The sequence below is a fragment of the Eschrichtius robustus genome, chromosome 7 (assembly GCF_028021215.1).
Source record: "Eschrichtius robustus isolate mEscRob2 chromosome 7, mEscRob2.pri, whole genome shotgun sequence".
In the NCBI taxonomy this organism is placed as follows: Eukaryota; Metazoa; Chordata; class Mammalia; order Artiodactyla; family Eschrichtiidae; genus Eschrichtius; species Eschrichtius robustus.
Window position 1 is genome coordinate 128,171,743 of NC_090830.1, and position 72,089 is coordinate 128,243,831.

Here is a 72,089-nt window from a genome sequence, read left to right on the forward strand (position 1 = left end):
TTTCCCCGGAAATTACTCCTATTTCTGTTCATTCCTACTCCAATCGCTCTAATTTGAGCCACCATCATTGCTCAGCTGGTCCACTGCAGCAGTCTGCCAACTGTTCTTCCTGCTCCCGAGGCTTGCTCTTTCCTTATCTATTTTATTACACTGAAGACAGAGTGAACTTTCTACAGAGCAAATGTTATTTCTCCACCTTCCTTTAAACCCTTCTTTCAGTCCCTTTTGCTTTTAACTTGTAAGGACCCTGTATCATCTGGCCTTGGTCTACTTTTCATTCTTATCTCCCAGCTTTCTCCCAGTTGCTCACTAGGCTCCAGCCATGCTGTAACCCATATTTCTTTTAACATTCAAATATGGCATCTTAAGGTATCCCTACATACTGTAACTTTATCTGTAATTGTCTCTCACCACTTCTTCCGGTCCCTCTCCTCCAAGCTTTTCCGGTTAACTTCTACTCATCGGCTTTCAGGTGTCAACTTTAGTTATTTCTTCTTCAGGAAAGCCTTTCATGTCACTCCAGATGAGGTAGGTCCTTTGTTGATGGTCTGATTGTTCTAAATACTTGCTACCCCTCCCCTAAAAGGGTTACACATCCCTCTCCTGATGGTGTCAATATTCCACACAACACACTTTGAGAAATTCTACATTATTACTTTCATCACACTTTAGTTTATTGTCATTATGTGTTTAGTTGTCTGTCTTCCTGACCAGACTATAAGCTCCAAGAAGGAAAGGTCCTGTGTCTATCTTGTATACCATGGTACCCCCAGTGTTTAGTGTACTGCTTCGACCACCCGTAGTAATGACAAAGACCCCCTTGACCAAACTCTAGAATGGCTACCAACAGCTTAAGGCCATGTCCCCAGGATGAACCCTGTCCCCCTTAAAATGCCTGCCTGAGAAAGCTCAACACTGCCAGGAGAATTTACTGTTTCTTCCAACCCAAACCAGGTGATAGGCATATAGGCCCTGACCCTCCCTTAAAGCAGTTACTTTAGAAAGCTTGCGATTATAAATCCTTTCTCCACCCCTTTGGGATATAAATCTTTTGTCACCCAGAACTGCCTTCTCAAGGACCTGAGAGCTGTCTCCTCCCAGCCTAATGGGTACCTTGCTCTAACTTGTACCACTGCATGTCATAAAGATATGAGAAGTTAATTTCTGCTCCATATAAGTGCCAATTAACAAACCCGGTCACATGGACCAACACCCCTTGGCACTCTTCAATGCCTTTGCCTTAGCACACGCCAGTCTTTAAAATCTCCAGCCTTTTGTTTTGGGGAAGTTCAGTTCACGACGAACCCACTTCCTTAACGCAATAAAAATCTATCCTTATTGGTTTAAACTAGTATCTGGCTTTGTTTTTGTTTTGTTTTGACAGTAAGCATACTAGTTATTTTATTAATAAATAAACAGATACTATATAGGTGTGAACAGCTGGGGGAGAGGGTAGTTTCATTATTTGAAAGCTTCTTTTGGGTTTCTTCTATCCCTCTCCCACCCTCCAAGAAGTTGATTATCTGTTATTTTTTCTTTCATAATCTCTATGTGAAAGATGACAATTATATCCAAATTATCCATAGTGCATTTTAGGATTAAACTAGTCAGATTATTTTAGACAGGTGTAGAAAACTATTAAAAAAGTCACACGCCTATTTTAAATTTTTTTTTTTTTTTTATGGCTGTGTTGGGTCTTCGCTTCGGCGCGAGGGCTTTCTCTAGTGTGGCAAGCGTGGGCCACTCTTCATCGCGGTGCGCGGGCCTCTCACTATCGCGGCCTCTCTTGTTGCGGAGAACAAGCTCCAGACGCGCAGGCTCAGTAATTGTGGCTCACGGGCCTAGTTGCTCCGCGGCACGTGGGATCCTCCCAGACCAGGGATCGAACCCGCGTCCCCTACACTGGCAGGCAGATTCTCAACCACTGCGCCATCAGGGAAGCCCCCACAGGCCTATTTTAAATGTCAATTCCCTGGTTTCTCTTTTAAACTTTTTTTCTTCCCTGTCGCTTAAAAACTTCAAAAGTGCTACCATTTCTATTTCTGGGTGAATGACAAGAGTTCAATTCAGTCCAAAACGACGTGGGCGCGTTAGATGCGGGTGTTTGGTTACAACTGGTGAGTTTGGCTAGACTTAAGCGGCAAATGGCCCACACACCTTTTCCTCCCTCTGTCTGCAGCTAGCACTCTGATACCTGCGCCTGCGGGCTTTCGCTGTTCCTCCAAAATTTTATCTAGTTAGACGCTTCTGTGGGTACTTTTAGGAAGCCTAGAGAGCCCCCCGAAACCCGAGATTTTCAGTGCCGATTCGTCCTTTGATTCACAAGCAGCAGCCCTCCCTCTCCTACGCTCCAGCCCCAGTCGCGGCCCCCACCTCTGCCTCCCGTCCGACCCCGGCAGTGGCCGAGGGTGTCACGTGCTAGGACCCGGGCGTGAAGCCTGCGCCGCCATGTTGGTTCCTGGCAGCCTCGTAGGAGAAAGCAGAGGGAGGCTGACCAGCCGTCCGGAGTTCCGGCCCTTGTGCGCAAGTGCGGAAGTGTGTTGGCCCCGACCGTGACCGGTTTCCGGCTGGTGGTTCCGCACCGGCCCCCAGTAGACGTGTAACGGAAGGTGGGCCGCAGCCATGGCTGAGAGGAAACCTAACGGTGGCGGAGGCGCCGCTTCCACCTCCTCGTCGGGCACTAACTTACTTTTCTCCTCCTCGGCCACGGAGTTCAGCTTCAACGTGCCCTTTATCCCAGTCACCCAGGCTGCCGCTGCCTCGGCCTCCCTGCTCTTGCCTGGAGGTAGTAAGGAGATGAGGATCCGGTGGGGCAAGTGTGTGCGGGGAGGTGGGCGGGCGGCGGGGGGTGGCGAGGGTCGGACGGGAGGTTTTCCTTGTGCCTGGACCCGACCCTCTGGTACCTTGCCAGGGCCATCAGTGGCCAGGTTTGAGTGGCCTGAGGACTTTGGGATGTTGGGGGCGGGGGCCAAGCTCTTCGTGGAAGAAACTGTTCCCAGTGCTGGACACTCCTCAGCTGGCATTCCACAGATTTTTGTTGAACACCTCCTGGTGTGCCAGGTGCTTGCAGGGAATGCAAAAAAATTAGACAGTGCCTCCTCCTCTCCTAGGATACTGTAGGATATCTCTTAGGATAGACACGTAATATTTGCAAATTACCTCTCTGTTCTTCATTTTCCATATGGGCTGTGATGAGAAGTGAACTGATTTTTGTAAAGCACTGAATATAGTGCCTGGCACATAGTGTTATATAAATGTTTGTGAAATAAACATGTCTGCCTCTCTATTTGGACTGTGAGCTTCTTGAAGTTTGCAGCTATAACTTATTTACCTTTTTATTTCTAGGATCTTGTTTAGTGCCTAGCACATAGATCCTCAGTAAATGTTGAATATTTTCCTGTTGAATAATTTATTCTTGTTTGGAGGACTGAGGAAAGTTTCATGGAGAAGTGAAGAAGGGCAAATCGGAGACAATACATGATGGTTCCCCTTCCTTTGTGTTATGTTTCTTCTTGGTACTTATCACCACCTGACATGTACAAATATTTGTTTATCTTTTTTTAAATTTTTAATTTATTTTACTTTTTATTTTTGGCTGCGTTGGGTCTTCGTTGCTGCGCGCGGGCTTTCTCTAGTTATGGTGAGCGGGGGCTACTCTTCGTTGTGGTGTGCGGGCTTCTCGTTGTGGCTTCTCTTGTTGCGGAGCGCGGGCTCTAGGCGCACGGGCTTCAGTAGTTGTGGCACACGGGCTTAGTTGCTCCGTGGCATGTGAGATCTTCCTGGACCAGGGATCGAACCCTTGTCCCCTGCGTTGGCAAGTGGATTCTTAACCACTGTGCCACCAGGGAAGTCCCATATTTGTTTATCTTATCCCACTAGCATGTAAGCTCCATGAGAGCAGGAACTTATGCCTAGAACAGTGCCTGGTATGCTGTAGACCGATTTTTCAATGGAAACTTGTTGAATGAATGAAAGGGTGGCAGTCAGGAATATGTATGTCTTGTTGTGATAGTGTGGCTGAAAGGTTCACCATTGCCATTTTTGGTGGAGGACTAGCATGGCTAGAGCAGAATGCTTTGGGAGGTTGCAGGAATAAATAAGGCTGTGCATGGGGTTTTCATGTCATCCTCTGCTTCACAGATGTTTAGTTCATGCCCATCTTCCTTGCTATATAATTTGTTTGTGTCTGTTACTGTCAGTAAATGCTAAACATCTTCATTGCCAAGCACAGGATAACTTACCTGTCTTGAAAACTATTGTTTCTTGGAGATGGTTTATTTTTTTAAAAAGAAAATTAATACTTTTTAGAGCTAAAATTCTGTAACAAATATTTTTCTACCTTTAAAAAAGATTTGATCATTAGAAACCCATTCAGATAATTTCCAGAGACAAAAGGAGAACACGTTGGAAGCAACGGTTGGAAGCAACGGTTAATCATGTCAGTGAAAGAGACACATAGGAAGCAATTTCATTCATTCCACAAACCTGGATTGAGCAGCTTCTGTTTGCCAGGCCCTGTTCCCGATGTCAGGGAGACACAGAGGAGCAGATAGCATTGCCCTCCACGACTGCACAGTATATACAGACGCAATGTACCCAGCTGTGTAAGTAATTGTGATATAGGTTTATGATGGCTGGAAAGAGGGATTGATAGGCTGCTGTGAGAGCTGTGGCTGTCAGGCTGGCTGACCAGGGAGAGGGCATCCCTCAGGCCTTCAGGACCTCACAGAGGAGGCAGTTCTTTTTTTTTTTTTTTTTTTTTTTTAAATTATTTATTTATTTATTTATTTTTGGCTGCGTTGGGTCTTCGTTTCTGTACGTGGGCTTTCTCTAGTTGTGGCAAGTGGGGGCCACTCTTCATCGCGGTGCGCGGGCCTCTCACTATTGCGGCCTCTCTTGTTGTGGAGCACAAGCTCCAGACGCGCAGGCTCAGTAGTTGTGGCTCACGGGCCCAGTTGCTCCGTGGCATGTGGGATCTTCCCAGACCAGGGCTCGAACCCGTGTCCCCTGCATTGGCAGGCAGATTCTCAACCACTGAGCCACCAGGGAAGCCCGAGGAGGCAGTTCTTGAGCTGAATATTGAAGGATACATAGAAATTAGGGAGTCTGGGGAGACAGACATGTGAGAGTCTGGAGGTGTGAGAGAAACCTGCTGATTTGGTGGGATTTGGTGGTAGGTGCTCACATTCTCTCTCCCTCCCCCGCTCTTTCCCTCTCGCCCCATCCCTCCCCCCTGCACCCCTCCATGTGACTAGAGTGAATGCAGGGGAGTGCTTCAAGTGGTCAGCAGGGCCCAGATCACGAAGGGCCTCAGACACCACACTGAGGAGTTTGTAGTTTACCCTGTGGGGTGTGGGGGGTGCCCTTGAAGGGTTCTAAACAAGGTAGTGGGATTAGAGGTGTGTTTCAGAAAGACTGGAGTTTTCTGAGATTGCACCAGAGTGAAGCTGACTGTGGCAAGAGCGGCCGATCTGGAAGCCACTGTGAGTCAGGCAGGAGCCGGTGGCACTCTAGCCCTGGTCAGCCATGCTGGATGTGAAGAGCAGGGAACAGATAAGAGAGGTTGTTACACCGTCAAATTGTTGGGACTTAGTGACTCAGGGGGGGGTCCAGGCTGTGCAGTGCAGAGTCCCCTTCTCTTTGTTCAGTTTCAGCCCCAAGACATAGCACCACCTGGCATTATAATGGATACTGTGTACATATTTCTTTAATGAGGATCTGAATGATTAAATGAAGGGTGTGAGAGAGAGGGAGCAGTGTGAGAGAGCAGGTTTCTGGTTTGAGTGTCTGGATGGATGTTGGCAGACATCTGTTGAGGTTAGTGAGATGTGTAAACGGAGCACATGAAGGGGGACAGTTAAGATGACAGATTCAGTTCAGGCTTACTAAGTCTGAGGTACATGTGGCTGAACCTGCCAAAAAGTATTGAGGAGGCAGTTGGAAAATAGGTTCTGGGACACATAAGATCAGTCTCAGTTTGAGACAGAGTTGGGAGTATCACACGTATACAGGTGCTCATTAAAGTTATGGGTCTTGATACCAGATGTGTCCACATGTAATTAGAAAGTGCCCCTTGAGGTGAGGCTGGCAGCTTGTTGAGATCAGTATTTTGTTTGTAATTGATGCTAATCAGAAAAAAGTTTCTTGGATCAGGTTGATCCCAAGTTGTCTTAAAGGATGAAATATACCACAGAGGTTTTTTCCTCTGTTTTTAGATGTTAAGACATCAACTAAGAAATCTGAGTCCAAGTGAGGTTCATGTGACTGAAAAGAGAGGGTAGGAATCAGAAATGTATCAGAAAAGTAGAAAGATATAAGCAGACAGGGGGCCTTGTGCAGGAAGATACTTTTAGTTACAAAGAAACAACTCAGAGGAGTATTTTGAATAGTGGAGTATCTCAGTTAAATTGATGTCTGTGAAATATAATGAGAGCAGCCTAAGAGCTGAAGGCCTCATTCAGCAGAGGTCAAGAAGGAGCTCAGAGCTTGAAAGGCCACCCTTTGGCAGGTCTCAAGGGCAGGGACCAGTGTGCCTGTGTGCTGGGAGAGGGTCCACCCTTCTGATCTGCTCTATGCCTCCAGCAGTGGGAGATAAGAGGGAATTGGAGATGAGAGGGAATGAGATGGGAGAAGGAAAAGATTAGGAAGAGGAAGACAGTGTTAGAAGCTAAGGCCTCCTAAAAGTTTCCTGAGGAAAGGTAGACTGGGCTTTTTTATTTCTGTTTATGTATGTATGTATGTATGGCTGAGTCAGGTCTTTGTTGCTGCGTGGGCTTTCTCTAGTTGTGGTGTGCAGGCTACTTGTTGCAGTGCACGGGCTTCTCATTGCGGTGGCTTCTCTTGTTGCGGAGCACGGACTCTAGGCACGTAGGCTTCAGTAGTTGTGGCACACAGGCTTCAGTAGTTGTGACTCGTGGGCTCTAGAGCGTAGGCTTCAGTAATTGTGGCACGCAGGCTTCAGTAGTTGTGGTTCATGGACTCTAGAGCGCAGGCTCAGTAGTTGTGGTGCATGGGCTTAGTTGCTCCGCAGCATGTGGGATCTTCCCAGACCAGGGCTTGAACCCATGCCCCCTGCATTGGCAGACGGATTCTTAACCACTGCACCACCAGGGAAGCCCAGACTGAACTTTTGAGGCCATGTAGAAGGAAAATGTTTTTATCAATATTTTACGACTTGGTAGCAGAAGAGAGGATAAATAGTTTGGTGCTAATAATACCCACAGTGAAGATCACGTTGGGCAAAGGGAAGTGAGGAGAAATTCCCTTAGTTAGAAAATGACTTTTCCAGTGATTTGGCATTCTCTAATGACTATCTGGTTGTGATACTGTGTGGTTTTAGGGATGGCAATTAATGGTTGACCTACTTTGCCTCAGGAATACAAATACCACATGTTCACTTATATAATGAGTGCTTTGTAGGTAAGAGCCCTGACACACCCCTTGTTGTCAACAGAGTTAATATCTGTACTTTAGTTTCTTGTCCTTACTGTAGAAATAAAGTTTTGTGTATTTGGGTAGCAGAACAGTATTTGAATTGTTTCTTACCAGGAAAAAACAGCATTCAAAATAACATGTAAAACTAGGAGTATAGATTTTGTTTCCATTTTTAAAACCTTCTCCTATATACATATATGCCTACATAATTTATACATATCTACAAAATAAATAGTATATAACTTTATATTTATTTTAAAAGTGTGGAAAGGTATGTATCAAAATATTAACCGTGTTAACAGTGATTGTCTCTGGGAGGTGAACTTATGAATGAGTTAGTATTTTTCCCTCTTGTTTCTTATTCATGTTTTCTAGTTTTTTATTTCAAAGGAAAAAGAAAAAAAAGTTTTTCATTATTGGCTTTAATGCAGAAATGTAAGTTTGAACAACAAAATAAGAGGTATAATTGCTAGATCTGCGGTATAGAATCTTATCTACAGAGTGATGGCGTACCTTTAAACCATGTACCCTTCTGTTCCCTTTCAGAGGATTCCACAGATGTGGGTGAGGAGGACAGCTTCCTTGGTCAGACTTCTGCTCACACGTCTACCCCACAGACATTTAGTTACTTCTCTCAGGTATCAAGCAGTAGTGATCCTTTTGGGAATATTGGACAGTCACCGTTAACAACTGCAGCAACATCGGCTGGACAATCAGCATTCTCCAAGCCCCCAGCTGCTCTCCCTTTTACAACCGGATCCCAAGATATGTCGAATGCATTTTCACCATCCATTTCGAAGGCTCAATATGGTGCTCCAGCTGCTTCACAAATGGGAATAAATACTTATCTGCCTTCTCAGCCTAGTAGTCTCCCTCCTTCAGATTTTGGGAGCCCACCCCAAGGAACGCCCCAACAAGGATACAATCCATATCGCCACACAGCTGTAAGCAGCAGGGCTAATCCTTATATTGCACCACCACAGCTGCAGCAGTGCCAGACACCGGCCCATCCTACCCATCCCCCGCCCTCTGGACCCCCTGTTCAGATGTACCAGATGCCTCCAGGATCTTTGCCATCGGTATGGAAACATGTTTTTATATCCTAATAATTCACTGTAATTTTTAATCTCTCTCATCTTAACCTATGTTTTTGAAAACCCTGTGCTTTTAATAATCAATATGATGACAGATTATTTTCAGAGGGTATGTTTTTGTAAGCTACATGCTTTGAAGTAAACAGTCTTTTAGAGATAGCTCATTGAATGGTTCATATTTTAGTTTATATTATCTATTTATGGAAGTAGTAATTGATTTTAATGAGTTAACCATATGCCAATATTTCCAGATTTAATGTAAGATACCAGTAACAAATGTCATCTAGGGACATGTTAGAGTCGGAGCAATAATTAACAGACTGCCAGCTTCTCATTTTTTAATTATACTACTCAATCAAAACACTCAATTAGTGGGACTAAAATTGATTACTCCAATAATTTCTTTTATTTACATTTATGGAGTTTGGATCTAGACAGTCAAACTCTGTCTCAGGGGAGCAATGGAATAACTTTTGCATTGGGTAAATTTTATGAAATTCCTTTATACCTTTTTTCCCCACTAATTATTCAACTGACTTCCAAAGGGAAGTGAACTGAATCAAAAAAAAGGGAAATGACTAAAAGGAAGAATTAAGAACCCAGCCCAGTGTGGCAGAGATAATAGTATTGCAATCAGAGTGTAACCTGACTTCTCTCTTGGGGATAGAGAATGGGTTCCATTTTACCATCTAATTTAAATCTTACCAGTACACAAACTCTTGGTAATGTTGGATTTCAGCATATTGGAAAGTAACCAGATTTGTAGCATGTAATATAAGTTAGTATACTTTGTTTGCTGATGAAATTTTGTAAAGATTCCTAATTAAGAATTTTTAAAATGACAATTTTAAATATAAAAAAAGATTGCAAAAATAAAAATAGGACAGAGAACACCCCAATACCCTAACCCAGACTTACCTGTCATGAACATTTGTTCTATCATTTGTGAACGTGCACACTGACACGTGTTGGAATATCCTTTCTCCCCTCCCTCCCTCCCTTCCTTTCTCACTCTGTATATGTGCAATTTTGGGGGGAAACATTTGAAGATCAGTTAAATACATTATGATTCTTTACTCCTAGATACTTCAGTGTGTATTTCCTGAGAATAAGGATATTCTTTTACATAACCACAGTACAGTTATCAACCTCAGTAAATTTGCATTGATAGAATATTCTAAAATGATTTTTAATAAAAATTTTAAAAAATAATTGTATTCTGATTTTAAAAGTATTTTCAGTGCAGAAAATTTGAAAAATGCCAAATAAATAGCCAAATGAATAAAAATTGCCACTAGAAAACCCTGTTTTTATTTTGTTTTATGTCTTTCTTATCCTTTTTTCTAGATAAAAGCATAGTGGTTTTTTTTTTTCTTTTTAAATTTATTTATTTATTTATTTTTGGCTGCGTTGGGTCTTTGTTGCTGTGCGTGAGCTTTCTCTAGTTGTGCCTGAGCGGGGGCTACTCTTTGTTGTGGTGCATGCGCTTCTCATTGTGGTGGCTTCTCTTGTTTCAGAGCATGGGCTCTAGGTGCGCAGGCTTCAGTAGTTGTGGCGCACGAGCTTAGTTGCTCCACGGCATGTGGGATCTTCCTGGACCAGGGCTCGAACCTGTATCCCCTGCACTGGCAGGCAGATGCCTCACCACTGCGCCCCCAGGGAAGTCCCAACACAAGCATTATGTATGTCTTTTGTGAACAAGCAAGCAAGCATTATGTATGTTTTTTGTGAACATATTTTAGGTGTTATTAAGATTTTTTCTAAAATGTTTTTAATGGTTCTAGAGAATTCCAGCATATGAGTAAAAGATGATTTATTTAACCAGGTTTCTATTAGACATTTAGATTGTATCCACTGATTGTCTATTATAAATAACTTTTTGATATACATTCTTATGGGTAAATTTTTACAATTATATCTTTAGGATGAATTCTTAGAAATGGAATGTCTAGGTCAAGGAATATGCACATTTTATTTTTATTTATATTTATTTATTTATTTTTGGCCATGGGGCTTGTGGGATCTTAGTTCCCTGATCAAGGATTGAACCTGGGCCACAGCAGCAAAAGTGCCAAGTCCTAACCACTGGACCAACAGGGAATTCCCAAGGAATATGCATATTTTAAAGATTAAATAAATCACAAGAGACATACTGCTAGGTTGATTTCTGTAAAGGTATTAGTTTACTTTGCCATCAGTGTGAGAAAGTCTTGTTCACTTTGCAACTGATTTTGGGGTTTGTTAGATTTTTAAAAATTTTACTTGCTTTGGAGCCTGGTTATTAAATAGTTGTCTAGAGAAATATTTAGGATAATCATTACTATGTTAGTTTGGGTCTGAAACATATACAGAATTGTTCCTTTGGACAGACGTGATGGTCCTAACTTTTGTCCCCCCCAGATTCCTCCTTCAGTGCAGCCAGGGTTGTCCCCTCCAACCCAGCAGCAGGCAGCTGCTAGACCTGCAGGTCCCTCTGTGCAAGCGTCATCTCCTTCTCTACTTCAAAACCAATATGAACCTGTCCAACCCCACTGGTTTTACTGCAAGGAGATAGAATACAGACAACTATGGATGCCTTTCAGTGTGTTTGACTCTTTGAATCTTGAAGAAATCTATAACTCAGGTAAGCACAGATCCTGCATCATTTGTATCTGATTTTAGGAAGAGAGGAATGAAGAGTATTTATCCATGGCCTACTTTTTATGAGTGTCAAATTCTTTAATCCTTGTAGAGCCTGCCAGCCTCTGTACCTTAAGATGATAATATTAATATAAGTTCTGAGTTATTTGAGCAAGGTATTTGAAGAAATGTTTTAGTAATTTTCTTTTTTTGTTTAAAGGTAGTTTAAATCCAAGAAACAGAGTCGTTCATATAACCCAGGTGTCAGTTTTCTTATTTCCCTTATTTGTTTGTAGCTATAGGGCATTTATAAAGCATTTTCTATGGAACTCTTGTTCCCGAAGATGCTATGAAAAAAGTGTTCCATGGTCAGATGAGTTTTGGAAGTGCTGTAACTACATCCATCTCTTGAGATCGTGCACAAGAGTGTGTTAAGACTCTTGAGAAGTCTTCACTATAGAAATAGGTTTCTTTGTTTATCCTGATGATATTTCATCTTGGGACTTAAAAATCACCTATTCTTTAGAAGTATGCTTCATGGAGCATTGCTGCTTTGATTAAAAAAAAAAAACCAAAGTAAACTACCAATTATTTGAATTATTTCATGATCATGCTTTTATATTTTACCCTCGTTATTTCTTCTCCACGTAAAAGAATCATCATTTTGAGCAGCACAGATTAATCTTAAACTTCTGTTTTTTAAAAAAAATGAGCTTAGTTCTTTGTCTTTAAGGATAGACGAGTCACCATATTCATTAGTTATTACTTTTAAATGTACCTTGTAACTGTCAAGTTAAAATGTGGTCTTTGTGCTCCAGTCCAGCCAGACCCTGAGAGTGTGGTTCTAGGCACTGATGGAGGGCGCTACGACGTTTACCTCTATGACCGGATGAGGAAAGCCGTGTACTGGGAAGAGGAGCCAGCTGAAGTGAGACGCTGTGCTTGGTTTTACAAAGGGGACACAGACAGCAGATTTATTCCCTACACAGAGGAGTTCAGTGAAAAACTGGAGGTACGTGGGCTTTATTCCTTTATGCTTTTCTTTAAAACACGTAGACTCTGTATACATTGGCGCCCCATGTAACACCACTCACAATGGAGCAGACTTTATTTAGAAGACAGCCTATCTTGATCCTGTGTGCAAAGAAGATTGCCTTTTAATTGGTGTCATCTTTTATGAGGTGCTAATTGTGGCCTCGGTGTCTAAAGATAGAATGTTTTTCAGGGGAACATCACAGATCTAATATAATAAGGTACTTATATCAAATCTTCAAAAGAGCTCAGGCTGCTATGATTTGCTGCTGACAGCAGATGCCAAGCAGATGGATGCTTTTCAAATTAATATTCAGTAAAAGGCTTGAAATTCACCTCTGGTTTATGAAAACAAATATAAGAATAGGAACAAATACTGTGAGACTTTTTAACCATCTTAGAATTGGTGGTTAATGTTGTTTTACATAACTGTGTTAACTTCTTGTTATAATTCTACTTAATAATTGAGTAATTAACTATTTGAAATAAGTTAAATGAATTCATCTGCAATACATGGGAAATGGAGTATGGAACATACTCCATCCAGGGAAAAAAGCGCCTGATTTATAGTGTTTGCTGATTTCCATGGTGTAAATACTCCCACCGTGGCCAATAGTAAGCTAGCAACATGATGTAACTGGACACAGAGCTGGGAAGCGGTATGTGTGATCAGCTCTTGTGAGCTGGTAGGAGTGAGCTCTAACGCACCATTGGAAACAAAGGTTCATGGAACAACACCTACCTCACTAGGTGTCATTCACTTACATACTTTCTATGTCATTGAAAATATTAATTTTACAAGTTATTACTGGTCATGACCCACAGTTTGAAAAACACTGATTTAGAGCCGAGTCAGAACCCAGGTAAGAAGGGCAAAGACTGAAAAGAAGGCATAAAATTAATTTTGTTCCTGGAAATACCAAATATCAGGAGGCGTCAGTCTCCTAAAACATAATTTTAATCATTTGAATAAGGAATAAAATATGTAAAGGAATGCTGAATCTTTGGCTTAATTTTAGACCTAAATAAATATGTAAAGGAATGCTGAATCTTTGGCTTAATTTTAGACCTAAATAAATAGACAAATGTGTACTATAATTTTTGGTACCCTTGGCAAGACCCTACTGAAGGCATAACATCCCAAGGTTGAATGTTTAGTCCTATTATTTTGAAGCTAAAGTATATATTTTCAAGTCTAAGCAGTATTTGAAAGTGTATACTATATTTGATTATAAATGGGTGACACAGGCTTCGAGGATGGAATTCATGTGTTGACCATCTCAATAGCACATAGCTGTTCTTAACTTTAGGAGACCTTAGTTCCTGTTCAGCCTCTACCCAGGAAACTCAAGCCAGATCAGGGAAGAGGCAGAGGAGGTTAGGAAATGAAAAAGCCAGTGAGAAAATGAGAATCAAGTGATACATATTGCTAGTGATGTAGATGATCCTGTCCTATCAGAGCACTAAAACAAAACAATAGAAGAGTTGGAAACAAAAAACACCTTAATTTGATAATTACACCAATGTCTGCATAGAAAACCAGGAGAACCTCTAGAAATTCCATTAGTACCAATGTAAGAGTTTAGCAAGTCTGTGGATATAAAGTCAGCATATAAAAATGAATAACATTCCTACACAATAGAAATAACCAATTAGAAACCATAATAAAAAAAGAAGACTGTAACACTAACAAAACTACAGGCTAAGTAGAAAAATCGTCCAACAAAAGGTATATATGAACTTTATGGAGAATAAACTATGAAGCAGAATTGAAGGATGTAAAAGATGACCTCAAAGAAATAGACCAAAATATTACATTCATAGATGCACAGTCTCAATATAATAAAGGTGTCAGTTCTTCCCAAATTATTTTATAAATTGTATGTAGTCCCAATCAAAGTCACATCAGGGTTTTTTAAGTAAAATTTGCAGACAGCTCCTAAATTTTATATGGAAGATCAAAGTATCAAGAATAATCAAGACCATTTTGAAGAATGATAAGTGGAAACATACTCTGCCAGACAAGATTTATTATAAAGCTGTGGATTGAAAGGGAATAGGAAGAAATGAAAATAGTTCTTAAGATGGTGAATCTTTAAACATTTTTGTTTGTGATCTTTTAAAAAATGTAAACAAATATGTTAAAAGTCTTTTAAAAAGTAGTGAGGAAGAGGGTCAGCTGGATAGAGGCTGATGGAGAGGAATTGTTACTGAATGACTGCCCAGGAGATAAGAAGAAACACTTCTATTTTGACATGATTGTCAAATAATCACTGTTACTCATTTTTAATACTATTTATTTATTTGGTTGCACCGGCTCCTTAGTTGCAGCACATGGGCTCCTTAGTTGTGGCATGCGAACTCTTAGTTACGGCATGCATGTGGGATCTAGTTCCCTGAACAGGGATCGAACCCGGGCCCCCCGCATTGGGAACTCAGAGTCTTCACCACTGCGCCACCAAGGAAGTCCCACTGTTACTCATTTAAAAAAAGACTTTGGGCAGTGGGTGTACCAGAGGTTCCCCCTTACCTGGTCTTGAATCTCTCTCCAAGAGACCCTCAGACTTTTGTCTTATAGAGAGCAGAATAGTGTCTCTGGAGGGAGAGTAAGAAAGTGGTGGGACAGTCAAGTCTTTGGAGTCAGAAGGTCGTGGGTGGGAGTGAACCACAGTTCTGCTTTTGCTCCTTACCTTTGTGATCACTGTGTGGTCTTGTGCAACTGTGAACTAAAAATGCCTGCTAGCATTAGAATTGTGTCCGCGCCCCCCCCCACCAAAAAAAAAAAAAAAAAAAAGATAGGTTGCGGTCTTAACCTCTAGTACTTCAGAATGTGACTTTATTTGGAAATAGGGTTGTTGCAGATATAATTAGTTAAGATGAGATCATACTGGAGTAGGGTGGGCCCCTAATTCAATATGATTGGTGTCCTTATAAGAAGACAGTCATGTTAAGACAAACATGGAGAAGGCCATGTGAAAGTAGAGGATTGGAGGGATGCATCTGTAAGCCAAGGAATACTACACATTGCTGACAGACCACCAGGAGCTAGAAAGAGGCGAGGAAGGAGTTCCCTATGAGTTTCAGAGGGAATGCGGCCCTGCTGACACCTTGATTTCAGACTTCTAGCCTCTAGAACTGCAAGGCAATAAGCTTCTGTTTTTATAAGCCACTCAGTTTGTGGTACTTTGTTATGGCAGCCCTAGGAAATTAATAGACTGTTTAAACCTTGGTTTTCACCTCTGTGTAATGGGGATAATATTATTTAGGGCTGATTGAGAGCAGTTAAGTGAGGTACTGTTTGTAAAATGATAATAAGTATGGTAGCCAGTTAGTGCAGGAGAGCTGCTATTACTCTTATTTTTATTACTATCATAGTTATAATTTTCTTCCACACTTTCTCTTAATAGATTTGTCTTACTGGATTGTATGTTGTTTCCATTGTAGGCTGAATATAAAAAAGCTGTAACCACGAATCAGTGGCACCGCAGATTAGAGTTTCCGAGTGGGGAGACAATTGTTATGCACAATCCAAAGGTAGTGATATTGTTTAAGATATTAAAGTGTTAGGTTTTTAAAAATAATTATTTTACTGAATGTTTGATAAATGTTCATTTTTATTCTGCAGTAGGGATATATTTATAACAAGTGCATTGCTTTTAAGTTTACTACAGTTCATATCGATGATAGAAGCTAAAATGAAATTTAAATTTGTCTTATGAAGTTTCTGTTTATGGTAACACATTAGCTGAAGCTTAGTATGCATCGTTGAAGTTAAGCTTGATAAATTTTTGTACTTGATCCAGGCTCAGCAGACTTTTCTGTGAAGGGCCAGAGAGTAAATATTTAAGGCTTTGTAGGCCATGTAGTCTCTGAAAGCAGCTACAGGCAGTATGTAAACCAGTGGGCCTGGCTATTTTCAATAAAATGTTATTTATAAAAACAAGTGGTGGGCCAGGTTTGACCTGCAGGCAATAGTTTGCCTACCTTGCCCTTGATGATGGCTTGTTTCAACCTTTAAAGTAAAAATAAGTTCTTCCTCTTTATTTGTATTATCTCTGGAAACCTCTCTTGTTTTTTTAAAGATATTGGGTGTGGTGTTTAGAGTCTTCCATTTACCATCCTTAATCTCTCTAAGCTCCAGGTTCCTCACTTGTAATAAATAAGATTTACCTCCCAGGGTCATATTTTTGATGAAGTGAGGTAATTTATGCAAAAGCATCTAGCATAATGCTAGTAATATGGTAGTTTCTCAGAACATAGGCTATTTATTACAGAAAAGTGTAAAAGAAAAACAAAAACAACCTATATTCTAACCACCTCTATAGTCCTTACTGATATTAAAGTAAGTAAAAATAAAAACATTCATATGCCATCAAAGTTTAAACAGTATAAAAGGGTATCAAATGAAAAACAAAAGCCTCTTACCTCTGCATTCCCCTAGTTTTGCCTCTTAACGGTAACCACACTTACCCTTTTGTTTTTTAATTTTTTTTTTTAACTTTTGTTTTTCATATAAGCACACAAAATTTTACATAGCATCTTGCATGCATTCGTTTTTTTTGGGGGGGGGGTGGAAGGTTAATGTTAAACTATTAAAATTTATTTTTTTAATTGAAGTATAGTTGATTTACAATATTATATTAGTTTCAGGTGTACAGCATAGCGATTCAGTAGTTTTACAGATTATACTCCATTAAAAGTTATTACAAAATAATGGCTATAATTCCCTGTGCTGTACAATATATCCTTGTTGCTAACCTATTTTTATACGTAGTAGTTTGTGTCTCTTAATTCCATACCCCTATCTTGCCCTACCCCTTTCCCTCTCCCTACTGGAACCACTACTTTTTTTTTTTTTTTTTAATCTGTGAGTCTGTTTCTGTTTTGCTATCTATTGATACATTCGTTTTATTTTTTAGATTCCACAAATAAAGCGATATCATACAGTATTTGCCTTTCTCTGACTTATTTCACTACACACATTTTCTAGGTCCATCCACGTTGCTGCAGATTGCAGAATTTCATTCTTTTTTATGGCTGAGTAATATTCCATTGTGTGTGTGTATATATGTATGTATGTGTACCACATCTTCTTTATCCGTTTGTCTGTTGATGGACACTTGGGTTGCTTCCATATCTTGGCTGCTGTAAACTGTGCTGCTATGAACATTGGGGCTTATTCCTAGGTATTTTATTCTTCTTTTTTTTTCTTGGCCATGTTGCACAGCTTGTGGGATCTTAGTTCCCCAACCAGGGATTGAACCTGGGCCCCCGGCAGTGCAAGCCCAGAATCCTAACCACTGGACCACCAGGGAATTCCCCCTAGGTATTTTATTCTTCATGATGAGATTTTAAGCAGGATTGTCTTTTTTTGCTTTCTCTTTCTGATAGTTCATTATTAGTGTATAGAAAAGCAACAGATTTCTGTATATTAATCTTGTATCCTGCAACTTTACTGAATTCATTTATCAGTTCTAATAGTTTTTTGGTGGAGACTTTAAGGTTTTCTATATATAGTGTCATGTCATCTGCAAATAGTGACAGTTTTACTTCTTCCCTTCCAGTTGGATACCTTTTATTTCTTTTTCTCTGACTGCTGTGGCTAGGACTTCCAATACTATGTTAAATGGAGGTGGCAGGAGTGGGCATCCTTGTCTTGTTTCTGAATTTGGAGGAAATATGATCAGCTTTTCATCACTGAGTGTGCTGTTAGCTGTGGGTTTTTTCATAAATGGCCTTTACTATGTTGAGATATGTTCCCTCTGTACCAACTTTGATGAGAGGTGTTTTTTTTTTTACCATGAATAGATGTTGAATTTGGTCAAATGCTTTTCTGAATCTGTTGAGATAATCGTGATTTTTAATCCTTCCTTTTGTTAATGTGCGTATCACATTGATTGATTTGCAAATGTTGAACCATCCTTGCATCTTTGGAATAAATCCCACTTGATCATGGTGTATGATCCTTTTTATATATTGTTGGATTCGGTTTGCTAATATTTTGTTGACAGTTTTTGCATCTATATTCATTAAAGATACTGGCCTGTAATTTTCTTTTTTTTGTAGTGTGTTTGGTTTTGGTATCAGGGTAATGGTGGCCTCATAGAATGAATTTGGGAGTGTTCCCTCCTCTTCAATTTTTGGAATAGTTTGAGAAGGATAGGTATCAGCTTATCAGCCCTTCTTTATATGTTTGATAGAATTCCTGTGTGAAGCTGTCTGGTCCTGGACTTTTGTTTGCTGGGAGTTCTTTTTATTAGAAATTCAATTTCACTACTAGTGATTGGTCTGTTCAAATTGTCTGTTTCTTCTTGATTCAGTCTTGGCAGGTTGTATGGTTCTAGAAGTTTGTTTCTTCTAATATGTCCAATTTGTTGGCATATAACTGTTCATAGTATTCTCTTATGATTTTTTTTGTGTCTCTGTGGTATCGGTTGCTATTTCTCCTCTTTCATTTCTTATTTTGTTTATTTGGGTCCTCTCTCTTTTCTCCTTGGTAAGCCTGGCTAAAGGTTTATCAATATTGTTAATTTTTTTAAAAAAACTAGCTCTTGGTTTCATTGATCTTTCCTATTGTTTTTTTTTTTTTTTTTTGGTCTCAATTTTATTTATTTGCTCTCTGATCTTTATTAGTTCCTTCCTTGTGCTGACTTTGGGCTTTGTTTGCTTTTCTTTTTCTGATTCCTTTAGATGGTAGGTTAGGTTGTTTATTTGAGATTTTTCCGTATGACACTGGACTAAATTTAATACAATTGATTTAACAGAATAGTATATGTCTTCCTGAAAAGTGGTAGGTAAATCTGTTTTGGACATTAAAATTGAATTTACACATTGTTATTTAGAGGATTTGCCTTATATGTATTTATAAAACAAGGATTCCTCTATTTCTTTTATTTCTTATGTGTAAACCTGGATGTTTGTTATATTTTTAAATCAAGGCATACTATCTCTGATTTAGTTGTATTATTTTCCAACATAAGCATTGGAAATAATGGTATTGATTTACTTAGTTTTAATGGTTACTGAACACTACCAGGACTGTTACAAAATTGATTTTGGAGGAACAGTACAAGTATCTGACTTATAAACTATACTATGAAGTAGTTTATTATGTGTTGAGATAAATTATTTAGCTTATAGTGGGAATGAATTTGGTAGTGAGCTCTGTCATAATCCTTCTCTTGTATCTTGAAGGTTATTGTTCAGTTCCAGCCCTCATCAGTGCCAGATGAATGGGGGACCACACAAGATGGACAGACAAGGCCCAGGGTTGTAAAGCGTGGAGTTGATGATAACCTTGATGAAATTCCTGATGGTTCGTACAGTTTGTTTAGGACTAAGGTCATTTTTAGACTTCTCTATTTTAGAATGATGAAAAAAGGAAACAGTTATTAGGATTACCTGCCATAACATGCAGAAATCAGCCAGGTTGGCACAGATCTTTCCTCTTTATTACTTTTATATCTGTTTGTTCTTTAATTTAGAGTTCTGTTGAAGGTGCACAAACCATGTAATATAGATTCTAAAATATATATTGTTGTGAAGAAGCACTTTGCTTGTTGAAACTAGGCTTTTGGCAATATTTTTGGGCTTGTTTTGTCATGCCTCAACTAGTTTGTATTACTTTAGTGCAGGAGTGGTGAATTTTTTCTGCAAAGGGCCAAGTAGTAAATATTGTAGGCTTTGCAAGCCATGCAGACTGTGCTGTATCTCTGCTTAACTCTGCCATTGTAGTGTGAAAGCATTTATATGCAAACAAATGGGCCTAGCAGTGTTGCAATAAAACTTTATTTATAAAAACAGGCAGTGAGCAGGATTTGGAAATAAATGTACTCATATTATGAATCTGTATGAAATAACCAGAGTAAAATAGTAGATTTAACTTGGAAATGTTCATGTATAGTATGTATGAATCTAACAAAGAGAAGGATTTTGGGAAAAGATTTTGAAGTTTTATATTGACAAATTGAATCTCCATGTGGGGCTTAGTGCCCTGGGGAGTTCTGAAGAAATTACAAGGTTATGGAGCCTCTGTAGGTACAAAACTGATGATCGTCATTGGCTCATAGCTTCTGGGATCAGAAATGGCCTGCTTCCTCCACTCCTTGGTCTAGTTCACTGTTATTTGCCAAGGTGGACTTTGAGCTGCGTTCATCTGATTTTGGCAAGTTTATGATGACAAAAGGGGTATTGAATATTGCTATTCAATTAAGAAAACCTAAACAGTCCCCAGCTTGTGTGTGTATATGTATGTATGTATGTATATATGCATGGATGAATGTATGTCTTTCTTTCTTTTGCAGGGGAAATGCCTCAGGTTGACCATTTGGTGTTCATAGTGCATGGCATTGGACCTGTGTGTGACTTGCGCTTTAGAAGCATTATTGAATGTGGTAAGCGTTAGTCACTTTATTTCCTGAAATGATTGGAGAACTACTAGAACTTTTAAACCTTCATTTTTAAGATGGTTTCCAGCTGTATACTGTTGGCTGAGGGACTGTAAGAGGAGATTTAAATGATCACTGGGCAATACTACTTTGTACTTGATTTGCTCTTATGACATTTATAACTCATAAAATCCTAGATTGTGAAGAATTAGAAGGGATCTTGGAAATAATTTAGCCTTTTTGACAGCCTCTGCCTGAGCACTTCCAGCCACTAGGAACACCTGTGCGTTGAACTGATTTATGGTGAATTAGTTGTGAGAAGTTGTTTAAAGGAACTGTGAATCTGCCTGGTTTACTTAAATTTTGGAAGTTTTATTTTTATGTTTGTAGTAATAGTTCATATTTATTGAATACTTGGTATGTACCAAGTATCTTGCATGAGTTGTATCATTTAACCCTCACAATGACCCTTTGGGGTATAGGTGCTGTTACTGTTATCTTTACTATTAGGTGAGGAACTGAGGCCCAGAGTATGAGTTAACCTCTCCCGTGTCACGGTCTGTAGGTTCTGGAGCAGGTAATTTGATTCCAGAGTCTACCCACAGTGCATTTCTGCCTCCCAGTAGTGGTAGTTGAGCTAATGTTTTTCAGTCATTTATATATTCCTGTAAAATAATGAGACATTAACAAGAACTTCCTAAAGGTTGGTTTTTTTTCTTTTTTGGACTAATTTTGTCATCTTTTTTTTCTTTTCTTGAAAAGTTTGTGTATAAAAAATACTGGCATAATTGAGGTAATTGCTAACTACTTAATCAAGCTAGGAAAATTTAATCAAGTTAATTTGTCTTCCCTGATTTTTTTTTTTAAGTGGATGATTTTAGGGTGGTTTCTCTCAAATTGCTGCAGACACATTTCAAGAAATCTTTAGATGATCGGAAAGTAAGCAGAGTGGAATTCCTTCCGGTTCATTGGCATAGTTCCTTGGGTGGGGATGCCACAGGTGTTGACAGGTTTGTGGATTTTGATAGCTTGGTTTTCAGATTAGTCAAACTTAGATTCAAATTTTAAACTATAGTATAAAGTAGTTTATTATGACTTCAACAAATACACTTAAAAACTTTATATACTTGCTCTGACATATGATTAAACACTGTTAAGTTTATGTGCTACTTTGTGTGTGCACACGCATGTATATATGTACATATGTATGTGTGTATTCCTATTGTAAATATTTAAGAGAATCTAAGAAACTTAAGCTGGTTTCAAAATACTAATCTATAGTGGTTCACACATGGGGCTGTCCTGTACACTATAGGATGTTTAGCAGCATCCTTGGCTTCTACCCTCTAGATAAGAGTAGCACGACCTTACCCTTAATTTAACAACCAAAAATGTCTCTAGTCATTGCCAGATGTCCCCTGGGGATAAAATCGCCCCTGGTTGAGAACCACTGATTTAGATTATTGTTTCTCAGTGGAGACTCTTCTGGCAGGACAATTCTGTGTCATGTAAGACTGTTGTGTGTATTGTAGGCCATTTAATATCCTTAGTCTAAATGCCAGCAGCACTTACCAGGCACTGTGACAACTAAAAATGCTCTCCACTCAGTTTGGAATGCTTCCAGTTGGGAAGCACAGATTTAGAAAATATTTATGCTGGGGACACAGGGCTAATGACATACTTGGATTTTAGTGAACGTCATGATGTTTCAGGGCACATGCTTTAATAAAACTAACCCTACAAGCATTCTATTCTCTCCATGTGAAGCCCTGTTATGGGGATGCTTTCTTTCTCTGTGGGTATTCCTGAAGTATGGCCATTCTCAAATCAGGAAAGATTTTCATTCCATTAAGCTCCTTTTTTACTTCTTGCTACATTCTCTATTGTCCTGGCCACCCACAATTTTTGTCAGGTATCCTGATTTCCAGTAAACTGGAAGAAAAATGGAAGAGTAGGCTTTCCTCTTTAAAAATGAATTAAAAATCTTCGTTTTGGCCTTATTTTATATGATAACTTCAGAGAATCCCCAAGTTCATAGTATAGTTATAGGCACAAATGGCAGCTTTTTTGGTTTATCTTGATTTGTTTACAGTAACTGTCCATAAAATCAACTCATAATTAGTCTGTGGGATCTTTTTTTACTTAGTGTATTTTCAGGATTCAAAATTAAAACTTTTAAAAACCGATAAATTTAAGGTGCTTACTGACTAAACATACTTCTTTTTCTGTCTAAACAGGAACATTAAGAAAATCACTTTACCAAGTATTGGTCGGTTTCGTCACTTTACTAATGAAACCTTGCTAGACATTTTATTTTACAATAGCCCCATCTACTGTCAGAGGATTGTGGAGAAAGTGGGATTGGAGATGAACCGTCTGTATGCACTCTTCATGAGTCGGAACCCAGACTTCAAAGGAGGGGTCTCTGTTGCTGGTCACAGTTTAGGTAAAACTTCCAAATATCCACATTTTAAATACAATTTTTGTTGAGTCATCACTGCTTTCAATGTGGGTGACATTGTTAGTTCAAGATTTAGAATTATAGATTTTAAGTTTTATAAAGGGTAGAAATGAATGCTTTGAGTTTACATTCTGCCTTATTTGCCTTTCATGTCACCTAGGAATGCTTTATATTTTAATTTATTCTGCTACTTGGTAAAACAAGAATATTGATTATCAGATCTTGATTAACATCTAACTTTATGTGACTTCTGCTTGGGACTTTGAACAAAAAAAAGGAGGAGAATTTATTTAGTGTTATAAAAGCACCTAGTACATTATAAAGCAAAATGCTTCTTTTTTTTTTTTTTTTTTAAGGTTCTTTAATATTGTTTGACATCCTGTCTAATCAAAAAGATTTGAATTTATCAAAGTCTCCTGGGCCTTTAGCTGTTGCTAATGGAGTTGTGAAGCAGCCACATTTTCAGGAAAAGCAGGTATGGCCCAATTGACCTCTAGATTCAGAGTTGGAGCTGAAGAGTTTTCCACAATCTGAACTGATTCTATGTAACAAATACCCTGAGCTTTAGGAGTGCAATGGAATCATAGAGCTCATTATTTGAGTTTCTCACTCGTCTTCCTTATGGATTATAAATTTAAATGTGAGAGACAGTTTATGGTTTCTTTAAAAAATGTGAAGTAAATTATTGTAGGAAATGGGAGCATGAGTGATTTACTAAATTTATATACTTTTTCAGAATATTCAAACTTTGGATAGCAAACTGCCAAAAATTATTATTTGTGTATAGGACAGAATTAAGATTTTTCCATAGATCAGAAGACATTTTATGGGAACTTTGTAATGTTCTCCCAACTTTTTTTTTAAAAGATACCTGAAGAGCCAAAGCTGACGTTGGATGAGTCTTGTGACCTTGATGTTGAAAATGAAGAAGTCCTGACTTTGCAAGAAACTCTGGAAGCACTTAGCCTCTCTGAATACGTTAGCACTTTTGAAAAGGAAAAGATTGATATGGAATCTCTGGTACTGATGATAGTTTGATTCATTTTTGTCTAAAATTGTTTTTCCTGTGTATGAGATTGAAAATAAGATTTAAACACTTTTACATCACAATGCATTCAGATAAGGCAGAGACTTAAACGTTTAAAAAAAATTGAAAAAAACAGGAGAACTTTTTTTAATAATCTGGGAACGCTTTTCTAAGTGTGACATAAAACCCAGAAGCCATAAAGGAAAAAAAATTGCATAGCAGGGGATGGCATAGACAATATCTAAAGGCCAACAATAGGTTAAGAAGACTGTTTGCAACACACATTATAAACAAAGGGTTTATTTTCTTATTATTCAAAGTTTCTGTAAGTTAGTTACACAAAGACCATCAACACAATAGGAAAATAGGCAAAGAATATGAACAGATGATATTCAGAAAAGAAAATAACAAATGACTTCTTATCATATGAAAACTCTGAAGAGAAATATAAATTAAAAGTGCAGTGAGGGACTTCCCTGGTGGCGCAGTGGTTAAGAATCCGCCTGCCAATGCAGGGGACACGGGTTCGAGCCCTGGTCTGGGAGGATCATGCATGCCGCATAGCAGCTGGGCCCATGCGCCACAACTGCTGAGCCTGCGCTCTGGAGCCCGCAAGCCACAACTGCTGGACCCGTGCGCCGCGGCTACTGAGGCCCACGGGCCTGGAGCCCGTGCTCCGCAGCGAGAGGAGCCACCGCAATGAGAAGCCCGTGCACCGCAACGAAGAGTAGCCCCTGCTCGCTGCAACTAGAGAAAGCCCACGTGCAGCAACGAAGACCCAACGCAGCCAAAAATAAATTAAATAAATAAATTTATTAAAAAAGAAAGTGCAGTGAGGTTTTTTTAACCTATCAGTTTGGCAAGAATATTAAGAGTTTGATATTAATATACTATGTGGCCGGGATGAGGGGAAATAGGAACTGATAATAGTTTGATTCATTTTTGTCTAAAATTGTTTATCTTGTGTATGAGGAAAGAATTCTGTACAACATGCATGTATTTTCTGTTAAAAATTAAAAGAATGACTTAGATGTGGAGGCCTAAAATTTTACAACCTAAATTAATTCATGATTTTAAAAAAATTACCTGAGGGTGGGGGCAAGAAAGAAGTTAACTTTAAACAAATTGGATATTCAGTTGCCTTAGATGATACAGTTTCTTTTCATAATTTCCTTTTTTTAATTTCAGTTCATGTATCATTAGATTGACTAATTAATGTACTTGTTTGTTTTCTTTTAAAGCTTATGTGTACGGTGGATGACCTGAAGGAAATGGGGATACCCCTTGGACCCAGGAAGAAGATAGCTAACTTCGTAAAACATAAAGCAGTCAAACTGGTAAGGTTCATCTCTGCACCTAAAAGAAAAAACTCGTCTGTGACTAGCTTGTTTATATTTTGGAAGTTTTTGTTAATATCATCATGGTTAGGTCAGCTACTGTGCTCCCTGCCCAAGGGCACAGTAATGGAGTTGATGGAAGGCGTGACTTGGGAGTCAGCCAGAACTGGATTCAAATTCCAATTAAATGCCAATTCCTGGTTTTCCTGGGGCTGAGCAAATTCCGGGATGAAGGACTTTCAGCCTTAGAATTGGTATTTGGAAATTTCCCAGTGCAACAACTGGGTAAGTCCTGGACAAAAAGATGACTTGGTCACCCTGATTCCCAGTTCAACCACTTACTAACTACATATTCATGAGCAATTTGCTTAACTTTTCTGGTCCATGGTTTCCTTCATTTAAAAAACGGGAGTGATAATGCCTTCCTGATAGGATTGCAGTGAGGCTGAAGTAATGCACGTGTAGCTTATCATCCAATAAATGTTAGCTCATTTTCTCTCTTCCCAGTCCTTCTCACCATCTAAAGAGATAAGAAGGAACACAGATACATTTCATTAAGTAATAGCCAAAAAGCAGAAGTTGTCAACAATCCAAATCAGAGCAATACCAGCGGCAACTAAAAAACATTTCAAAAGAATAAAACAATTGGGAATAACTCGTTTTATTTAATTTTCATTAAGTTAACTCTACAGAGATTTTCTGTATACTTAGAAAAATTAGGTAGCACTTAGGGTGGCTATTTTATTTTTATTGTATTAACTTGGTCTTCGCTGATCCTTCCATCTTTTGAACTTCTGTGGTTCTTTAATTTGTGTTACTTCTTTGGAACTTAACATATGCCACTTCTTTATATGTAATATGACTATAAAGTCATAGGACTGATTTGTTATGATTAGCTTAAGCAATTGAGTTGTTCTGCATTTTATGAGTATATCTTTTGGATCAGGCATGTGCTGAGTCCTTGGGATTTGGAGATGAACTGAGGGTATGCTGTCTAGTTAGGGGGAGAGATTTGACCACAGATGATGCATCAGTGCTGCCTGTTCTGTCAGAGCCAGGTGAGGCCTGCCCGGGAGAGAAGGGGCTGGGGTTGGTGAGAGAAGACTTCTCCAAGGTGCTGGTACTTGAGCTTGAAGGAAGGGTAAGGCCAGGGGAAATGGCCTTCCGGGAGTGGGCAAGTGTTTTTCTGCAGCGGAAACAGCAGTCGAGCTGAGAATAAGGTAGAGCACAGGGTCCCGAGGGCCGGAACGGCAGATGTGGCAGATTTCATTCATGAGGGAGTGGTCCTCAAACACGTTTTTATGGCTGTGAAAGTCATGGTGCTTTTAAACTAACATCATGAAATGCTTGCTTACTTATTAATTTTTATCACAAATTATGATTTAGCACCAAATCATCTGTTTAGTCTAAAGTTTAATTTTTACTTCAGAAATGTTAAAATTTAAAACTATGTGCTGTAAGCCACATTATAAAATTTCAACCATGAGCAAATGTGCTTATAATAAGTGAGTTTTTAGACATATTGATTCCTTCCTGGTTTTTCCATTAATATTTGCTGTCTTTTGCTGTTGGCTAGGGCCTACTGGCTGATACGGAGTACTAAAGGAAAAAAACAATTGGAGCACATCTTAAAGTTGAGACAATTCTATTATCAACTTGAATTTTATGTTAATTTTTTTTGTGTGTGTGTGAACTGGGCCACATTTTTAGCAGCAGTGTAAACCACTGGTTCAGTTCTAAGGGGACATGGTGTGAGAACCACTGCTGTAGGTCAGTGGAGCAATGAGGGCAGTTCCATGACTGGGCTGGTGTTTTAGGGAGCTCACTTGGTTACAGTGCGGGGATGGAGCTGGAAGGGGATGAAGCTAGAGGCTGTTAGGAATCTTCAGGCATAGTCACTGTAATTATGCAGTGACTCATTGAGAGATGATAGGGGTGTAATAGGAAATGGAAAAGAAAGGTGCAACTCAAAACACATTTTAGACACAGAATAGTGTTTTTGATGGTTGACTGAAGGCGACAATGAAGATTGAGTTGAGAGGCAACATCTCTGGCGAGCACAGCGGTCACACCAAAACCAGGATGCAAGCGTGCTAGTGTTGTTCCTTTCCGCCAGGCTGTGTTCTCCAGTGTGAGCACGTTCATCTCCATGTGCACGTCAGTGAAGCACAGGCCTGTAAAAACACAAAAAGAACAAATGAGAAGCTGTGTTTCCAGGTCCTACATCTGTCCCTGACTTTATTTTGTAAATAAAAGGAAAAAAAGTAGAAAAGTATTCTATAGTTCTTGAAAAATCTCTAGAAGGAGCCTGGTTTGGCTCCTGTAGTAGCTTGGATATATAAGTAATGGCATTATAAGAATGTTTTGAAAGGAGTAAAAAAATCTATAAAGTCATCTTATTTTTTAAACTGAAAAGTAATTGCCTCTGGATGAACCATGAAACTTTCTCAGCCGTGTTGCCATTGATTGCTCTGTTATTCCTAGTTAACAAGGTGCTGCCAGATCAATAATAAGAAAAATGGTGCGTCCTGTTGATTTAGTGTAACCGAAATAATGGAACCAAAGTTAGTTAGCCTGTTATTTTAATAAAGAGGTCAAATATTTGTGGCCTGAGCTTTTCTTTCCCCTTTGTAAGCCATCTTATTCATTTTCCTTTGAAAAGGAATAATTTTTAGTGCTGGGAATATTGATATTTTGTTTTAAAGTTATTGCATGTGTCTAGGAGGGGAAACAGAGCAGCAGTTCGCAGTAGGACAGTTTAGGATCTGTTTAGACAGCTCTCTTAGTAATTTAGATTGTTAAGTTCTATGAGGATAATGGGAGGTACTTCCAAGTGAGAAAGCAAATTTAAACTGAAGAACCTTGAACATGTTCTTCATTTTGGGTTTTAGGTTTAATCTTGTGGTGCCTCCGAAGGGCAGAGATAACCAAGCCTTCCAAGACTTTAACGGTGGAATCAGTTCCCAGCTGGCTGGTGGAGAGTTTTCTTTATTCTGTATTGCCTTTGAATTAACCAATTGGACTTGTTTCCAGGTTTCCTAGTATTTGGAATTTATTGATAGACAAGACCAATTTGGCCAGCTGTTTTGTTTAGGCAGTGTCAGTAGCTGGGGTTTTTTTTTTAATTAATTATTTAATTTTTGGCTGCGCCATAAGGCTTGTGGGATCTTAGTTCCCCAGCCAGGGATTGAACCCAGGACCACGGCAGTGAAAGCGCTGAGCCCTAACCACTGGACCACCAGGGAATTTCCTGTCAATAGCTATTTAAACAGAGACTTAACACAGTCATTCACAGCTTGGGGAATGAGGGCCAGTGGAACCCGTGAATCCAGCATGACGGTTGTTCACATTCCCCTGACATTGTTGCTGCTGTATCAGGGTGTGATCACAAACCCACACGAGCAGATTTTATCTCATTACTACAGAGGTACGCCTGTTCTATAGATGCTCCCAAAGATTTTCTTATTTATGAAATGCATAGATCTTGAGTATTCACTACAGTAAGTTTCGACAGTTTTTGCGCCTGTGTAATCACCAGCTAAAACAAGAACTAGAACATTTCTGTCACTCAGATAGTTCTCCATGCTTCTTTCTGGTCCACTCCCCCTCCCATACAACTACTATTCTGAATTTGATCACTATAGGATAGTTTTGCCTGTTCTAGAAGTTTATATAAATGGAACCAACGCTGTACACTCTTTTGTATCTAGCTTCTTTTACTCAAAATAGTGTTCTTGAAATTCATATAATTGTTGTTTTATTTTCAGTTTACTCCTTTTTATTTCTAAATAGTTATTCCATTGTATGAATGTACCACAATGTGTTTATCTGTTCTTCCCAGAATGCTTTTGAGGAAAACTTGTCAGTGGCTCCGTGTAGACATAATGGTGTAAAGATGTTGAATGAATAAATTTCTCTTAAGTTACATGTCTTTATAGGAAGTATGTATTTTACAGTTATATAAAGTACTTCTAAATTATCTGGCTAAAGTTGAGATCACAAAGGAAGAAGTTGGCATTTTAAAAAATTTTAGTAAAATTTTAAATTATATAGAAAAGTGGAGAGCAAAGAGTATACTAATAGCTAATATTTAGATTTAACTGTAGCTGTTTTGCCACATTTTGCTTTTGTTCTTAATTTTCTTTTTCTTAAGAATTTTAAAGTAGATTATAGACATCATGGTATTTTTTTCCTTAAATATTTAGTATGTATCTCTAAAAGGACATTTCCCTAATAACCACAGTACCATTATTATGCCTAAGAAATAACTAATCATTCCTTAATATTGATATAGATATTTCATAGTGATAGCTGATAACTTTTTTTCCCTCAGTTCTATTATGAAAATTTGGTATTTCACAGGAACAGAAAAAAGCATCAGAAAAGAAGGCAGTGATGGCTGCTTCGACAAAAGGACAAGAGGAAAGTGCTCAGAAAGCTAAAGAAATGGCTTCTTCTCCCTCAGAATCTGAGTCCAAGAGGAAACTCCCACTCGGAGTTTACGTTTCTTCTGTGCACGTTGATTATGAGTCTTTTGAAGTTGGCACTGGACAGGTAAGTTAACATATTGACTTGGGCCATGTATTTCATGTTGGAATCACATATCTGTATTATTTGGGTTAGCTTTAGATTCTTTAAATATTTATTCAACAGTTTTTTTTTGGTCGGGGGGAGAAAACTGATTTTCTCTTAATAAAAATTGTATGCTTCTTTCATAATGTTCGAAATGAGGGACTGAATGTCCCTCAGTTTGAAATTGTCCTTATTCAATTTTTTTCACCCCTCATAATTTTATAGCATTAGTGTCTCAGCCACTAGCAACAGAAGTGTTGATAGTTAGAAAATTATTTGCAAAATATACTTAAACTTCTGTGAGAGGTGCTTGCTGCATTCCCTCAACTTATGTTTTTTATTACTCATAATTCTACCCTGGGGGAAATATTCCTGTAAAAACCTACCAAGTAGTTGATAATGCTGCATTTAATGATATATTGTTTCTCAATGGCTTAAAAGTATTAAAATCTTTTTAGACAATATTACTTTCAGTATATTTATAGTCGTTTATATGGTTCCATTCTCTTAAGTGAGTTCATGACTGATTTAAAGAAGGCAGGAAATGTTATTGGATGTTTGCTATAGCCTGTTCAAGCTTTTAAGCCTAACTCATTCATAAAATTTGCATTTATTTATTTATTTATTTATCCATCTATCTATCTATTTAATTTAAGCTGCGTTGGGTCTTCGTTGCTGCGCGTGGGTTTTCTCTAGTTGTGGCGACCGGGAGCTACTCTTCGTTGCAGTGCGCAGGCTTCTCATTGCGGTGGCTTCTGTTGTTGCAGAGCACAGGCTCTAGGCACACGGGCTTCAGTAGTTGTGGCACACGGGCCCTAGAGCACAGACTCAGTAGTTGTCTGTGACTACTGTGATTAGTAGTTGACTCATCACCATTAGCAGTTTGAACAAGGCCTTCTAGGCTTTTATTTGAGCATGTATTTACATATATATTTTAACAAAAATGGGAAATACTAGAACATTATACATATCTTCCTTGACTTAACGATGGGGTTATGTCCTGATAAACCTATTGTAAATTGAAAATATCCAAAGTCAAAAATGCATTTAATATACCTAACCTACCCAACATCATAGCTTAACCTCACCTACCTTAAACGTGCTCAGAACACTTAACATTAGTCTATAGTTGGGCAAAATCATCTAACACAAAGCTTATTTTATAATAGGCTGCCATAACGAAGTATCACAGACTGGGTGGTCTTAAACACCAGAAACTTATTGTCTCACAGTTCCACGACTGAGGTGTCAGCAGGGCCTTCTCCCTCTGAAACCTATAGAGGCATCCTTCCTTGCCTCTTTCTAGCTTCTGTTGGTTTAACGGCAGTTGTTAGCGTCCTTTGGCTTCTGTGTGCATCACTCCAATCCTCTGTCTTCACATGGCAGACTCCCTTTGCCTTCACATCATCTTTCCTGTGCATGCCTGTCTCTGTGTCCAAATTTCTCCTTTTTATAATAACACCAGTCATATTCATTTAGGGCCCACTGTAATGCTGTAAAGACCCTATTTCCAAGTAAGGTCTGAGGTACTGGTACATTTCTCTTTTGGAGGGAACACATTCAACCCATAATGTTGGACATGTAGGCAGTTTTTCATTCTTTTAAGCAATCCAGTGATAAACAGTTTTAAACCAATTTTCTGTGTACATTTTTTATTCTTTCTTTCAGTTAAATAACTGGAAGTATTTATAGCTGGGCCAAAGGACGTGCACATGAGAATGTTAATATTTATTGCTACTTGCCCCTGGAAAGGTTGTGCCAGTTTGTACTCCGACTGGCAGTTTATAAGACTGCCTCTTTCTCCTCTCCCTCACTAGTACTGATATTATCATTCTCCTTTAAAAATATGTAGTATTCTTACTTGTGTAACTTCTTCTAAAGAAATAATTTTTTACATGAAAATAGATTTTAATTTTTTTTTTAGTATTTCATTTGTATCTTTGATAACTGTATCTCACTGTATTTCTTTGAGCATTAGAGAGGTTAGATGTTTTATCACCTATTTTTTAGGCTTTTTTGTGTGTGTGTGAGGTGCTGGTTCACCTATTTTTCTATTGGGTTGCTTTTCGCTTACTGATAGTTAAGAATTTATATATTAAGGATATTGGCCCCTTGATGTAAATATTTTTTCCAGTTTATAATTTTTTTTAACTTTGTTTTTTCTTCTTCTCTTTTTTTTTTTCTGGAACTGGGGAAAGATACATAATCTTGAGAGTATTTTGTGGCCCTCTGCAGTAGCAGAAACTATTGAATTTGCAAATACAAGGGCAAACAAAGGGATGTGAAGTCTAGACTTTGTTAGAAGGGCAGCCTAGTTAGTAGAAAGAGCATTGGTTTTGGAGTTAGAAATCCTCATTGTGCCACTCACTGTGTGCTCCTGGGTAAGTGACATCACCTATTTGGGCTTCACTGTCTTCGTCTGATAAGCGGGCACGAGGGTTCCTGCCACGCCCTTCGCTCTCAGTGGACCTCTGTCACGCACTTGGATTATGCCATTCATTGTTCTTCATTCTCAGGGTACTAAAATGATGAAGACTCATTCTGTCACTGAGCAGCAAACAAAAGAGCTTTGTAAATTACAGAGTGCTGTCCGAATGTGGGTGCTTTCTCTCACTCTAGGCAGTTCCCAGTGAACTGAGAGGTTTCCCCCAAACAAGAGCTCTTTTGGGATAAATCCCATTTCTAATGGAAAGAAACATGCCTAATGAATGAGGATGGTAGTTACAATAGAAGTAACAGTCATTGGATGCTTAAAATATGCTAAGCACTTTATGTGGATTAGGTTATTTTTCAACCACATTATGAGTTTGGCATTGTTATGATGCCCATTTTATAGATGAGGAAACTGAGGTGGAGGCAAGAGAGGTTAAGAAACTTGCCCAAGGTCAGTCACACAGTGAGGAGTGGAGTCAGGATTCAAACCCAGGCCGTTTGATTCTAGAGTCTGTAGTTTTGACCACGTTTATAACTAAAATAAATCTAATACTTCCGTATACTATATATTTTATGCTTTTTACTTACTTTTTACTTACTTCTGTATACAGTAAGTAAAAGTATAGTCAGAGAATGTATTAGTATGTAAAGATTTCAAAAGGACATGTTTTGGTCCCTTTCAGCTAGCAGCAGCGTCCGTGGCAGTGGTTGTCAGCACTGTAAGCCACACCTGGAGGGACGTCGTCATCTGTATTGGGATGCTTTTAATTAAGTGCACTTCCAGTTTGAACTTTTGAATTTTGCATTACATGACATTGGAATGACCATCTTTCATTGTTTTCTGATCCTTTCTAGGTCTCTGTTGTTTACAACTCCTTAGACTTTGAACCAGAGATTTTCTTTGCCTTGGGATCTCCAATTGGTATGTTTCTCACTATTCGAGGAGTGGATAGGATAGATGAGAACTACAGGCTTCCTACCTGCAAAGCGTTCTTCAATATTTATCATCCAGTGAGTGAACTGCATTTACTTCTATTTTTTTTTTTTTAAACAGATGTAACTTTATTTATTTATTTATTTATTTTTTGGGTGTGTTGGGTCTTCGTTTCTGTGCGAGGGCTTTCTCTAGTTGTGACAAGCGGGGGGCACTCTTCATCGCGGTGCGCGGGCCTCTCACTGTCGCGGCCTCTCTTGTTGCGGAGCACAGGCTCCAGACGCGCAGGCTCAGTAGTTGTGGCTCACGGGCCCAGTCGCTCCGCGGCATGTGGGATCTTCCCAGACCAGGGCTCGAACCCGTGTCGCCTGCATTGGCAGGCAGATTCTCAACCATTGCGCCACCAGGGAAGCCCCATTTACTTCTATTTTGAAGAAGACGAAGCACCAGTCCTCTTTATCCTAATAGATTCTCAGATTCTTATTTCTTAGGAATTATACTGATTTTGATTTTGTACAACTCAGCTCTCTGACCTAAAAAATACAGTCTGATACTTTCCGTTAAACTTTTCTACCAAAAAGCCTTTGTTCAAGGAAATAGTTTTCTTGCTTTGCTTGCCAGGTAATTTTACCCACAAACTTGAAAGTCTTCTTATAATTACCAGTATTTGAATAAGGTGTGAAAAGAAAATCAAAATCTCTGGTTTGCCAGATACCTGTTTTCTCACTCAACTAAGATATGTAACTCAAAACAGCTTTTCATAGATTTCTAATTCTTCTATTTATAGCTTGATCCAGTGGCATATAGATTAGAACCTATGATTGTACCAGATTTGGACCTAAAAGCAGTTCTCATTCCACATCACAAAGGCAGAAAAAGACTTCATTTAGGTAAAAAGCAAATACTATAAAAACTTGTTTCCTTCCTGTCATTTTGTAATCTGTCATTTGTAATGAATTGTGTCCTTCCTCTCATTTGTAATGAGTTATGAAAATTTTAACACTAAGTTCTTATTTATTTAAATGCCTACATTGTTCAGAACATGTTTACTAATTATTTGCAGGAGCTGTAAAGTTATGAATGAGTTCCTTCTCCTTAATGATTTCTCCTTGATAACATTCTAATTGTTGACATAATAAGGAATGGGGAAAGTTGGTAATAAAGTGATGAGGTGCATAGATTTTGATAGAATTTGGTTATAGGTTTTGGAATTGGGAAGCAAAGTAACTTTTGAACTAATGACCAAACCATCAAGAAATTAAAATTTGATGATAAGTCAAGCGAGCTGTTTTTTCCTTGCTAACTAAACAGACTTTTCCTATTAAAAAAATTCATTAAACAAAATGGATTGATAATAATTCCAGGTAGGGTTTAGGTTTCTTTTATGTCTACTAATGGTGTATAGTACTTCTTATCCATAGGTTTAAAAGAAGGAACAGTGATCATGCCCTCTTATTTAAAATATTTTTCTTTTTTTTTAACGTTGCACCATGCTTTATAAACACAATTAACTCTTTTGAAGTTAGATGAGAAATTTGATACTCTAAGACTATGAATTCATATATTTTTTATTAGACAAAAGCAGAAAAGGTGAAGGGGCAGGAGTTTCTTCATTTTTAAATTAGAAGTTTAAATTGTGGTTATATCAGAATCTCAAATTCTCAAAACCATTTCACCAATACGTATTAGAAAAACAACCATCTTTTTAATCTTGTGGGCCCATTTTTTAACTTACAGTAAAAAAAAAAAAGCATATAAATGTGCTTATTACTTTTTTATGGTATTTGAACTCCTTTTTTTTTGGAGAGAGGAAATGTATAAGTTTAGGCTGGATCAAGTTTAGTTGTTAAAAAAAAATGACAGAATAAGACTCCTCAAAACATTTTAACACGTTGGAAGTTCTTGGCTGAGAAACTCCATATATTTGACATTTAAGAGAAGAGTAAGAGGTGTTATTCTGTCTGAGAATAGTATAACTTTTGTTTTAATTTTTGTGGTGCAGAATTTAACCCAGTAACTAATAACTTGATATGTCATCTTAATCTCTTTAGAGTTGAAAGAAAGTCTCTCTCGTATGGGATCTGATTTGAAGCAGGGTTTCATTAGCTCTCTGAAAAGTGCTTGGCAGACATTAAATGAGTTTGCCCGTGCTCATACCTCTTCAACTCAGCTGCAAGAAGAATTGGAGAAGGTAGCCAATCAAATCAAAGAAGAAGAAGAAAAGCAAGTAGTTGAAGGTAAATTTGACTTTTGAGGCATTTTCCAGTACAAATATTATTTGTGAACATAGCACACATAAATTATTTGATGATGGTTTTCCATTGTAGTCTTTTTTGTTGAAATGTAGAGGCTCTTCCTATAAAGGAAATTCAGTTAGGATAAACTGTACTTCAAAATGCCTGTCACCCTTTTTTTTTTTTACTAGGTTTTGGGCTCATAGTTGCTGAACTTTTTACTCTGCAGGCTTAAAATTTTGTTGAGATTGATAAGGCCAGAGTGGAATGTCAGAGTTGAGAACTAAGTTAGTATTCAGGCATCTGAATGACCCCCTGTGAGAAATGTTCTCCTGGTACTGTGTCTGACTGTACTGTGTCGTTGTAGACTGTACACGTAATGTCAGGTCATTGTGCCGTGATGTTTTTGATTCTTTCAGATTCTAATTCTATTTCCTTTCTTTCTACAACGCTCTGTCACCCCTTTTCTTCAAAACTTCTGTCGGCTCGTTGGCTCTTTCTCCTCTCTCTTGGGGAACCAGCCCCTCTTCCCCTGGCTCTTTGGAGGAATGGGAAGTGAGCCCGGTAGTTCCCCAGGTTGCTACGTGTGTCAAGCAATATTCTCTTGAGCCCAGAAGGTCAGCTAAAGTCAAAGGATAATGATTAAGTGATTGACTTTGATATTGAAATGGTTTAAATTCTAGCAGAAAAGACTGTTGAAAGTCCAGATTTTTCCAAGGATGAGGACTACTTAGGGAAGGTTGGAACGTTAAACGGAGGCCGCCGAATTGACTATGTTCTTCAAGAAAAGCCAATAGAGAGTTTTAATGAATACCTTTTCGCTCTTCAGAGTCACTTATGCTATTGGTAAGTATTTTCATCTTTGATAACATTCATGTGGCCTTTACGTTGCAGCACATACAGCAGTTTTAGTGAGGTTCTTGCTGATTTACCATTTGCAATTTGAATGCCCATGTATTCAAAATCAGTATTTTCTCCCTTTAGTTTAGTTATCCACAAGATGGCAGCATGTCATCTGCCTTTGACCAAAGGCCTTTGGTACTTGCCCACTGTTTTTGCAGGGATGCCTTTCACAGAATGGGAATGGTAGGGACTTTGAAAGCCATCCTTTTGTGTATCCTCCGTCACCAAGGAGAACTGCAGCACAGCTATTTTGGAGCTGATTGGTATTCATCCAGTTTTTAAGGACAGCTCTGAGATTACACTACTTTATTTTCATTTGCCCTTCTTAGGTAGAATTGAATAGAACCAAAGCTGCATTCTCCACCTTTATGCATAGAGGTTAATTTCTTTTTTTTTTTTAATTAATTAGTTTATTTTTGGCTGCATCTTCATTGCTGCGTGCGGGCTTTCTCTAGCTGCGGAGAGCAGGGGCTGCTCTTCGTTGGGGTGCGTGGGCTTCTCATTGTGGTGGCTTCTCTTGTTGCAGAGCACAGGCTCTAGGCACGCGGGCTTCAGTAGTTGTGGCACGCGGCCCCAGTAGTTGTGGCTCGCGGGCTCTAGAGCGCAGGCTCAGTAGTTGTGGTGCACGGGCTGAGTTGCTCCACAGCCTGTGGGATCTTCCCGGACCAGGGCTCAAACCTGTGTTCCCTGAATTGGCAGCGGATTCTTAACCACTGCACCACCAGGTAAGTCCTAGAGGTTAATTTCTAATTATCTCTTAAGTAAATGTGCTTTTCTTTTTAATAGGGAATCTGAAGATACTGCCCTGTTATTACTTAAAGAAATTTATCGAACAATGAGCATTAGTCCAGAACAGCCCCAGCATTGATTGGACTTCAGCTTCACCGTGTGAGTTTATCTTTATTGTGCGTATAAATTCTGAATGTTTCATTCTGAAGCCTCTTTTATGGAGTTGATGTTGACTATAAATTTTTCTTTTTTCTGTTTCCTCTAAGTGTTTTTCTTTCTTTCTTTCTTTTTCTTTCTTTTCTTTTCTTTTCTTTTCTTTTCTTTTCTTTTCTTTTCTTTTCTTTTCTTTCTTTCCTTCCTCCCTCCCTCCCTCCCTCCCTCCCTCCCTCCCTTCCTTCCTTTCTTTCTTTCTTTCTTTCTTTCTTTTTCTTTCTTCAGAATAGAGACATTAAGGAACCAAACTCACAATACCTTAAAAAAATAGAGGTTTCTTTTTCTTATATAACAGGAAGGGTTCATCTATTGAATGATGTCACTAGATCGTTTGCATCTTTTCACCTGCCTGTTGGCTCCTGTTGCCTTGTAGTTATTAGATAGCTCCCATAGTTCTAGATATCACATCTGTGTTCAGGGCATGAAGAAGGTGAGAAAGGGTAGTATTAGTTATATCTTATCTATCTTAATTAGGAAAACAGAAGCATCTGTAAAAATTTACTCACGCCTGTTGACTAAGCCTGTGTCACATGTCCCATGTCCCCGCTGAACCCCAAACTGCTTGAAAGGTTGTAAAGGTTTTATTTTAAACATTCCCAGTCATTATCGAGGGAAGGAATAGAGAAGGGGGTTAAACCTGTAATGCATAAACCAACCTGCAAGTTGGCCACACTCTGTAACCTGACTGGTCTCCTGAGACACCTGACGCCAGTTTTTCCTCACTAGATTATACATCACTTTAAAAAATAGGTAATGTGTTTTTTAAATGTTAGAACTTTTATAGCCTTTGAAAGAGTGAAATGCAAAGTGGTGAGCTCTCGATTGCTGAAATCAAAAGTAGTTCCTGGCACTTCTTGGTTTTTTAATCATAAATGATAAGTTCAGTCTTCACCTTCTTATTTTGGAGAGGTAACCACTTTTAGTAGGATTTTCTTAGAGAAATTTTCCTGTGCATGTCCAATCAAATATGTGTTCATGTCAAAACAGAGGGCTCTCATTGACTATATTGTTCTGCAACTTGATGTTGTTGATCAGCCATACAGCTTGCATAGTAACTTGTGTAGATCTTTTTCGTTCTCTTTAATGGCTACATAGGAATCCATTGTATGGCTATGCCCCATCATATTTAGCCAGCTTCCTGTTCATGGACATTTAGGTCATTTCCTCATGTGTATTAGAAAACCTTAACAGAGTAGGTAAGAGGTATAAAAGGCCATTTTGTAATCAGACTTTTGATACAGTTTTATCAGTTCTTAGCATTTCTGATATTATAATATTAAAATAAACTAAATGTAATGTCAAGGGTTACCTTGACAGTCCAGATTTTCGATTATGAAATAGTCATTCAGTTGGTTGACAGATATTTATTCAGCACCGACTATGTGCCAGACGCCAGTTTTCATCCTGGGGATAAGTGCTAAATGAGGTTGCATTCTCACCTTTAAGGAAATTGTCTTCTGCGGGGAGGAGATTACAGTAAGCCTGTACTCTAATTCACAAGTAAATGTCAGCTATTGATAGGTTCTGTGGAAAAGACAAAATAGGAAGAGGTTGAGAGTGACTGGGGGTGCTTCCAGGGAAGGCCTTGCCAAGCTGATGATATGTGAGTTGAAATTTGAATGATGAGAAGGAGGTGGACACCTGGAGATACGGGGAGAACAGTCCAGGCAGAAAGAAGAGCAGTTGCCAGGGCCATGAGATGGGAGCCGATGTGTTGTGTTTGAGGGACAGAAAGCAGACCCGTGTAGCTAGAGGGGAGAAGAGGAGAGAGGTAGGTGGGCCTGACTACGAGGGATCTGGTAGGACGTTTACGTTTTATTCTAAGCGTAATGGAAACATTGGGCGTTTTTAAGAAGAGGAGTGACATAATTTGGTTTATACTTTAGAAAGATTGCTTTTGGTGCTGCGTGGAGGGTGGACTGTTGGGCAGGGATGGAGGGACAACAGTGAAGAGGCTGGTGGTGACTCCGACTAGGGTTGTAGTGATAGGGATGGCGAAAGGTGACTGAACTCAGGCCTAGTGCGGGGGTAGCGATGTCCGGGACTTACAGATGAGTTCACTCTGGGGAGTGCGGGAAAGAAGAGTTAAGGATGGCCCTTAGGATTTTGATGTGAGCAACTGAGTGGTTGCTGGTACCTTTTCCTGGGAAGGCTTGTGGGGGGAGCAGGGTTTTGGGGGTTGTGGGGATGGAGAGTTGGTAGTTGATGATGTTAGTCTGAAGATAATAATAACCTTAGAATCATCAGCACATACTTGGCCATCTGAAACCAGACACTGGATGAGGTCACCTAGGATTGTGTCAGTGGAGAAGAGAGAAGTCTGTGAAGTGAAAGAAAATCCAGGGGCTTGTGGTCTCAGGGAAGCTGAGAGACGATTGTTTCAAGGAGAGGGCAGTCAGCCATGTGAAATGCCACTGAGGGGTCAAGTAAGAGGAGGACCAAGAATTGGCCACTGGCTTGAAGAGGACATAGGGCATCGTTGGTGACCTTGAGCAAAGCTGTTTTAAGATCATGGCAGAGGTTCAGTGGGCTGAGGAGAGGTAAGGGATCAGAGGAACGAGTTTTGCTGTGAAGCTTAACAGAAATAAGACAGGGACATTTTATGATATTCAGGTGCGTTTGTTTGCTAACGACAGTGATCCAGTATTGAGGGAGAAGTTGATGATGCAAGAGCTAAAGGGGATGTTATTGGAGGAAGTACTTGAAAAGTCAGTGGGGGAAAGGGCCGGGGCAAATCGAAGCGTTTTGTCTTAGAAAAGGAGCAGGGCTGCCTCCTCCGTGGGACCGGAGGAAGGCCGAGAGTGAGGGCACAGTATGGGTAGTGGGTAACGGTGGTGGTGGGTAGCCCGGCGTTCTCTGGCCTCCTGTCCTAAGTGTGTGAGAGTAAGGTCTCGGTCAAGGGCTGTGGGAGACGGGAGGAGAGAGGGGAGCAGAAGAACACTCACCTCAGAGTGTGGGGAACGGGAGTTTGCCAGCAGAGTGTGGTGCGATTGCATTGCAGGCTTGAGTGCCCATTCGATATTTTGGTCATAAATTTGAAGTGAGTACAGTTAGCACGATCGCATGACTTTTCTCTGGCCATGTGCTGCTACTTGGTTGAGGTGCACAGTAAGAGATAACTGGGTTTACTAGATTAGGCTTTTGCCAGGTGACTAAGACAGGAGGAGAAAGACAAGGGAGCTAAGGGAGGTGATAGAGACCGAAAAAAGCGAGAGGTCAGTGCAGGATGAGGTCGGAGAATCACAGGAGTGAGGAGTTTCCCAGTGGGTGACCCAGAGGTTGGGATGGGAGATGCAAAGTGAGGAGGGAGTCACTGTGCCATGGGATCTGGGCGCTGCGACCCTCTGCTAAACAAGTGCTCTGTGTGCTTCAGAAACCATTAAAAAATTATAAAACGATAGTGCCTCATACAGAAACTTTAGAAAAATGTAGAAAAGCAGCAGCAGAAATCACCTATAATCTCGCAAACTGAAAGTGTTAGATGTTAATCCTTCTAAGCTTTTTCTAAGTCTCGGTGTATTTCATATATATATATTTTTTTTTTTTTTCATATATATATATTTTTTAACATCTTTATTGGAGTATAATTGCTTTACAATGTTGTGTTAGTTTCTGCTTTATAACAAAGTGAATCAGCTATACATATACATATATCCCCATATCTCCTCCCTCTTGCATCTCCCTCCCACGCTCCCTATCCCACCCCTCTAGGTGGTCACAGAGCACGGAGCTGATCTCCCTGTGCTATGCGGCTGCTTCCTACTAGCTATCTGTGTTACATTTGGTAGTGTACATATGTCCATGCCACTCTCTCACTTCGTCCCAGCTTACCCTTCCCCCTCCCCGTGTCTTCAAGTCCATTCTCTATTCCTGTCCTGCCCCTAGGTTCTTCAGAACCATTTTTCTTTTTTTAGATTCCATATATATGTGTTAGCATATGGTATTTGTTTTTCTCTTTCTGACTTACTTCACTCTGTATGACAGTCTCTAGGTCCATCCACCTCATCGGTGTATTTCATATTATTTGCTATTTCGTAGCCTGTTTTTTTCCACTTGCGAGTATATTGTATAGTTTTTCCACCTCAGCCTACAACATGGGTGTGTGTATTTACCATTTTTATTTGTTTTTCTGAGTGGGTTATACATACAGTTGGTTCAGCTTTTATTTATTTATTTTTTAGGAAGAGACTTTTCCTTTTTTTTTAAAATATATTTATTTATTTATTTATTTATTTATTTATTTATTTAGGCTGCGCTGAGTCTTAGTTGCAGCATGCGGACTCTTAGTTGCGGCATGCAGGTGGGATCTAGTTTCCCCACCAGGGATCGAACCCGTGCCCCCTGCATTGGGAGCGTGGAGTCTTACCCACTGGAACACCTGGGAAGTCCCTGGTTCACCTTTTAGAAGTGACAGAAGAGAGGGCTCTCGCTCTTACACTTCTTCCCCAGTGTCCCTGCCCAGAGGCAACCAGCGTTCCAAGTTTTGTGTATCCTTCCAGACATCTGCTAACACATACATGATTTTTTTCCTTTTTAAAAGACAAATACTAGCAAAATAAGACACGCTTCTTATGTTTGTATCTTTGAGATTTTCCCATATCCATCCACCCATCCATCCATCCACCCATCATCCATGCATCATTTGCTGAGCACCTTACTTACTAAGTGCCAGGTACTAGTGTCTAGGCCCCGGGGTTCACAGCAGTGGACCAAACAGTCTCTGCCCTCAAGGATCTTCTTTCCTCTGGGGGAGGACAGACCGTAAATAAACAATGGAAGTGTGCCGGATGGTTAAAAATAGAGCAGCAGGAAAAGGGCGAGAGGGAGTGCATTTGGGATGGGAACAAGTTGCTGTTGTATATAAAATGGCAAGGGACATGCTCACTGATAGAATGTCATTTGAGCAAGTGAGCTAGGTGGATATCTGGGAGAGGAAGATCATCTCAGGCAGAAAGAATATATATCAGAACAAAAGAGCCGCCTTATTCTTTTCAGTAATTGTGTAGTATTCCATTGACTGTTACACCGTAATTTGTTTAACCATCCCTTACTGATGGGCATATAGGTTATCTAATCTTTTACTAGTATGAACAGTGCTTCAGAGATACATGGATATTTAATAGTTGCATTATATTTCATTTTATAGTTCTATTTATTAAAATCCTTAATTTATCTACCACTGTTGCACATTTAGGTGATTTTCCAACTTTTCACTGTTATAAATAATTCTGACATGTAGTTATACATACTTTCTGCACACCTCTGACTGTTTGCTTGACATAAATTCCTAGACGTAGCATTGTTAGATCTAAGGATAGTCAACATTTTTAAAAGGCTTTTGATCTGTATTTGTTGTAAAGTTGCATTTCAGGAAGGTTGCTGAAGTTTCATAGCGGCCATCCATATATGTGCCATACATATAAGTGCTGCACCCTTTTGCCCACACTGGGTATTACTGTTTTTTTTTAAAGTTTTGCTAATTTGATAGCTAGAAATTATATCATTGTTTTATTTTGCATTTCTATTACTAGTGAAATTGAGCATGTTTAATGTATTTAATTGGCCATTTCTTCTTTTGTGAGTTGCCAGGTTTTTTTGGTTTTGTTTTGTTTTTTTAATTTATTTACTATTTTATATTTATTTTTGGCTGCGTTGGGTCTTTGTTGCTGCGCGGGGGCTTTCTCTAGTTGCGGTGAGCGGGGGCGACTCTTCGTTGCGGTGCGCGGGCTTCTCATTGCGGTGGCTTCTCTTGTTGCGGAGCACGGGCTCTAGGCACGTGGGCTTCAGTAGTTGTGGCGTACAGGCTCAGTAGTTGTGGCTCGCGGGCTCCAGAGCACAGACTCAGTAGTTGTGGCACACGGGCTTAGTTGTTCCGCGGCATGTGGGGTCTTCCCGGACCAGGGCTCGAACCCGTGTCTCCTGCATTGGCAGGCGGATTCTTAACCACTGCGCCACCAGGGAAGTCCCAGTTGCCAGTTTTTGACCTTTGTGCATTTTTCTGGCAGTGTGGGGTGGGGTATTTCTGTTTCTGGTTGATTTATAATTATGACAGTTAAGAGTATTGACCTTTGGTCATTGCAAATTTTTTTTCCAGTTTGACATTTGCCTTTTATTTTTATGCTTTGGATTCTTGAGGGGTGGGGTGGGGAGCATGTTTAAAAATATATAGGCCAGTCTTTTAAGATTAATTATTACTTAGATAATTATATTTATTCTCTTTTAGTTCTTATATGGTTTTGTTTTTTCATCTAACTTTATAGGTTAGAAGGATATGGTTTAGAGAGGGATTTAACTTTTTTCTTAAATAGTTAATTTTTTTTGCCTGTGCCATATATTGAACAGTGTACCCTTTTGTCGTTGGCTTTATGTTTTTATCATGTGCTGTTGTTTGACATTTTTTTTATCATATGCCCAATATTTGTTTTCTTGGCTTTCTGACATCTCTTCTGTTGAGTTATTTATCTGCCTACCAGATAAATAACTGATTTATCTGATTTCATATTATGTATTTTCCACATTTTAGCATCTTTAAGTATGGAATGCATCTTAAAAATCAGCTGTTGCCTTAATGGAAGTTGAGTTCTCCCTGAGAGGGTTTGAGTTTTCTTCTGCTAGTCACTTGGGGGCACTACCAGTCTGAATCTGTTGAAGCTAATTTCTCTGCTTGAGATTTTCTTGGCCTTTGCTGGTAGTGTGAACTCAGAGCACAAAATTTGTAGGCAGGTTGGGGTGGAGGTACCAGTGCAAATATCAAGGAATTATTTCCCCCTCTTCCTGTTGTCAAGGAAGTGGTATGCAGGCTTCTTTGTCTTCTCTTCTGGAGGAAGCGTTGTTATTATTTTTTTTTTTTACCCCTCATTGAGGCTGTTGCCATTTGGTATCCCCACTTTTTGCGAGGGTCTCTGTCTCCTTTTAGATTTCATACCCTGGACATCTTTTCTTTGCATGGTACATAAAACAATATTGCATCTTACAATTGATGCTGTCTTAGAATCAGTGAAAGTTTTTAATATCTGGCAGTGCAAGTTCTTGGTATACTATGTTCTTGGCTATTATTCCAAATGAATTTTGAAATGATTTAAGTTGCCCTGACATTCTCTCTGCACAAAACAAAGCAAAACAAAGTCCAAACAATAGTAGTCCTGGGATTGTGATACATCTGATACGAAAAATCAAGAACCTTTCATTTCACACATGATTTGTTCACTGTAATTGTTTTACTTCGTATACGTGGTTGTAAAATTTAGGCAAGTAGTTAGTTCCCAATGTTACACTGGTACTATAAAATAATTAATTTAAAATATTAACAATCCTTCTATACTTGGTTCATTCAAGCATAGACTTTTTCTTTTTTAATTTTTATTTATTTATTTATTTATTTATTTATTTATTTATTTATTTATTTATTTATTTATTGCTGTGTGTGTCTTTGTTTCTGTGCGAGGGCTTTCTCTGGTTGCGGCAAGTGGGGGCCACTCTTCATCGCGGAGCGCGGGCCTCTCACTATCGCGGCCTCTCTTGTTGCGGAGCACAGGCTCCAGACGCGCAGGCTCAGCAATTGTGGCTCATGGGCCTAGTTGCTCCGCGGCATGTGGGATCTTCCCAGACCAGGGCTCGAACCCGTGTCCCCTGCATTGGCAGGCAGATTCTCAACCACTGCGCCATCAGGGAAGCCCAAGCATAGACAATTTTGCTGAATAATTTTTTTCTGCCCTTTAACCCTTTTTAGGATTGTTCTTTAAAAAGCCTCAGATTAACCCAACAGATAATTCACTTTATATTTTGTCTTTTATTTTCTATACTCATTTTGTTATGAAGGTTATCAGCTAGTTTATCTCACCAAACACTCCCTGATGCCCTTTCATCCCTCCAGAAGGCCTGTCTGAGGACTTGTGCTCGCAGGCTGTTCTTCAGAGGCAGTTTGCAGTGTTTGTTCGGCACTTGACAGTGTGTTTGTTCTTTTACTTCAGAAAGGAACGACAGTGCGTTATTGTGTTATTACTATAAGTTTGTAAAGCTGACCAAGGATTCTTTTTCTTCTTTTAAAGACATTCTTGTCTTTACAGAAAGTTGCAGTATAAATTACATTGCTGAGAAAATCCTCAGAGGACATCCCCAGTCTGCTCCTGTGATGGATGACAGAAATGTGATTCACCGACAGTTACTCTGCTGTAATTCTCAGATGTAGGGCTTCATTTAAAAGAAAACATACAGAACAGAAAGACAATGAAATAAATCAGTACCACATTTGGACTGTATAGATGAGAAAAAGAAATTATTAAAATGATGCAGTTAAAAACTCCTCAGATCAGTTTAGTTGTGCAGTTGTCAAAGTAATATGTGATATCAATGAAGAAATATTTGTAGCATGCAGACGGTTGTTTCTGTTTCTTAAAAAACTATTGTCAGTGGGCTATTCAACTTGCTTTTTTTTTTATTAATGTAGTATGGTCTATGGACTTCTTGAGAAACTATAATAATACAGGTTTTTAAAAACTTATGTTCTACTTTAAATGTGAATTATAGTTCTGAGCTGCTTTAATGCGGGGTCATCTGTATCTGTTAGCGGAAGTAACCAAGATCACTTCTGTTCCAAGCTGAACTGCGGTCTTTAAGAAGCCTTCCAGGCTGTTGCTGAGAGCAGAGCTGTGGAAGGAAGTGAGATGCTCCACATTTCACAGAAGTCTTGTGAGGTGCTCTCCCAGCTTCATTGCCACCAGCAGTGGGGAGCAAACGGGAAGTTTTTCCATTTTGTCATCTAAGGTAGCTGTGCAGTTGCCTCATCGCTAGAGTTCCAGTCAATATGAGAACCACAGTAGAATTGTTTTGGATTTTGGTTGTTTTGCTTTGTATTAATTTCACTTCTACCAAAGTATTTGAAAGTATGAACTGTATTGGCTTTTAGACCATAACTCTATTTCATGAAAAGACTGTTCTGTGATATTTTACTTTGTTTTACTGTAACTTCAAATTATCTAAATATTTTCCTAATACTACGTGGGAATGCTGATTTTCTCTTGTTATGCAGTAGGAACATTTTACACTGTTTACATAGTTCTCATGGAACATAGAATTTTTTGAAAGCCACATATGATACACATTTTTGGTGTATACATTCTAGTTAGTGTGAATAAAACAGTAACATCAATGCATTTTTTTAAAGCAGAAAACTTCTGTATTCTTCTTGTCTTCCTTAAAAGTATTCCTATGAGTTCAGTGGTCATTTACTTTTCATTGTGAACACCTGCTCTGTAGTTAATACATAACTGTAGCATTTGCTCCTAATAATTAGGGCAGAATTAGGACAGTAGAGTTTTTGAGCTGCAGGTGACCCCAGACAGCATATATTCCAACCACCTCATTATGCAGCCGAGGACACAACACTAAATGCCTTTCTCAGGCTGCTGGGTGGCAGATCTGGGCTAGAATACAGTTTCACTGACTCCCTTTTGGCCTTCATTTCTCTACACCAGTGCTATTACCTCTCACTTAATTTCCTCTTAACTTCCCCAAACTGATGAAATAAAGAAAAATAAGGGTTATTTATGTATATTTTAATAAAATCCAGTTTGATTTTTCAACTTACAACTGGTTTTGTCTGTATTATTCAGCCTGTATCCTCTGAATATTGGGCAGAGAGGAAGAAGCACTTGAACCAGTGTCCATAGTAGAAATGTGTACCAGCTCAGTTTTAGGAATCTTGTGATTTTAACACTTGGGAAAATATAGGATAGAATTTTAGAGGGTAACTCTGCTGTGGACAGAGTTTATATCACTCTTCAATTTCTTAAAAAAAAAAAAACCAAAGCCAAAACAGTAATAGGTCTGAGGGCAGAGTCTGTATTTATTAGCGTACTGTTCACTGTTGTAACCACCATGCCTACCACAGACTTGTCACAAAGTAAGGCATTTTCCAAATATTTGTTGAATAAAGCTTTTAAAAATCAGAAATAGAATTAAATACTTATAGACCTTAGAATGGCCATTCAGGTCAGTGGTTTGCAAACGTTTAAAAAGTAGCTGAACCCTTTTCACATTTCAGTATATAAACTAGATGAGAGCATAGCCGCTGAGTAAAGCTTGACCTTCTCCTTTTCCCCAGTAGCTCGTCCCCTCCTGGGACCCTCCTACCCAGCCCTAACCTGGATTAATGCCCTCATCTTCCTCAGATGAGGAAAATCAAGTCGCTAGTTATTCTGAAATTGTTTCCTGTGCAGAGTTTGGGACTAAAGTTAAACAGCATCAGTGTCTGAAACTGAAGGTCAAAGAGTGGTCGTAAAACCAATGAGGTCAACCTAGGCCTGGTTTGTTAACGTGGCCATAACGAGAGGAAACTCCTTTCCAAGTCTGATGGGCCTGTGTGGTTCATGAATCCACCAGATAAGGATTTTTCTCAAAACCAGAGTGTGATTGTAGTAGAAGGACTTAACAGATTATATTGATTTTTGACGTAAGTGTGTTATTGGAAAGGTGTGCTCTACATAGACCCTTGAAAATGAGGACATTAGAGCATAGATATCACTACCCCGGCAGGGAGTATCATATATGCAAAATAGCAACTCACAATATTGTAAATAGAGTGCTGGAGATCAGGACTGTCCAGGAAATTCCAGAGTGGTTGATCTTGGTATTTATATTACCGTTGTTTCAGGTTTTTGTGACTTGAGGTGTCATACCTTAAGGCTGAGCCTTAGTGTTTACCGAGCAACGTTCTGGTGGTGACTTGTTTCCCATGTAGATTTTGCCATCTGGGAACAGGGTGAATTGAGCTGCAGACGCTGAATGTTCTGGTTTTCCTCCAAGTTAATGGTTCTCATTGTAGCAATAATAACCAGTCAGTATGAGTTAGTTCCCCAGGGCGGGTCCTCTAAGGTGAGTTGATAGAATTCAGTTCTTTACAGCTGAGGTGCTGACACGGCATTCCTGCTGTTGTCCGTCTCCCTGCAAAGCGCTGGATGGACTGTCAGGTGACTTGTCTCCTTGATATCTGTATAAGACTTGCAACAGGTTGTCAGTCTTGTCCTGGTATTTCACCCCTGAAGTGAGCTGACCAAAAACTTGACAGCATGTTGAAGAGCTCTGGTGCCCACCTGCCTTTGTGTCCAAGCTCTCTACCTCTTAGCTGTGGGTCCCGTGCAAGATTGTTTTCCCCTAACCTCTCGGCAAAGAGGTTTCTGATTTTTGGTCAGTTTCCGCTTGCATGAAATTCCTCAACCTCATACAGTTATTGTGAGGCTTAAATGAAAATATGAGTAAAGAGCATATAGTGATGCTGGGTACATAGTAAGCACTCGGAACATTAGCTAATTGTCACTACTGCTACTCTTTTTATCACGAACGCTTAGGTTCAGGGAAGACCCACGTCTTTGTTGCTAGGTCACTGCCACTTCCAGCCCTCCCTGGGTTGCCCTTGGCCAGGTCTCTTGTCCCTGAGAGCTGCCAGAGAGGGCTGAGCATCCTTCACAGAGGCCCAGGTGTCTGCAGGTGACTGGCAGGGAGGACAGGAGCTGTGGAGCCAGTCGGGGTGGGCGCAGGGGATGGTAATGCTCATGTGGCTGTCTTCACACAGATCAGTGGGACTCTTGGAGAGCACCTTTGAGTAACTTCCTCATGCCTTGATTCTCTTAAGTTCCTTTTGGGATAGGATCCAGGAAACATGTTTGTCTTCCTAAATTCTGCCTTCTTTTCTCCCTGATATTTATTTCCCTGCTTTAAACATCAATGCTATTGCAGATTTCCCCAAACCTATCAGCCCCACAGAACTCTGAGAATGACTTCATGTTGTTGTTGACACTAGTGGGCGCTCGTGAGAGAGTGCAGCCTCGACATTTAGCGCTTCCTTCTTTCAGTCTCAAAGCAAGTGAAACACGTTGTTTGGGCAGTATTCACACTTAATATGACAGTAAACGATCACAATGTGTGTCCAATATAGGAAACTTACAGCGACCTGTAAAACAGACCAGGGATTAGCAAGGACGCGTCCATGAGAAAGTAGGCAGTGCTGCGTATTTGCTAGGGGGTGAGCTGCAGTTCAGGTTCATGGACAGGTGGAATTGGTGTACCTGGGATGACCCACCATGTTTTTCTTTCATTTCTTAACATTAAAGAGTGACTGAAAGGTTTTATTGTGGAAATTTTCAAATACTCAAAAGTGTGGAGAATGGTGTAGTGAATCCCCCTGTCCGTACCCCTCTCCTAGCCCCAGTAGGGGTGCCAGGGTTGGCCTCTCTGCAACTTAAAAGACAGGTAAGCAGGGGCAACCAGGGACAAGGCGGGGAAAAAAGTGCATTCAAGAGGTGGAAAGGCCTGAGGTGGGAAACAGCATCACCTGTTGGGGCAACTGGAGGAGATTAAGTTGTTCATGAAAACACAAAAAGAGCTGTTTGAATGTGTTGAGAATGGTTTTCATTAAAGTTGTTTTAAAGACAACATTTCTTGTGGTGCCTTTTCTTTTTGTAAGTCACTTAATAGCATTCACTCTTGTTGAAAGGAGCATGGTTTGGAATATTGGGAAGTGCTTACTACCAATTAAGAGGCGTTCCTTTCCTGTGCCCCTCAAAGCCTGTGCTCAGCTGTATCTCTGAGACTCGTTTGCTTCTCTTTCCCAGGAGGTGAAAAGGTGTTTTGAACAGCACTTCTGACTCCTGAAGAAACTTCAGGTGAACAAGGCTGTGGTAGTTTTCTGAATGTTACTCCCTGGAGTAGAACTGGGGAGGGGAACTCGTGTTTTTGGAGTGTCAGCTGTGTTTCGGGCACTGTGCAAGCTCTTTCATGTAATCTTTACAGAAGCCCCATGGAGGTAGGTTTATTCTCCCCATTTTACAGATGAGAGAACTGAAGCTCATAGAAGCTAGCCATCTTGCCAGGGCCGCTCAGTTAATGGCAGGGGAGAATAAAGTGCGCTTAAGCCTCAAAAATAAAGGGAGACCTCTACTATAGAAAGATACTTGCAAATTGACTGTCTGCCTCTTTCTGGAAACAGCTAGGCAGTCACAACACTGCTCCCCACCCCCACCCCCACCCCCCACCCCCGCTTTTTTTTTCACAAGCAAAAGCATTTTCAAAGGATAACCTTTGAAAGAAAAAGATAAGTTTTAGGCGATGTAGATTATAATTTGCTCTGTTGTTTTTGCCTGAAGTGCTCTTTTTTTTTTTTTTTTAATGTGGGGCGTAAAACCTCATGTTAATGAAGATTCCCAAATATTGGTCTAAACAGGACCTAGATGTTTGCTACCCTTTGAACTGAAAAGGAAGGGATAAACGCAAAAATGGTCTTTTGTCCTTACAAAAGAGTGTTTGTAGAAGTGTCCTAGCTTGTGTGCCCTCCTGAGTGTCTGAGTGACCGCCCCCGGGTTTTATTGTTTCTCTGGGGTTGGTTCTCCATTCTCACTGCCATCACCCCGGCTTTCCTTAAGCCTAGGCAGCCGAGACACCGTCCTAACTCTGCAGTCCATCCTGGATCCTCTGCCCTCCCAGCTTGTCCTCAGAAGCCGTCTCCAGCTCCCCTCTACCTCTGGGTGGCTCTCCCTGGTTCAGAATTTCCTGCCCTCCCTGCTCTGCTTCCCAGCCTCTCTCGGCCTTGCCTGCTGCTCCCTCTGTAGGAACCAAGCTGGTCATTCATCCTCCCAATTTGCTCTTCCATTATCATCCTTTCCAGATGCTGCAGCAGACCAGAACCTCGGGCTCCCACCTTTTCCGCAAAGCCCCCACCCTCCAGAATCCCTGAGTGGGCCTGCTTCCCCTGTACCAGTGCTGCTCAGTGATGTTTGATTGACATTTGTTTTACCCTGGTTTGGTCTCAGGTGTCTTAACTCATAAAGCACTGTTCAACAGGGGAAAACGACTAACACGGGATTCCATTCTCTGCCCTCAAAGGGAGGCAAACCCCGAGGGCACAGAAACGCAAATAAGAACCCCATTTCCATCCTCTTCCCTGACACCTACAGCCTCTGCCACGCTGTCCTCAACCTGCACCCCTCCCCAAACACAGTGGGAACGTGAGAGAGTTTCTCATAGTTACACCTGGACCCTCGTGGACATCCATCAGGTAAGAGGAAGGCACCTGCATGAGTAGATTTCAGGAAGCGGCTGGCGACGGAGGGAGATGCCCATTTCTAAACGTGCAGTTACCTGGCGAGGTGTCCTTTTTAGGCTGGAAGTTCACTTTCACCTTAAGGATCTGTATTTAATGGTTTTTGTTCCTCTGAATTAAAAAGAACAAAGCTTTCCCTGTGGAAAGATACATATAAAATCCACCCCCCCACCCCCTTATCTTGTGTCAAAATACTTAGTTTCTTTAAATAATACCCATGATAGTTTTTACCAGACAGGCTTCCAGAAATCCTTAATTTGCCAGTTTTGAAGTAGCTTTTCTGTCATTAGAAGTTCTCATTAGAACTTCTTTGGGTCATGTTTGGGTCATGTGTGTGAAAGGGAGAGATTTTGTTATTCAGCATTTGGGTAGGCAAACTCTTCAGCCTTATATTGGAAACATACATTTGTAATAGGAAGTTACTTTTTTTTTTTTTTTGAGACTATACCTCATATCTCTTAGCTCAAATACTTTTCATTTAAGTTCTTTCAAAATACATTTTCTGATGCCATTTTTCATTTTCCAGCAAATTGCAGAATCAAGCCCTCACCGTCTCCACATTTTTTCCTCTTTCCCAAATCGGTTTTGTCAACCCTTGAATCTAGTAGGGCCGTGGTCTTCGGATGACTGTATATGATTCTCTCCCTCTTTCATGACTTCTTATTGCCTGGGGTCTGTGGAGTTTTATTCTCTATAAAATGACAATATTTTGCCAACTGAAAATTATAGTTTACCTCGACTGTTGTCAAATCTGATGAGTTTTGCATTGATGAGTTTGAGCCTCAGTCTCCTCCAGAAGAAATACGTAAAGATGAAGGTTTCTGAGTCCTCGGTGTCTCTAGTCCAACATGTGCTGATCTGCAGAGAATTAAATCCAGTCTGCTGGCTGGATTGTAGAGTCATGTCTGTCACCACTTTCTTTGGAACTGAAAGAGGAACATCAAGGGACTTCCCTGGTGGCGCAGTGGTTGAGAATCTGCCTGCCAATGCAGGGCACACGGGTTTGAGCCCTGGTCTGGGAAGATCCCACATGCTGCGGAGCAACAAAGCCCGTGCACCTCAACTACTGAGCCTGCACTCTAGAGCCTGTGAGCCACAGCTACTGAGCCCTTGTGCCACAACTACTGAGCCCACGCACTACAACTAGTGAAACCTGTGCTCCTGGAGCCCGTCCTCTGCAACAAGAGAGGCCACTGCAACGGATAAATAAATAAGTAAATAAATAAAATTTAAATGAAAAAATGTGAAAACTGTTTTTTTTTAAAAAGAGGAACATCACGTCTACTCTTGGCATATCTTAAAATTCCAGAAAGAACTTCCTTGAATTGCAAGAGTGATCGTGTGCAGTAAACTGGAACTAAATTCCTATTTACCAGGCCCCAAAGGGAAATGAATATTTAAAGAAGTTTTCATTTTATGGATGTTGTTTAGTTTTGTATAGTTCAGATCCCAGCCAACTTTAAAGTGGTTAGTTTTTATTTTATTTTACTTTGCTTTTGAATTTTATTTTATATTGTTTCATTTTGACCAGAAGTGTCACATCTAAAGAAAAGTCACAGTTTTTCATAAGGTGGGTTTAGAATGGCAAAGTAGAGAAAAAGATCAATTTTTCTTAAAATTGCTTTAAGGTAAAAAATATTTTACAAAAATGGAAGTGTGTATGCTTTAATTTCTGTAACCAATGTGTGTGTTAACAGGATATTTAGCTAAAGTTTTCATTTCACATTAATCAATTTCACATTTTTATTTTTGTGTCTAGAGTTAAGTCTCCCACCCTGTTTAGCTATGGAAGGAATTGCTTCACAGATTTTCTTTGATGAACTTAAAAAATATGGAAAGGACACGAACAGATAATTCACTGAAACAGAACAAAACAAGCCAGTACACTTGAAATAAAATGTTCATCCTTGTGACTTATCTCAAAAATACAAATTAAAATGTAAAAGGGGGGGCTTTTTTTTTTTTTAACTGCTCATACTGGCAAATGAACAAAACAAAACAAAAGGATGGGCCCACAGCTTCATACATTGCTAGCCAGGAATATCAATTGCTTGTTCTTTTCCAGAAGTCAATTTGTTGTAGTATGTATCAAGAGCCTTAAAATGGTCTGTACCTTTTAACCCAGTAATTTCACTTTGAGAAATAGAGTCTTAACAAAAATAGACAAAGATTTATATACACTGGATTGTTCATCATGGGAGAGTTAAAGAGTGAAAATCTGGAAACAAATGTTCAGTGTTGTTAAAATTAGACGGTCAGTTTGGGAAGAAGTTGGAGGAGAAAAGGGAGGAAGACTTGGAATTTCACAAATTTCTAGTCTTGGCCACAAGGAGTCTTATCGGACAGTAAGGGCCTGTGGACAGGTCGATGTAAATCTACGTATTTCTGTAACTATAAGAACAGCCCAGTTGCATCGCTGTCAGTGGCAGGCTGGCAGCACTGTCTGTACAAGTTCAACTTGTCAGACAGAGGTGGTGTCCTAGCACAGATGCCACTGCAGGGGGAGGGTGGCCACTTGTATATAAACAGCCCAGTCTGGGAGAACAGTGGATGTGCATAGCTTGAACTGTGGCTGGGTTGGGGGCTCAGAAATCCTTCTAACCCTTCCCAGCAATCTGAGGATTAAAGAGGAAGGGCCTTGGTCACCGTTGCAGATAATGACAAAGCCAGCGTTGGAGTCCTGGTCTCCTGCGTCCAAGTCCCATTTGTGTCCACCTTGAATCCCAAGTGGAATAACAGCTTCATAGGTCACTCTGATATTTGTGGCATAGGAATGGCACAGGCCCATTTTATAGGTAAGGAAACAGAGGTCAGAAGCATGGAGTGACTTGTCCAGGATCACATAATAAGTAACTGGTGGAATTGTGGTCAGAGTACAGAGAGCAAAATTTTAAAAGTAAGATGAAAATTCAAGCTTTTACTTTTCCTCCAATGTTTGGACAAACTCTTTCAGCCTGTTGATCAAGATTCTTTCTTTTTTTTTTTTGGCCGCACTGCATGGCATGCAGAACTTCTCTGACCAGGGCTCAAACCCGTGCCCCTGCAGTGGAAGCGCGGAGTCTTAACCACTGGACCACCAGGGAAGTCCCAAGATTCTTTTTTTTTTTTTTAGTGGATTTGGAAGGCAGAGGAGTGTGTTATCATCTAAAAAAATTACCCTATAGGGGACTTCCCTGGTGGCGCAGTGGTTGGGAATCTGCCTGCCAACGCAGGGGACATGGGTTTGAGCCCTGGTCCGGAAGATCCCACATGCCGCGGAGCAACTAGGCCCATGAGCCACAACTACTGAGCCTGCGCATCTGGAGCGTGCGCTCCGCAACAAGAGAGGTCGCGATAGTGAGAGGCCCGCGCGCCGCGATGAAGAGTGGCCCCCACTTGCCGCAACTACAGAAAGCCCTCGCACAGAAACGAAGACCCAACACAGCCAAAAATTAATTAATTAATTAATTTGAAAACAAAAGAAACAAAACAAAACAAAAAAAATTACCCTATTCTTCATACGTGGATGTCTCTCCCACTACATCCTTACCTTGTCTTCTTCTGCTTCATGTAACTGTTGACAAGGTACCACCAGGGACCTGGGACAGTTGTTTCTTCACTCTAGTGGTCTGTGAAAACATCTTGTTTTTTCTCTCTATGGGCTGATACTACCTACCTGTCCAACACTCCTGCTTTGGTGCTTTGTCAGGGTCCCACGTGAGGGAACAGGTGTGTGGCAATGATGGATTTTTTTTCTGAGACAAAATACAGAGCCTTTAACTTTATAAGCTTGAGTCAGACCCACAAGAACTTTAAGAGCATCTTTGGTAGTTACTGATTATTCCTTTTATTGAACCTCACTTTCCTCTTGGCAGAAGGCTTTCATGAACTTTTTGTGTTTGACCTTTGCACTAATTAAGGGAGGAAGGCGGGACAGGGATAAGCATCTCCATCTTTTTTTTTTTTTAAATAAATTTATTTATTTATTTATGGCTGCGTTGGACCTTCGTTGCTGCGCGCAGTCTCCCCCTAGTTGCGGCGAGCGGGGACCCCTTCTCATTGTGGTGCGCAGGCCTCATCGCAGCGGCCTCTCTTGTTGAGGAGCATGGGCTCTAGGCGCACGGACTTCAGTAGTTGTGGCACGTGGGTTCAATAGTTGTGGTTCGCGGGCTTAGTTGCTGCGCGGCATGTGGGATCTTCCTGGACTAGGGCTGAAACCCGTGTCCCCTGCATTGGCAGGCAGATTCCCAACCACTGCGCCACCAGGGAGGTCCCTCCATCTTTATAGATGAGAGAACCGAGATTCCCAGAGGTGCTATGACTTGTCCAAAGTGACTCAGAGGAGTGAACGGTGAAGCTGGGACTTGAACTCAACTCTTCTCCAAGTCCAGTCCTCTTTCTGTGGCACCATTTTGTTTCTGTGTGGAAGTACATTATTTGTAAATATAGGTAACTCTGACAGGGCTCAAAAAGTATAAATATGAAGTAGCTCTTGGCATTGTGTTGGATTTGAAAATTTGGAAAATGCAGAGACGCATAAATGAGAAAATAACAATCACACATATTCCACCCTCACCATTTTGCACTTTTCCTTAATAAAAATGGGATCACATTATAATATTTGGAACTTGCTTTTTTCATTTACTATTTCTTGAGTTTTTTTCTATGTTATGAAAACAGTCTTCTATAAAATCAAATCAATTTTTACTTAGTCACCTATTTTTTTGATTATTTCCAATTTTCCAAATATGTATGTATATAAATGTGTGTGTATGTATGGACAGAAAGATACATCAGATAGATCAACCTTTTGATGAATCTCCTTTCAGAGAAAGCTTTGTGAACATCTGAATTAGGTTTTAAATTCAATCACTGAACAGGTATAAGATTTCTCTGAGGTCAAATGAAATAGGAAGTTGCTAAGAAAATCAGACTTTCTTCACTTGATTTTTTTTTTTTTTCACTTGATTTTATTTGAGTCTTTGTACAACCTCTTTGCAGGCTCAAATCACCCTCAAGATTCTGTTCCCTAAATGGTAGTGTTGGTATCCCCCCCAAACTTACACTTCAAGTAGATTTAACTCTCAGTCACTGAGCTATCTAGTGAAGTGGTTTTTCTATTTTTCAGCCAAAAATTAATCCTGCTAAAAAGCTGAATTAAAAAAAATGAAACAGTTATAGGAAATGTGAATTCTAGAAGGCATTCCTCTGTTAGAACACACTGGCTTTTTTTTTTTTAACCAAAAGGTGGTACTTTGTGTCTAAACCACAAACTGGTTTGATCAGTGGATGCCATGTAAACCTAATGATCCAGTTTCTGAACCTTCTGGAAAGGCTCCCTGGTTCAGGAAGTTTTGAGTTATCTTGTTTATGCTGTGTATATGATTTGTATTGCATTCATTTGTTTTCATTCAGGGCATATGTCTTACTTTAGAACTTGGTCTGACTTGTGTAGCCAGTGTTAGCATTAGCAATATTTTAAATTCCTTTTGTAGTACCTGTGGCATTTCACTTATTTAAAAATGAAATTTGCCTTTGGACATAAAACTTTAATTTCAGGAAATGTAATAATTGGCTTTAGGTATTGTTTCCTCACAAACCTGTTCAGACTCTATTTACCTTCCAAAATCTTTTAAATCCAAATTATGTGTGTGAGAGGGGAAGAGGGGGAGCAGAGTAGCCCATCCGATGTTGCCTCTTGACAAGAAATCTTACCTTCCAGAATATTCTTGTTACTTTTTGGCTTTTTTCCCCACCCAGTTTTTTAGTGCCCAACTCATCACGTTTTTCAGTTGCAATGCCACGAGGGAGATTTCTACTTTCAGTATTGGTGGACTAGCTTATTGTACACCAGCTCTTCCAGCAAAAACAACTAGAAAATATAATAGATGGGGAAAATATCTGAAGGTAGCAGAGGCGTACCAAAGAAGCCAGGACTTGAGAGATCAAGATCCCAGAGAGAAGGGAAGGCCGACATTTGGTGCCGCTTTTCCCCTCGAGGTAATTGCTAATGCAGAAAGTGCCAACTGAGATGCTACTAAGCTGAGCTCTTCTGGCATTCTTATGACTGAGGAGACAACAGTTAAAGTTTCAGGCACACCAAGGATGAGGGATTCTTATAAATACCCCCAGGATTTCAGCTGGGACTTGTAACAGTCTATTCCATCAGATAACGATGAACCAGAAGTAGAGCAGCCCTCACAAAGACTAAAGCCCAGGTTTAAATCAGCTTAATCCTTGGTTGTAAGGTGATCTACCCCTCTCCAAACTACCTGCAAGAAGAAAAATACATTTTTGGGGAGAGGAAGATAACATCACCCAGAGCTTCAAATTTTCTGTATAATTTTTCATACCTAATGACCAATCTATATGACTGAAAACCAAAACCAAACAGACAAAAAAAAAAAAATGGTAAAGACAGATGTATAGTAGATCCAGACATTGGAGTTATTAGACACAGACTTAAAATAACGGTGATTAATATTGTCAAGAAATTAGATGACAATTTGGAGACTTATTTTGCAGAACTGGAGATATACAAGAAACTGAATGGAAATTCTAGAACTGAAAAATATAGCAATGGAAGATAAGAATTCAGCAGTGGGTTTCACACCAGATAAGACATAGTTGAAGAGAGGAATAGTGGATTGGAAGGTAGGTCAGAAAGAGATAGACTGTTGCTCACAGAGGCAAAGGATAGAAAACACAGGAAAGAGTGTAAGAGATATATGGAATATGATGGAAGATATAAATATGTGTAATTGGAGTCCTTGAAGGCAAGGAGGGCAGAGAATAGGGCAGAAGCAATATTTTAAGAGATCATGAGGATTTTCCAAAACTGATGAATGGTTTCAATAAGTACTATAAACCCTTGGCTGGATAAATACAAAGAAAACCACACACTAAGCCACATTGTGGTAAAATGCTGGGTGGCTTAAAATCACTGCTTAAGTCACTACTTGACAGGAATGTCTTCACCTCAATGGGCAGCACCATGGCTATGAATTTCCACAGTTGCTTACATAGCTTTGCCTTTAAATTCTTACCAGACACATCTCTCCTTGGGGGAACATTTTCCAAGGACCAGCTTTTGCCCTTAGTAAGGTCTCTGTGCACCCAGAGCTGGAGTTCTCCTCTCGCTGCACTTTGGTCTATAATCCTAGGGGAAAGACACTCAGTACCTAGTGTGCCCTGGCAGGTCTCCCACTGAGGGGCTGGATGGGGTATAGGGTAATGGCTAAGAGCACAGGCTCTGGAAAGAGATTGCCTTTTTTGTTTGTTCCACCACTTACTCATCATGTAATCTCACTTCTTGAAGCTTTACAGCCCTAAAATGTACAATAAGGATTATAATAGTTACTTACACTTTTTAGGGTTGTTATGAGAATTAGATGAGCTCATGGATGTAAAGTGTTTATCATACAGGAATTAATGGAATTAATGAACGAGTTTCTTTTTAAATCTCCTTGACCCATGTCTTCAGCCTGATTGGTAGCCATGTATTCCTTCCTTAATAATAGCTGAGGCTTCTTCAAATTTTTGTGCCTGGCTCACCCCAGTGGGAACTAACATGAAAGGAGAGGAGGTGGTGTACATTTTATATCAGAGGAGAGAGCTTAAAAATTAATCTCCTGAAGTATGTACAAGAGTTGGTGGACTTCGCCCTTCAAAGGAAGAAGTAAACATTAAAGTTAGAAAAGTTTCTAAAGAACCAGAGAAATCAGACCCTGATTGGATCAAATAAAACACCTGGATGGGTTAAAGGATTTTTTTTTTTTTTTTTTTTTTTTTTTTCCTTATAGTTAAAATTGCGACTCTCACTACCCTGACCCAATTAATTAACTCCTGTATTCCCAATTCAACTGCCTTCTGACTACTGTTAAGTTCTTGGTTAATGCATTCTAAATATATCCATATGAATTCATACATATTTCCTATAATTTTTTACATATACGCACACTAGGTATTTTACTGCAATGTATTTTATTCTCATTGTGTTGCTTCTCCTTAGGTAAATACATATTTATACAAATCAAATTGTAATTTTAACTACATTGAAAAAGATTGGAAATTAAAATAAATCTTACTCAAAGAGTAATTCCAACCACTATTAGCATCAGCCTGTCTGATATTTGGCTCTCCTTGTTACCACTGAAGAGCATTCAAAGAAATAAGAAAAATCTCCATCCACAGAGCGCTGACTGTGTGCCAGGCACTGGGAGAAGCCATCACTGTGCAGGATCTCATCTGGTCCTCACAGCAACTTGGAGAGGTTTTTACTTTAGGCCCAGGGCATCATTTATTTTTTTCACTAGGCAGAAATTTCATTTAAATATGAATATAAAATTATTATTATTATTATTTTTGGCTGCACCACGTGGCATGCGGGATCTTAGTTCCCCAGTCAGGGATTGAACCCATGCTCCCTTCAGTGGAAGCACAGAGTCCTAACCACTGGACCACCAGGGAAGTCCCCACGAATATAAAATTATACAGAGGTAGTACTGGGTGTTTTAGTCTGTTGGGGCTGCTATGCAAACTACCACAGACTGGATGAATTATGAACAGCAGAAATTTATCTCTCACATTTCTGGAGGCTGGGAAGTCCAAGATCAAGCTGTCAGTAGATTCAGTGTCTGGTGAGAGCCTGCTTCCTGATTTATAGATGGCTGTCTTCTCATTGTATCCTCACATGTCAGAAGGGGTGAGGGAGCTCCCTGGGGTCTCTTTTATAAGGGCACTATTCCCTTTCGTGAGGGCTCCACCCTCGTAACCTAATCACCTTCCAAAGGCTCCACATCCTAATACCATCACATTGGGGGTTATGATTTCAACATACGGATTTGGGGGGAACATATATGTTCAGTCCATTGCACCAGGTAAGAAGTGAATTTTTCACTCTGTCCCCTTGTCCCAATTCCTCTCTTATTTATATTTCTTCAGTAGATTTTTTGCAATGTTTCCCCAGTATTTTGAAGTTTTTGTTGTTGCTGTGGATGGGATTTTTTTTAAAAACAATTTCGAGTTGGGAATTTTTGGTACATGGGAAAGTATTGATTATTTTTCATTTATCTCATGTCCCTTGCCTAACTCCTCACTCTAATGAGTGCTAATGGTTTTCAGCTGTTTGTCTTTTGGATTTACCAAACACTGGTTGGTTTTCTCATTTGCAAAATGCAGATAGTGTTGACCTTCCAGAGCTTTAATAAGGATTAAATGAGATAAAGGAGCCGAGCTTAGTGCCCGGCTTAGTGGGGCCTTGATTAATATTAACTTGCGGTCTCACTACTATTGTTCTCAGGATAAGATCTTTTTCTGTGCGACTCCACTGATTGTGGAGAAATGGATCATGGAGAAATGATTTGATCAGAAAAGGCTCTGCTTACAGCTGCTGATACAAAGAGACTGACATCAATCAAGGGGCTGCCAATAGTTTATCTTTTTTACTCTTTAAATTTTTTAAAAATTGTGGTAAAATTCACATAACATAAAACTCACCATCTTAGGGACTTACCTGGTGGACCAGTGGTTAAGACTCTGCGCTTCCACTGCAGGGGATATGGGTTCGATCCCTGGTCGGGGAACTAAGACCCCACCAATAAACAAAACAAAAACTTACCATCTTCACCATTTTTAAGTACAATATTGTCTCATGAAGTACATTCACATTACTGTGCAACCATCACCACCATCCATCTCCAGAACTCTTTTCATCATGCAAAACTGAAACTCAGTACCCATCAACAATAACTTCCCACTCCTTTCTTTCCTCCAGCCCCTGGCAGCCACTGTTCTGCTTTCTGTGTCTACGAATTTGATGACTCTAGGTACCTCATGTAAGCGGAAACATATAGTATTTGTCCTTTTGTGTCTGGCTTATTTCACTGAACATAATGTCCTCAAGGTTCATCCATATTGTAGTACTTGCCAGAATATTCTGCCTTTTTAAAGCCAAATAACATTCCATTTTATGTATATACTACATTTTGTTTATCCATTCATCCGTCAGTGGACACTGGGGTTGCTCCCACCCTTTGGCTATTGTGAATAGAGCTGCTTTGAACGTGGGTGTATAAATATCACTTTGAGTCCCTGCTTTCAATTCTTTTTTTAAAATATATTTATTTACTTATTTGGCTGCGCTGGGTCTTAGTTGCGGCACACAGGATCTTCGTTGCCACATGCAGGGTCTTTAGTTGCGGCATGCAAACTCTTAGTTGCGGCATGTGGGATCTAGTACCCTGACCAGGGATTGAAGGCAGGCCCCCTACATTGGGAGTGTGGAGTCTTACCCACTGGACCACCAGGGAAGTCCTCCTGCTTTCATTTCTTTTCAGTATATATGCCAGTGGATTTTTGAAAGCACTGAGGAAAAAAATTCCTGTGTGCCTTCTGTGGTTTCCGTAGCCTTTGGAAGAATGGGCTGACCAGCACACCCTGGGCATCTTAGGCTGCTGTGGCAGAAAGGAGGTGTCTGCAGCTGATTGTCACTGTGTGTTGAGCTTTCGAAGTCTCCACCAGCCTGCTGTCTCAGCACTTGGCGCTGCAGAAGGCATTGGACAAATGCAAGATTTGCTGCTCTTGTTGCTACCCACAAATGCACATTTTTCTATTTTATTGTGTGATTCCAACTGCTAAAATGACCCTGTACAATGTGGAAACTGCAATCAAGCATCAACATGAAGCTTCCAGGAAAATAAAAATGCAGCAGGAAGAAACAGCAGCAGGAGAAAGAAATTACTGGGAAACACTCACAAAATGAAATGCCTTGGCTGTTTTTTTGTTTCCCCCCTTTGTTTAAGCGCTCTATTTTTTTCAACGCAGCATTGTTTGTAATAGCGGAGACCGTAAACAACCTCGATGTCTGTCAGGGGGAGATGGTTAGATAAATCACAGTCCTCCATGCTGTGGGAGACTGTAGAGCTATAAAAAGGATGCTCAACCTTTTGGTAGACAAAGATCTACCAGAAAGTTAAGTGAAATAACAAAGGCAAAATGCTGAGTAGATTGTATAGTACGCTGTCCTTTGCAGAAAAAGGGAGCAAATAAGACAGTGCGTGCGTGCACATATAATATATTCTTATGCTTCTTGTATATATATAATGAAACTCTGGAATATGCATAATAAACCAATATCGTTGGTTAGATTTGGGGGTGGGAAGGAGGTTTTCACAGTGTCACTTTTTAGATATTCCTGAGCCGTGTGAATAGATCACCTTTTGAAAATCAAGAGAGAAAGGGCTTGTATTTTTCCACCAGCTTGACCATGGGAAAGGCTCAAAATCTAAATTAAGTTGATTTATAGGCAACAAACAGTTGCACGATACCTTGCAAGAAAAACAAATGTCTGTTGCAGGCTATTCAGAATGTATCTTCTGGTTAGGGAAACCAACAACTTCTGATTCCCACACTGGAGATGCCGAGAGGAGATAGGGAGGGAATGGTGCTCAAAACCTCACTTTACAACTGACCCTAAACTCTCAGGAGAAAGGGGAGAGTTGGGTCCAGGGCAGGAAACCGAAGCCAGGGTTGGACTGGGACTGGTTATACTTGGGCTTTTTCTCTCTCTTACGTCACCAAACCAGGGCAATAGCAGACCTTTGATTGTATGGCTGGACCAGAACTTTGGGTGCTTGAAACCCTAAAATCTAAAGCAGCTCATAAACTAGCAGGCAGATGAACACACTGATTGATTGAGTGCCCACCTCCATGTGTCCAGAGCTTCTATCACACCACAGGGTGCCCAGGAAGGAATTGCTTGAGCTTGGAAAGCCCAAGTCGGGGCTTTCTGTGTCTGTACCTCCAACTCACCTGGAGAAGCTCAAGGTAGGGCCTCTTCTCCCTACCAGAGAGCCATCACTGGCCGATGAATAGTCTTAAGGGAATAATGGTGAACTCAGAAGAACAATTAAGAGACATCTGAAGATCAGGAGCCCTGTGAAAGAAGGAGGACTGCCAAAGTCAGAGACTCTGGGATGGGCTGAATGAGAGAATCCTGAGATCCACTGACATTTTATCTACCAAGTTGCACTTGAAACAAAAGGACACAGGAAAACTGAAAATAAAGAGGTGAAAATAGATACACCAGGCAAATAAAGCTCAAGGAACAATTTTAGTGTCAGACAAAACAAACTTATGGAAAAAAAATCAAAGACAAAGCAAGGTGTTGCATGCTGATAAAAGGCACAATAGATCAAGAAGATCTAGTGATCATAGACATATGCCCTTAATATTATACCTTTGGAACATATAAAGCAACATATGGTAGATGTAAGATGAGAGATAGATAAATCAAGAATTATAGTTGGAGATTTTAACATATACTCAAAAGCTGATAAATTAAGCGGAAAAAATAACCAAGGATACGGAAGAGTTTAATAACATGATTACTTAACCCAGATTAGCAGAGATAAATTTAAGCAACACAGAATATACATTCTTTCGAGCACACACACAGCAGGCACAAAGAGATTTATGTATCATACCACAAAGAAAGTCTCAGTGAATTTGAAAGAAATGGGGTACAAAATCAATATTAATAGCATCTCCCTTACTCTAGAAATAACTCATTATAAAATGAAAAGAAAACCAATTAAAATACAGAAAAACAACTTCAAACTCCACAAACCTATAAATTTTCTAGGAATTAACATAATAAAAATTCTCAAGACCTTTATGAAGAAAAGTCTGAAACTCTATTAGAGGATATAAAATAAAATGTAAGTAAATGAAAAGCATCCAGAAATTGACCCTGTATAAATGAGGATTTGGTATTTTATAGAGCTAAGGAAAAGATGGATTATTTGGTAAATAATCTTGGGAAAATTGGGTTGTTATCTGGAGAAAAATAAAGTTGGGTCCTCATCTCTACCGTATCCAGAAATAAACTTCTGGTGGATTAAAGACCTAAATTTAAAGATAAAAGTGCAACGTTACAGAAGAAACTGTAGATAATTCTTTGTGATCTTGGGTGGGGGGGATTTCTTAATAGATGCTCAAGGTGTATACAATAAAGAAAACAATAGATTTGAATACATTAAAAATAGGCTTTTTTTGGGCTGCTGTTAAAAGGTAAATGCCATCATCAAAGTAAATGAATAGGTAACAGCTGGTAATGTATGTGCAACATCTATGACTGAAAAAAAATTAGCTTTAGCTTCTAGAGTGTGGAGAAAGACATCTAAAAATCGGTATGGAAAAAAGGGAAATATATTAGGGAAAAAAATTAAAAAGGGAATTATATGAATAGGCAAGTTACAGAAGGGGAAGCCTGAATGAATGATAAGTATCCAAAGAGATGCTCAATATCAGCCAGAAAAACACAAATTTAAATAGTAATGGGATCCTATGTCCATTTGATAGCAAAAAAAGCCCCAAACAAACAAACAAACAAAATCTTTACGCTTACGTCACTCCCCTGTGTAAAAGCTTTCAGAGGTTCCCTATTTAGGAGATAAAACACACACCCATGTTACCTGTGTGATGGACCACACACCCACCTCTCCACTCTTCTCCTTTGCTTCCTCCCATCAGATTTGCATTTTAGTATAACTCTAATAACTATGGAGATTGGAGAGAGAAGATACTAGGAAAAGAATGACTACTTAGAAGACCATTGAAATAGACCAGTTAAGAGATGCCTAAATTGGGATACAGAGGAGGGGTCAAAGCGAAGAAACACTGAGAGAGAAAGAAGGATATACAGACCTTTGTTGGGTGGCAGGGAGTGGTTGTGAATGGCTTCTAAGATTTGTCTTGGGCAACTTGTTGCATGGTGGTGCCATGCATCGAGAAAGGAGAAAGTCTAGATCAGGGTTCACTATGTTGAGGCTCAGACAGCCATAGGAACTTCAGGAGGAGATGTACAGTTGCAGTTGGCTATGAAGGCTTGGCATTTAGAAGGGTGATCTGGACAGAGGTGTTGGTTACGGGTGTCATCACTCCATAGGAAGTGGTTAACACCATTGATTCAGTGAGACTGTTGCCTGAACCATAAAACACAATAGCTCCCTTTGCTCATAAAGGTGCTTTCTGATTACTGGCATGACTACTTTTTTTTTTTTTTGCCAGAATACGATGATCCTCCACCACCAATTTGACCATCTCCTCATTTTTTTTTTGGTCACATGATGAAACTTGCCTCTTGTTTCAGACAAACTTCATTTCTTTGAAATATTACTGATTGAAGTTAGTGGTGGAGATAATTAAAGTAAACTAGTTTACCTGGAGATTCAAATTCATGACTTTGGCCTCTTTACTACTATTGCTTTAATAAGCCAGAGACTTAATATCTGAATACAGTATCTGGCATGAAAATAAGTGAACTTGAAAGCGAAAGAGCCTTCTTAATGTACTTGTTTATTAGATGACATTTTGAATGAGTTGTAGGTTAAACTGATAATTGCTGTTACTAAAACTTCCAGGCTATTGATATTCGAAGATTTATGATCTAGGGTTACTTTCTAGTACTAATAAGTATACAAATTCAAGTTGCAGAGGTTCCAGAAAAGTGCCAACAGCTAATTAGAGGCACTTGATGTATAAACTATTGTGACATAATAGGAGCCACAGGTATGATTTTTCCCTCAGGCTGTTATCTGTGGATAGTCTTTCAGTGTAGACTATGAGCTAAATAAAGAACATGGGATTTGGGACTTCCCTGGCGGTCCATTGGTTAAGACTCTGCGCTTCCACTGCAGGCGGCATGGGTTTGATCCCTGGTCAGGGACCTAAGATTCCCATGTGCCGCTTGGAAAAAAAGCAATTTAGAAGAAATAGACACTACAAGAACAAAAGCTTCAAAGCCATATTTAATATTCTCAGAGCAATAAGAGAATAGTTTATCTCCATGAAGTTAGAACAGGATGCTATAACTATGAGCACAAAGAAGAAATAAAAAGGGGGGGCTCCCCCTTGGGAAAAAAAAAGAACATGGGATTTGGAGGTAGACTTGAGACCTAGCTCTTCCACTTACCAAACGTGTGTCCTCTTGGGCTGTGTGTTCTGTGGTTCGAAGATGGCTAAGGCAGCTCCGAACATCCAGAAGCAGCAAAAGGGGGTCTTTCTTCCCGCATCTATGTGGGTTATTAAGAGCCGTTTCCCAGAAAGCTAATGCACACTTCCCTTCATGTCTCAGTGACTAGCATTGCACTGTACACCCAGTCCTGAGCCAGTCATTGGCAAGGAGGGGAATGGAATTAATATGTTTGGCTAGACCATGTCTCTCATGTTTCAGAATGTCATGATCCTGTGTCTGGGTGTGGGTCTATTTGTATCCATTGTCAGTTGATCCTTTCAACCTGCAGACTCATTCTTTAAATTCTGGAAAATGTTCTTGAAACATAAATAAATTAATTTTCTTCCCTTTGGTTTTTCTGTACTCTCCTTCTGAGGGCACCCCTCTTATTTGGGTGTTGAACCTCCTGGACTATTCTTCCTATTTCTCTAATATTTTTTCATCCCTTTGGCTTTTTGTCATCTGAGTTTTTCATTTTGGCTGCTAAAAATTTAATTTCCAAGAGCACCTTCCCTTTTTTCTTGTTTGTGCTCATTTTTATAGCATCCTGTTCTAATTTCACGGAGATAAACTATTCTCTTATTGCTCTGAGAATATTAAATATGGCTTTGAAGCTTTTGTTCTTGTGGTATCTATTTCTTCTAAATTGCTTTTTACTGTTTTTGGTGTCTTTCATTTTAAGGATTTTCCTCAAATATCTGGTAATTATTTTTAAGATTGAGACACTAAGAACCCCAGTGGGATTGGGCTTGTTGATTGAGAGCCTCACCATGGGTGGAGGGACTATTTCATCGGGGAATTTCTCCTATTCTCCTAACTATCTTTGTGTCTTTTCTCTTGAGTTGGCCAGAGAAGAATTTTCAAATCTCCTTCTTGGGGTGTAGAAGCCTTGTTTCCTCTGGGTTCTGAGGCAGGGAGGGGAGCTGAATGTTTCAACATTGATATGTAAATTCTTACTTAATCTTATTTTCAGTATCTTACTCTGTCCCTCAACTATGGTTGGTGCTTCCATCTTTTTTACCCACTCCAGTGAATAAACCTCTCATTTTCTGCCAGGGTGAAGCAGGAGCAGCTGCTGAAATACATCAAGTTGGGGAGAGCATCTAGGGGGTCTGAACAAAACTGAGATGGTGGTATAATGTTTCCATAGACCCAGCACTCAGTTTCCACTACTATTAGCATTTTACATTGGTATGAACATTTGTTACAATTAATAAACTGATACTGGTACATTATTATTAACTAAAGTCCATAGTTTAGATTCCTTTAGGTTTTTTTTAAATGTCTCTTTTCCATTCTAGGATCCCATTTAAAATATCATGTTAGATTTAGCTGTCATGTCTCTTTAGGCTCCTCTTGGCTATGGAAGTTTCTCAGACTTTCCTGGTTTCTGATGACCTCGAATAAACACTAATGGTAAGGTGTTTTGTAGCATGTCCCACTATTGAAATTTGATGTTCTTCTCATGATAAGGCTGGGGTTACTGGCTATTGGGAGGAAGACCACAGGTAAAGTGCCACTTTCGTTGCATCATATCAAGCGTACGTACTATTAACATGATTTGTCACTGTTGTTGCTGCCCGTGATCACGTGGATGAGCTAGTCCCTGTTAGCTTTCTTCATTGTAAAGTGACTCTTCCGCTGACCCCACCCGATTTCCGTACTATGCACTTGGGAAGGGAGGCACCGTGCATAGCCCAGGCCTATGGAGTGGGAACTACCCTAACTAGTTCTTTTTTTTTTTTTTTTTTTTAGAAATTCACGTTCTTTTATTTATTTATTTATGACTGTGTTGAGTCTTCGTTTCTGTGCGAGGGCTTTCTCTAGTTGCGGCAAGTGGGGTCCACTCTTCATCGCAGTGCGCGGGTCTCTCACCATCGCGGCCTCTCTTGTTGCGGAGCACAGGCTCCAGACGCGCAGGCTCAGTAGTTGTGGCTCACGGGCCTAGTTGCTCCGTGGCATGTGGGATCTTCCCAGACCAGGGCTCGAACCCGTGTCCCCTGCATTGGCAGGCAGATTCTCAACCACTGCGCCACCAGGGAAGCCCCCCTAACTAGTTCTTAAACAGTCTTTCAACCTTTACTCCACTTCCACAAGTACCTGGTGCTGCCAATTCATGAGACTTTTTGAGGCTCTGAAGCACAAATTATCTGGCATCATTGTTTTTCCCGATGTTGACTTATGATTCAACTTCCTTTTATCTGCTGTTTGATTTGATTTCCTGATTTCCTTGTTCTGAATTTTTGTTGCTGTTGTCTCTTCTGTTTTCCTTGTCCTTTTGGATTTATACTGATTTTTTTGGATCCTTTTCTGTAATTTTAGTGAGGATACTAGGAGGGAGTAGAGACATAGTAGTTTTAAAAACATGTCTACAAATTCTTTGATACTGTTCCCTTCAAGAGGTGGAACTGAATTCCTCTCTCCTCGTATGTGGTCTGGACTCAGTATTTTGCCTCTAATAAATAGAACATGGCAGAAGTGGTGATATGTCACTTCCGAGATTAGGTTATAAAAAGACTGTGGCTTCTGTCTTGGATATGTGTTCTTGCTTTCTTGGATGACTTGCTTTGGGGGAAGTCAGCTGCCATTTTTGTGAGCATCCCTATGGAGAGGCTGGCGTGGTGAAGAGCTAATGCCTCCAGCCAACAGCTGCAAGAAACTGAAACTTAAAAACAATTACATGAGCTTGGAATTTGATTCTCCAGTCCCAGTTGAGGCTTGAGATGAGTGTACAGCTTGACTGCGCAGCTTGACTGCAACCTTATGAGAGACACTGAGACAGATTCACTCAGCCAAGCCACTCTCAGATTCCTCATCCTCAGAATCTGTGTGAGGTAATAATTATTTGCTGTTTTAAGCTGCTAAGTTTTCAGTTGATTTGTTGTACACCAACAGACAGCTAATATAAGAGGTAAATTACAAATGGAGACATTTATAAATGTTAACTATCCCTGTATTTAGATACCATCATGAATTTTTTGAGAATTCAAGTAAAGATATGAACTATTTTTTTAAGTAAGTTTTTATTTTGGAAAAATTTTAGATCTATGAAAAAGTTGCAAAGACAGGGAAGGTTTCCATATACCTCTCACCCAGTTTCCACTGTTGTTAACATCTTACGTCACCACAGTACATTTGCCAAAACTAAGAAACTGACTTGGGTACATTGTCATTAACCAAACTCCAGACTTTATTTAGATTTGCCAGTTTTTCCATTAACATCCTCTTTCTGTTCCAGGATCCAAATCCAGGGCACCATATTGCACTTAGTTATCATACCCCCGCAGCCTCCTGATGTAGTTTCCCAATCTTTCCTTATTTTTCATCACCTTGACAGAGATCTGAGCTATACTGAAATTACTTTCATTTGTTGGGTTGTGTTTCTTTGTGACACTGCTAGGAAAATGAACAACGGCTTTATAAGCTTTATAAGAATTATAACACTTATCCCATTTGATAATTAGTTTTATATTTACTTGTGCAATTATTTGGTTGTCTGCCTTCCCCAGTAGCCTGTAAAATCCATGATGGTAGGGGCTATGTTTGCTTTTGTAAACCCAGCATGGTGTCTGACACATAGTAGTTGCTCCATAAATATATGTTGAATGAATATGTTCACTTATACATATTGGCACACGTACAGAGTTAATGATCCTTAAGTTTTGTGGTTTTTTTGGCCACGCAGCATGTGGGATCTTAGTTCCCCAACCAGGGATCAAACCCACGCCTTAACCACTGGACCACCAGGGAAATCCCATCTTAAGCATTTTTAACGAATGAATGAGTCTCAGTAGTCCTCAGAGGACTTAGAATTGTGCCTTAATTATAGTAAGTCCTAAACAAATAATAACTGTTTGCCATACACACTGCCAAATGCTTTACCTACCTTAGCTGAATAAATAAGCATACAATTAAGTTACATAAAATGAGAATTGCAAAATTCTAAGAGACAGTACTCTGCCTCTTCCAGATGAGGAACTCTTATTTAATGCCTATGAATTGTTCCTTTCAGTCAAGCCTAATGCAGTTGAAGAGAAGAAAGATGTCAGAATGGGCACAGCGGCTGCTCTCCTAGAAACAGCACACTGAGTAAGTATGGTGTGTCTGGGTGCCACGGAGTGGAAGGAGAAATTGTCAGTTTCTCGGGAGCAATGTATTCAGAGAAAAACATCACAAGTTAACGACACAAGGGAAGAAAATACAAATTCCTAGGACTCACCTCTGCCACTTTGAAACCTAAAGCCTAAGTTCAGAAAACTTTAATTAAATAAAACTTCATTTTAATTCACTGCAAAACTTTCATCCAACTCTTAACATTTGAATTTTAAGATTTCACTCTTTAGTATTACTATTCATATTACTATTCGCATTTTAGTTAAAATGCTAAGTGCAAATCATTTGTTGGACTTTTTTATGGTGGGGAGAGGTGGAGGGTTGATGGCACCATCTGGGAAATTCCATCTTAATGGAATTTAGGAAATAAGAAAAGCTGAGCTGGTGATGTCTATGGCGGAAAACAATAATGCTTTCCAGTGGCAGCTCAACTGACATTATTACTAAAAGCTTTACGTGGTGCTTTATATATAATTCAGAAATAATAATAAATGTGAGTTGAACTTTTGGCTCCTCTCCCAGATTAAATCCCTTGAATGTTTAATGTTTATCTTATAGAAGACACACAAAGAATTCAATTTTAGACCTGTATATTTATCTAAATACAGTGAGTGACCACTTTTTGTCTGGTTTTTGTTTTGTTTTTTTTTTTTGTATAGTGAAAAAGTAAAAATGTGCTTCAGAGCAAAATACAGGAAAAGTCATTAAAGTAAAAATTCAGGATTGGGACTCTGTAATATATTTTGCTAGTGGCAGCATAGCCCAATAAATCAGGTCTATTTGTTTACTTTCTTTATAATTGATTTTCCATATTTTTCAGCAAGCCACAAAAATTCAGCTTTAAATATGTCTGTTTTTATCTATGACCTTCTATGGGAAGAAATTACATGTGCCCGTATTTTAAATTATTTGCCCTCATGAAATTTACATGGCCTTACTTCCAGATTGCTCTTCCATAAAAGGGCTCATTCGTTTATTCACCCATTGTTTGTAAACGCTTTACATTGGATTCCCAGTGATTAGCTCAGTGTCTGACATATGGTGGCACTGTATACATATTTGTTGGATGAAAAAATATTGTCTGCACGCACACAACATCGTTTTGAATGTGTTTCCTAAGCCATGGTCACTTGAGATGCTCATTTTCTTTCACTACATGTTCTCCCTTTCTTTGATAGTGAAAGAACTTTTACCTTGGCTCTGCCTTTAGAAGGAAGGGACTTTCCCTCTCCTTGCCACCATTCCCCCTTCTTACTGGTTGGAATGTAGACAAGGTGTAGAGCCATTGTAGACAGATAAAGGCCATGCTCTGAGGATGGCAGAGTCACAGATGGCAGGTGCTTGGATCCCTGCATGACATAGTGGAGCAGAGCTGCTCTCCAGCCCCACACACTGCATCTGTACCATTATGTGAGAGAGAAATGAACTCCCATCTTTTTAAAGCCATTGTTATTTGGAGATGTTTCTTACACAGCAGCCA

The 72,089-nt window shown here is 39.7% G+C and overlaps 1 protein-coding gene and 1 non-coding gene across 4 annotated transcripts; one reads left to right on the forward strand and one right to left on the reverse strand.

Annotated features, from left to right (window-relative positions):
• Positions 1 to 2,560: 2,560 nt before the first annotated feature.
• SEC23IP (SEC23 interacting protein) lies at positions 2,561 to 46,997 on the forward strand. 3 transcript variants are annotated; one of them, XM_068548670.1, is made up of 19 exons: positions 2,561 to 2,785; positions 7,981 to 8,513; positions 10,929 to 11,151; positions 11,966 to 12,159; positions 15,624 to 15,713; positions 19,374 to 19,494; positions 20,483 to 20,572; positions 21,435 to 21,576; positions 22,804 to 23,012; positions 23,384 to 23,502; positions 23,895 to 24,047; positions 25,296 to 25,391; positions 29,754 to 29,945; positions 33,252 to 33,407; positions 34,118 to 34,220; positions 35,382 to 35,567; positions 36,248 to 36,410; positions 37,254 to 37,355; positions 45,458 to 46,997. In XM_068548670.1, exons 1-18 carry the CDS (start codon positions 2,623 to 2,625, stop codon positions 37,333 to 37,335), a joined length of 3,015 nt encoding a protein of 1,004 aa, XP_068404771.1. In that variant the 5' UTR covers positions 2,561 to 2,622; the 3' UTR covers positions 37,336 to 37,355; positions 45,458 to 46,997. The 3 variants fall into 3 exon arrangements, with proteins under 3 accessions (XP_068404771.1, XP_068404770.1, XP_068404772.1); XM_068548669.1 differs by having other exon boundaries at positions 45,476 to 46,997; XM_068548671.1 differs by having other exon boundaries at positions 36,251 to 36,410; positions 45,476 to 46,997.
• On the reverse strand, positions 17,422 to 17,494 carry TRNAA-UGC (transfer RNA alanine (anticodon UGC)). Its single transcript has one exon. It is a non-coding gene; the product is annotated as a tRNA-Ala (tRNA).
• Positions 46,998 to 72,089: the final 25,092 nt, after the last annotated feature.

Excerpts from the sequence above, each read along its gene's own strand:
- SEC23IP (XM_068548670.1), top strand. The coding sequence starts at position 2,623 with ATGGCTGAGAGGAAACCTAACGGTGGCGGAGGCGCCGCTTCCACCTCC. Across the intron at positions 11,152-11,965 it reads TGAAGAAATCTATAACTCAG|TCCAGCCAGACCCTGAGAGT; the intron begins GTAAGCACAGAT and ends TTTGTGCTCCAG. Across the intron at positions 21,577-22,803 it reads GATGCCACAGGTGTTGACAG|GAACATTAAGAAAATCACTT; the intron begins GTTTGTGGATTT and ends CTGTCTAAACAG.